Consider the following 58415-nt stretch of genomic DNA (forward strand, 5'->3'; position numbering starts at 1 on the left):
CGTGCTCCGTGCTGGATCGATCTATCTCCCGAGCAAGGAAGTTTGTGCTTTTGTCTTTTGACTTAGCCGTTGCGGACTCGCGAGGGCTCGGGGGCTGAACGCGTAGAGAAGGCCTCACCGCTCGAGCGACGAGTGGTCGGGGCGACTTCGTTCTCGGGGAGGGAAAGGTCGGGCTCGGTCTGACTGAGTACTCCTCGGGGCATCAAGTGAAAAGAACAGAAACTTCATCAAGCACTCAGAAGAACACTGGAGTTGCGAGCCCAAAGAAAGGCTTCCATTATATTCACAAGAAAGGACAGCTATTCTGAGGGATCACTCCCATATTTACGTCAAGTCAAAGAAAAAGAAAATTACAAAAGCCTAATCTAAGTCGGAGCCCTCGCCGTTGCTCCCCGGGTCCGGAATCGGCGACGCCTCTCGCGTGAAGCAGGCCGCCACCTCGGTGGCGGCGCCCCAAACTGCCTCCCGGGCGGCCTCCTCCTCGGCTTCGACCACCCCTTCCCGAGCTGGTTCTAGCAGGAAGTTTGGGTCCCGGCTTCGGTAGCAGGCCAGGACATGCTCGGCCACCTCTTGGGCCAAGCCTCGCCCTTCCCAGGCGGCTAGCTCCTGGACGGCCTGGGGGAGCACCTCGAAGCGCTGGCTGATTCTCTGGAAGCCAAGGGCGATGTGGCCGATGCCCGTCCCCTTCGCCTCCACATGGACTCGCCCGAGCCCGGCCACCCTCACGGACCTCTGCGCTTGCCGAAGGATGTCTTCCATCATCAGCTTCACGTTGACCCATTCGGTCTTGGTGGTCTCGAGCTCCTCCATCATGCTCTGTAGCCGCTCCTCGAGGCTCTATCCCCCGGCCACGCCGGCTGAGGCGGGGCCGGGCGCCTGGGCTTCAGCCTGCTTCACCCGCTCTGCAAGGGCAGAGAGGGCCTGCTCGCGGGCGGTCAGCTCTGACTCCCACTTGGCGGCCCGCTCCTCCCGAGCAGCTGAGGCCACCACCGCCTCGGCAGCCTCCGTCTCCCGGCGGATCAGCAGTTCCTCCCGGGCTTCCAGATCCGACGCCGTGATGCCAACGTCGGTCTCTCGGATCGCGATGTCCTCCTCTCGGCACTGGAGCTCCTCCTCCCAACGCTGGAGTTCGGTGCGGATCTGGTCAGCCTCGCCTTTCTGGCGGGCCAAGTCAGCCTGGGAGGCCTCCGCCGTCCTCTCGAGGGCCAGGACCACCTCCTCCCGCGCCTGCACCTGCCTCTCCCTGGCGAACGGCTCGGCAGCCTGCTGCCGCGATGCCTCGGCTAGGCTGGCGGCTTCTTCCTGCTCCCGCACGGCCTCCGTGCGAATGCCCTCCAGGGCCTCCCGATCCTCCTCTAGAGCGCGCCGCTCGTTCTCGTTGACGGCGCGCGCCGCAGCGACGTGAGCCTCAAAAAGGCTCCTGCCCTCGGCAAGCCGCTCCCTCTCGACGGCAAGGGCGGCGCGGCTCGCCTCAAGCTGTGTCCTCTCCCCCGCCACGACCGCCTCCAGCCGCCCAATCACCTCCCAGGCGCTCCCTAGCACGACTAGGAGGGGTTCGGCAGGCCGGCTAGGTGACGGTCGGGCGCTGGGTCCCCTACGAGCCCCCTCCGAGGGGCTCGGGGTCCCCGAAAACTGCCATGCAGGCACAACCCATGACGAGGTCGTCCGCCCCATGCTCGACGCGCTCGGGGCGGGCTCAGCCGGCGCCGGTTGCTTGGGCGCGGCCGCTCCCATCGGCTCGGGGCAGGGCAGCTCCTGTGGCTCTGTCTCGACCGGCGCCCTCAGCGGCTCCGGCTCCACCGGCTCGCTCGGCTTAGGCGTGCTCGGCTCGGGGGATGGAGCCTGCCTCGGCGCCTCCGGCCGTCCTTGGTCTCCGGCCGCGCCCGTAGGCGGCCTGCAAAAGAAAAACGAGGTTAGTCTCCGAACTCACTCCGGGCAAGGCATGCTCAGGAAAAAGCGGGGGGGGGGGAACTTACGCAGATTTGGGTCTTTGGTATTGCCACCTCGATTCCGGGATCCTGTACCCCGGGCCCGACGGCGTTGGCCCGGAGTCCTCCCTCCTCCTCTTCCGCTGGGGGCTCTGCGGGGCCACCGCGCGATCTCCGGGCTCCAGACCAGGCCCAAGCAGATCAAGGTCTGGTTCCAGAACCGCAGATGCCGCCCCCGCTGACAGACCCGCGCTGGACGACTGGCCGTCCCGACCTCCCTCCTTCTCGCCAGGCGACGGCGACGGCGGGGACGCCGGCGTAGGAATGAAAGTCCGGGGGCGCTTCCCTCTGTCCCCCTGCGTTGTCGCCGCACCACTGCCGGCGGCGCCTCCTCCTCTGGCCTGGCGGCTGCTGCCTGCAGCAGCCCCACCGCTGGCCTGCAACCTGCCGCCTGCGACGCCCGGGCCACCAGTCTGCGCCAGATCGTCTGCGGCCTCCTCGCCGGCCTTCTCGTCCACCCCGGGAGTCTGGATAGTCCCGGGGTTCCGGCGCCCTGGCCGGTCGACCAGCCCCTGGGCATCGAACTCCAGCAGCTTCGCTTGCACCGCCACCCGGTTAGGGTCGGCGCAGAGCGCTAGCTCCTTCCAGGGGAGCTCCGCCCAGCTCAGGTCGTCCACCCCGATCACCACCCGGAGCAGGCCCCTCAGTGCCGCTCTGTCCAGATCCCCGTTCGGCTCCCCGTTGGGCCCTACCAGAAGCCCAGACTGGAAGGGCTAGTATCTATGAGCGCGCCACGTGGCGTCAGTAATGGCTTCGGCCTCGTTGATGACGAAGGGCCCATCCGCAGTCTCTGGGCCATCGCCTGCCAATGGGCCCGGGGGCTACTGTCGGTGAATCAGGAACCAGGGGTCCCCGAACCCCGAGGCCAGGCCAGCAATCCGCCACATGGCGCCATCCCGCGGAGTCTCCTCCGCAAGATAAAAAATATTAAGTACCGGGAGAGGGCGCTTGGGGCCACAGTCAGTGGTCCCCGAGTACCCAAGTTCCCTGATGATCTACGAAGTCTAAGTGCCGGAAAGAAAGTGCTCGGGGAGGTATACGGTGACCCCCGAGCACCCGAGTCCCCCGACGACCAAGAAAGCTAAGTACCAGGAGAAGTGTGCCCGGGGCCGCGAGCGGTGGCCCACTGGGCACCCAAGTACCCCGAGGACCCACTGAAAGGAAGTTCCAGGAGAGAGTGCTCGGGATTGCGTACAGCGGCCCCCGAGCACTCGGTCCCCCCGAAGGTTCGTACAAGTGTGCCCGGGAGAGAGTGCTCAGGAAGGTGAATAGTACCCCCGAGCACTTGGTTCCCCGAGGATCAAGAAAGGGCATTCTTGGGAGAGAGTACTCGGGGAGGTGAACAGTGACCCCCGAGCACTGGATTCTCCGACGACTCAGAAAGCCCCCTGACAGTGGCCCCCGCAGGGGCCCACTGATGAGGTGTCAGTCAGTCAAAGGCCCAAAGCCGGATTTAAAGAGCGCGCATGGCCTGTCACCTCCAACTGCTCCCGCCACGTTTGGTGTCAGTTCCTGCCACATTCTGGCAGAAGGGCGTGGGGTCATTAAATGCACAGGTCCCATCCCGTGCCATCCGACCCGTCTCGGGATAACGTCGTAAGGGCCGAGGCGTTCCGTCTGCCGCACTGCTGTGGCAGGAGAACAAGACAGGACGGGCACGCCGGGCCGTTCTGTGGCTGCCCAGCAGGCCCTCTCCACGGCGCCCGTTGCCAGTGCATTTATGGTGATGGATGACCGGGCGTGGGGCGTATTTTCCACCCCCGGTCACTTCGCACAGAGGCTATGATGACGCCATTTCCATTTATAGTGCCTTGGAACTCGTGCCCTCCCGTTCAGGGCACGCTACAGCCGGCGGGTATTTAAAGCAGCCGGCAGTAGCGGACAGAGACAGGCGAAGAATACCAGAACAGGCTGAGTCTCAGCACAATCTCTGAGCAAGCTCGACAAGTTAGACAATCTCTCAGAGGTTGGAAAATCCCAGAGGAAGTAAGTAGCGAAGAGAAGAGAAGATCGAGAGCACCCAAAGCCAACAGATACACGTAGACCGAAGAACAAGGAGCCTCAGGCTCTAGGATAGACAAACATTCTTGTAACCAGCAACATCCTTGAGGGACATTCTCAGGGCATTTATAGTATCCATACAGGAGTAGGGTGTTACGCCTCCGTGCGGTCCGAACCTGTCTAAACACCATTGCATTTACTCTGTTCCGCACTAGATCATTCCACCCCGTCGGTCATCGCATTTATACCCATTTATTTCTTCGACGAACATATTCAGGATCATCCCCCCCGGCCGAATCTCTAAAAAGGGGTCCCTTAGGATCCCTACGACAGGAGTTAACCCTCCGACAGAATCGGCCACGATGAAGTAGTCGTCGGCATCGTCGTTGGTGGCGGCGGCTCCTTCTCCTCCTCTTCCTCCTCACGCTAGCGTCTTTTTAGCTTCGGCTCATCAATGAAGAAGTCCCAGACTTTGTTGGTAGACTCGTACCCTGCCGATCTGGAGTCGATGGACTGCGCATCATTTGAATTCTCTGGAGTTAGAGCTTCAACATCAGACGAAGGCGCGAGGATGGGTGGAGTGGCTAGAGATGGTGGCGGCGAGGGGGACCATGGAGTGGTCGGAGATGGCTGTGGAGAAGAGAGGGTGAGAGAGAGAGAGAGAGAGAGGCTAGGAGCCAGTGTGATCTTAGGTTAGCCCAGAGAGAAATTTGTAAGGCTTTAAGGAGAAGCTGAACCAGTGGAGCGTGGAAGTTGTACTGATAGGGGGCTATTAATGCTAGTTTGTAACTCTAATCGTCAGTGATAGCCACTATCACTCTCGGTTATTGATGGCACAACTTTTCATGTGTTAGTTGAGCTTATGAATCAGTAGTGATACTTCTTTATCACTGCTAGTTCTTAACGGCTCGACTTTTTATGTACTGGTTGGGCTTATGAACCGATCGTGATGGTTTATCACTACTAGTTATAACTAATTCGGTAGTAATAATAGGGCATGGATGACCCTTTCTATAGTAGTGACTTGTTTTCACTCCTTCCTTGCTCCATCTAACATAGTACAACTAGATCTTGCACGAACGCCTAGATGAGACATCCAACCATTCCACAATTATCCCCATATATCATCACTCCCCTCTTGCGCATCTCTCGAAGTTGGTGTCGTGTAGAGGAAGTTGAGATGGCGGTTGTTGTCCCCTTCGTGGCGACATTACTCTGCCATTGCATCCCCATGCCCTACCACCAGAAATTCACTATGTTGCTCCTCCATCCTACTTTCGGACCGTCGACTGGTCTTCCCCAACTCATGCTGCTGCCACTCAATGTCCCATCATTAATGGCGCATTGGTGCTCAACCACTACTGCTACTAGCTCTTTCTCTTGCCCTCCCTGTACTGGGCCGAGTTGCATAGCCTGAACCGCCGTCATCCAAATGGAGCCACTGCTACTCAGATCGATTGGATTTGGGTTTGGTTGTGGCATCAGGTCGGGCTTGGTAAGTGCATGGGGGTTGATTCACCTCGCCAAAAAAGATTGCATCATTTGAATGATCTATAGTTTGACAATCAATATTTTTTTCAAATATATTTAAATTGGAAACATAGAAACAATCACTACCATGAAACAGTGAAAGCAGATATAGTGTTACATACAGTTTCTCAGGACCCATCACTAATAAAATAGCCACAGCCGATTGCAAAGATAGATGTGTCTATAGCATCCTCACCGTCTGGGTGTGGAAAGAGTCACATACGACTTTTACAAATCCATATGTGCCTCATTGATAAACACAAATAGGTTTTAAGAAAATCCGTCTGTAACATTATCACATACAGTTTCTTTTAAAATCCATATGTGTCAGTGGATGAACACCGCGAGCAGGGATCCTGAGGGATCCTCTTCGAGATTCGGCCGGGGGGCTGGTCCTGGAACTACCTTGTACGTGGGGTTAATGCGAGTGTATGGGACTTAGGCGGGATGGATTGTCAGCTAGTGGAAATTAATGCACCCAGGGGTTTAGACAGGTTCAGGCAGCACGGAGGCGTAATACCCTACTCCTGTGTGTTTTGTATGTTATCAATGTTCTTCGAATGTCTATCGATCGATCTCTATGTCTATCTTTCTTCGCTCGTCGGATCTTTTGGTTTCCATCTTTCGGATCCCCATTACAAGGTGCTCCCCCCCCCCTTTATCTACCAGGGGGAGAGGCCATTCAGGGAATGCCCAGAACGAGGGCACAAGTTCCTGTAAACAATAAATGGAAAGTGATCATCATTGGTCTACAGTTGATGTTACAGGGGGTTGAAAAAATATCCCTCGGATGGTTCCATTGGTCTTCGCGTTCCAGCTTTAGCAAGCGCAGGGGCGCCGACCAGTCAGCTTCTAAGTATTCTCTCATGCCCATTTGGTCAGAGCAGGTCTGACACGGTCTGATGTGACAGGGCGATAAGCCTCGTGCCCATCAAAGATATCTTCAAACCATCTTTCTTCATGGGCCCCGCGAGGGGGCATGCGATGGGACCCACCGCATTAATTGTGCCCACGCCTTCCTGCCAGGCGGCGGTAGGGACTGGCGTATTCAGTACGGCTGGCGTGGGGGAAAGTGGCTGGATGTGACCGCCCACTCTACTCATTAAATGCGGCATCGGCCTCCCACCGACCGACACCTCATCGTGGAGTCCCTGCGGGGTCCACCGGTATGGGGCTTGACGGGTGCTCGGGGCTCTCTGGGTGCTCGGGGACCAACTGTTCTTGGCCCCGAGCGCTCACTCCCGGATCTTGCTTCCCTCGGGTCCTCGGGGCTCTCTGGGTACTCAGGGAGCAACTGTTCTTGGCCTCGAGCACCCACTTCCGGACCTGGCTTCCCTCGGGTCCTCGGGGCTCTTTGGGTACTCGGGGACCAACTATTCTTGTCCCCGAGCACCCACTCCCAGACCATGCTTCCCTCGGATCGCGGGACTTTCGAGGTACTCGGGGAACAACTATTCTCGTCCCCGAGCACCCACTCCCGGACCTTGCTTCCCTCAGGCCCTCAGGGAGGTGGTCCTCGAGGGAAGGCGTCACGTGGCACTGCACTGTCCTGGCCTCGGGACTCGGGAACCCCCAGATCCCATATCACCGGCAGTATGTGTCTCTCTAGTAGACACAGATAGTTCAAAATAACAAACCGTATGGACTTAAAGGCCATCTTCATGATGGTGAACAAATGGATGATTCATTCTAATAACCATATGTGTTTCTCAATTATTGGTCATAGGATACGGCCCTTGGGTGTGGGTTTTTTAGACAGAGGCGCACGTGAGTCTTTAGACAACCGACTGAGCTTTCTCTGCTGGGCGATCTCTTTGGAGCTACCTCTGCAACGCGAGCTTCCTCTATTCGAATACCTAGGGATTAGTATTTTCCTTCTTTAGTTCCAAATTGGTAGTTACATTCACAGAACCATTGCGTCCAAATGTTTGAGCTTCTATTCAACTTTGCAGTGTGGGCTTCCTCTGCGGGGTGATTAGTTTGGAGCTTCCTCTGCAGCGCAAGCTTCCTCTGATGGAAATCATATATGCTAGTATTTACCTTCTTTAACTCCTAATTGGTATATTCACAGAATCATTTCTTCAAAATATATTGAGCTTTTATTCAAGATTTTGTATATATTCATATGTTGTCTTTTTCTAGTTCAGGACCAATATATTGCCTCTAAAATTTGCACCCAAAACAATTCTCTAGATTGAAAATTCAATAAATGTTAAAATTTGGAAATCACAGATGGTCGATCGAATTTGGATGTACCTAGAGAATCGAACTTGTGATGAGTTCCTTAATGTCATATCTGGATTGATTCATGCATGCTGTTGAGGTAGATATGTTGAACAAGAATGAGAAAATTTATATTTTGTCCTTGCATTGATTGTAGAAATAAGAGAACGTTTTCAAAGGCACATACTATACATGCACACTTAATTATGTGTGGATTCACACCAAACTATACATGTTGGACCAAGCATGGAGAAGAATGCGTGAATGACCCTAATAGTGATATGCATGAAGCAGGAGATTCTGAGTATGATGTGTATGAAGTTATTCCTAACAGTGATGTCGAAGAGATTGTTGATGACTTCATGAACTGAGGTAATGATATTTTTGAAAATTTAGAACAGATGATCCACAATGCAGAGGGGAATGATGAATACAATGATAGAGAATTTACAAGATTTCAAAATTTTGTACGACAGTTGAAGGAATGTTTATATCTAGGCTATGAGGAGCAATACATGTTGCTGCATGTGGTACTCCTACTTTTGAAATTAAAGGCAATCAATGGGTGGTTTGATAAGAGTTTCACTGCATTGTTACCTCTATTAGCAGCATTGCTTCCCAACGGAAATCTGCTACCCACATCCGCGTATGAAGCAAAAAAGATAATTTATCCATTGCAATTGGAAGTGGAAAAAATTCATGATTGCAAGCAAAACTGTATTATTTATCATGGATAGCATACAGACTTGCGTGAGTGCACTGTATATGGAACCCCTCGATACAAGCATCATAATGTTGGCGGGGATGCCCGTAGGGACAAAGGACCTACTACAAAGTTGTTGTGGTATCTTACTATAATTCCTCGGTTGAAGTGTTTGCTTGCCAACAAAAAGGAGGCCAAATTGTTTTGTTGGCATAAAGAGGGTCGTAAGAATGATTCAAACCTGTGGCACCCAGCTGATTGTGTGTAGTGGCGAAACATCGATATGAAATTCGGAGAGTTTGCGGCATAACTGAGGAACATTAGGTTTGCTTTGAGCATGGATAGAATGATTTATTTTGGTAACATGATCAACAAACATATAACTTGGTTAGTATTTCTATGCATATAAAATCTTCCTCATTGACTCTGTCAGAACAGAAAGTACAATATGATGTCAATTTTAATCCAAGGACCAAGGCAACCTAGCAACAACATTGATGTGTAACTTAGACCATTGGTGGATGACCTTAAAATACTTTGGTCAGAAGGTGTCGATGTATGAGATGAGTATAAGAGAGAGTACTTCAGTCTACATGCCATGTTGTTTTGCACAATAAATAATTTGTCGGCCCTTGATAATTTATTGGGCAAACTATAAAAGGAAGCAAAGCCTGCCCCCAATGCTTAGATGCTACCGAGAGTATGTGGCTCAACAACTCAAGAAAAATAGTGTATATGCGTCATTGATGGTTTCTTCTCAAGTCATATCCATATAGGAATATGAAGAAAAAATTTGATGGCATGAGAGAGAATGTGTTAGCTCCTAGGCATTTTAGCGGGTAAGAAGTCCATGATCAGGTGAAGAACATCAATGTTGTTCTTGGAAAGAGAAAGCATTCTAGTAGTGATGAAAAGTTCATGTGAAAAAAATCTATATTTTGGGAGCTACCTTACTGGCCACACTTAGAAGTTCGGCATTGTCTCAATGCCATGCACATCGAAAAGAATGTTTGTGGGAGTCTCATTGGTACCTTGTGCAATATTCCTAAGAAAATGAAGGATGGTATGAAGGCATGAACTGACCTGGTCAATTTGAACATACAACTAGTGCTTCATCCCTAACAAGATGGTAAAGGTAGAGTGCACGGTCCCCTCCCTCCTGCTGTGGGATATTGGTACCTTCCAAAGGAGGAGAAACAAGTATTTTTTTGAGTTCCTGTACGATGTGAAAGTTCATTCCAGATACTCCACCAACATCAAAAAACTTGTTTCAATGAAAGATTTGAAACTTATTAAAATGAAGTCCCATGATTGCCACGTGATGTTGACACAGATGCTTCCTATTGCAAGTAGGAATATTTTGCCAGTCAAAGAGACTATTATGAGCCTGTGTTTTTTCTTTAATGCTATTGCTCATAAGGTTATCGATCCAACAATACTAGATGCCCTATAAAGAAATGTGGTGAAGACTTTATGTTATCTTGAGATGTATTTTCTGCATTCATTCTTTGATATTATGGTCCATGTCATTGTGCACCTTATAAAGGAGATAGATTATCTCAGTACAGTATTTCTACATCAGATGTATCAATGTGAGAGATATATGAGCATTTTGAAATCATATGTAATGAATCAATCTCAACCAGAGGGCTGCATAATTGAAGGCTATACATTTGAGGAGGTTGTCGAGTGGTGTGTCGACTTTATTGATTCATCGGATGCTATCGATGTGCCAATATCTCGGCACGAGGGCTAGTTGGTAGGTAAATAAACCATCAGAAAAAAGGCAATAACTCATGACCAGAAGTCTTATGCTCTGGCTTACTTTCTCATTTTTCAACAAATGGATGAAGTGTCAAAATATATCGAGGAGCGCAAGACATTGCTCATTCAAGAAAATCTGGAAAGGACTGATGTATGGATAATTAGAAAGCATAACAAAAGGTTCAACACTTGGCTCTGAGATCGAATCCAAGCAAGTTCATGCACAAGTAAGGTACTTAAGAAATTGGCAAAATGGTCGATCTTTACAATTGTCACATGGTAAGGATACAATATTAATGGGTACACATTTTACACGGCCATGCAAGATGATAAATGTATAAATCAGAACATTGGTGTGCACGTAGATGCTTATGACAACAATATGCACAATAGCACTTACTATGGGCAGATACAAAAAATATGGGAGCTCGACTATATAGGTATCAAGATACCCCTATTTCGATGCTGTTGTATTCAGGGCCCAAAGGGTATGAAGGTGGACAAGTACGGGATCACTATCATTGACTTGCGACGTGTCGGATATAAGGAAGAACCATTCGTTTTTGCTAAACATGTTAACCCAGTGTTTTATGTGTGCGAAACACCACGAAAGAACCGACATGTAGTTCTCGACATGAAAATGTGGATCGTCATAGTTGAAAATGTTGTTGACGTGGAAGAGTACAATCAATTTGATGAAGCTCCCCCTTTTGTTGATATTACAAGATTGCACAATATATTGATGAAGTGATGTAAATGTGTTAATGCCAAACCGTCTCCGTTGAAATTAATTTCTATCATGTATGTTTTGTTTTGAAATTCCTATGTTGAAATGTATGTGTTCAAATTTATATTATGTCTGTGTTCACATTTATATTTTCTCTGAAAACATATGGTAATTTTGAAGACACAGATGACAGTCAGAAGACACATATGAACATGTAGCAAAAATTGTCTGTGTTTATACGACACATACAGACATTAAGAAAAAACCATCTATGAGTATTGGCTCTTTGTGGCAGTCTATGTCCAAGGGCACATATGGACAATAAGAAAAAAAAATTGTCTGTGACTATTTGTCCATGGGACATGGCACAAACGGACATTAAGAAAACTCATATGTGATGTGGTAAGACACATACGAACATTAAGAAAAACCATCATTGCTATGTGTTTTAACCTAGTAGTGTATTTGATTGTTCATTCACTCAAACAGATATCGCTCGTGCTTCGTTTTCTCTTCTTCGTCCCCCCACTGTGGTGGCGCTTTGGTCCTCCTCCATCACTACAGCGGTGCTCCGGTCCTCCACCTCCACTGAAGTAGCGCTCCGACCCTCCTCTCAAGTGCGGCGGTGCTCGGGCCCTCCTCCTCCCCCTCATCCTCATCCACTGAGGTGGTGCTCGGGCCCTCCTCCTCCTCCTCTCCACTGAGGTAGTGCTCAGGCCCTCTTCCTCTTCATTATTCTCTCCACTACGGTGGTGCTCTGGTCGTCCTCCTTACTGCATTGATAATCCGTCGCCCCTCCTCCTCCCCTACATGACGCTTCGGTCCTCCTTCGACACTAATCAGGTATGACAATGCTTCCATGTGGTTCCTTTGTTCCATGTATGATCCCTAAGGTTTCTATGTCTGTTCTAGCTATTTGTTTCAGAGTTCTCCATTGTCTCTTGTTGCCTTAGTCATTGAGGTAGTTTGTGTCATGCTGGTACAAATTTGGATAAAGGTAGTTTACATACTGATAGATAACACTCAAATAGTATATATGATGATTAACGTGTGGCCCTAATACAAAGCATATTTTTCCAACGCATAAGTACACTAATGGACAACTATCTGAATTTTTTGTAAATATGTCAACAACTGAAGTTTGTGTTCGATGATGTTCTTGCTTATTGTCACATAGCTTTTTTGCTTTAATAAATCAAGAACTGTACATAGCTATCTGAATTTTTCATAAATATGTCAACAACTGAAGTCTATGTTTGATGATGTTCCTGCTTGCTATCACATAGCTTTTTTGCTTCAATAAATCTAGAACTGTACATAGCTATTTGAATTTTTGCTTCAATAAATTCAGTTTTTTCTTTCTATATCGATTCCTATGTACTATCCACTCTACTATGGTTTATAAATAATTTCTTGTTTAATTAAAAGAGAAATGCTTGTGATATTTGCGACGGTTCCCTTTTTTACTACCTATTTTGATAGCATTTCTAAATCGTATTGTGTATAATTAGCATTTTAGTGTTTACTATTTTTTATGCTTCTCATGGATTTGGTTATTTGCATGTTTGCTAAATCTTCAGTTTTTTTAGTCCACATTACATAGTAATTTTAACCAGAATTAATGTAAAGGTCTTTTGCTAATGCAGTTCAACTAGATGGCATCAAGTGCTCAATCTTCATCGTCATCCTCTGACGAACATCCCCACTCAGATGAAGGACATCACAGAGATACAACCACCTCAGGGGGTCAAGCTCAACATGATAGGATGAACACTAAGTGATCTATAGACAAAATTGCCATCACCCAGATCATCACAGGGCTACCTACGGCCCCACTTATGGTGAAGAACCATTTTCGATGTGTTTGGGGGCTCATCGTTAGGGATATGGTGCCATTGGTCCTTAAGAAGTGGAAGCTTCTCGGTCATTCTGAGGTAGAGACACTGTTTGCGTGCCTTGAGAATTATTTAGAGATACTGCAGAATATGAGGGAGTTTGTGATAAGAAAAGTTTTGGGATTGATCAACAAGACTTGAAGGATATTCAAGAGCCAACTTGTTAGGGAGTACATTGATCACAATCGGGAGCCGTTTGAGGAGTATAAGTTCATAACACGGGAGAATTGGGCTGCCTTTGTAGAATTGAAGAGTTCAGAGGAGTTCAAAGTAGAAAGCAACAAACCCAAGGATATTTGAGCTTGTAACAAGCACAACCACAAGTTGGGCACATGTGGCTACGAGGGCAAAACCCTTCAATGACAGAAGGTGGATGAGAAAGCTAAGAAGGAAGGTCGCTCGGTGCCAAGAATTAGTTGTGAGGTAGGGAAACCTTGGTGCCTAGTGGCAAGATTAGTTTCAAGAGCAGTGAGACCTAAGAGGTATCTGAAAAAATAAGAGAGAAGTAACTAGAAGCTAGCCAAGGGTCCTTCACTGGTGTTAGAGAGAAGGATGTCCTCTCATCTACCCTCGGAAACCCTGAGCATCCAGGTCGGGTTCAAAGACTTTCCAGTTATGAGGGTTGGAAGCATGCATGGCCTGAACACAATGACTTGTATAGGAAGAGGAAGAGAAACAAATCTGTGGACATTGAGCAGCTTTCTTAGAGGATTCAGGCAGAAGTCATTGAGGATGTCTTGGCCTATGTGAGCACCTTGCTTCAGGCGTAGGGACTTTAGATTGTACCAATTAGGCCAGCTTGACTGGTACAATCAAAAGTCCCTATGCCTAAAGCAAGGTGCTCCATCCATTAAAGTGGAGCAGAGCTGCGATGATCCTATAGGTGACCTCAACGGGCCCACACCATACGCCCTCATATTTAGGCCCAATAGTATCACCACTAAGGTTGCAAGGGGTCAGGTGCAGCCACTACAGAAGACACTGTATTGTGTTGAGGTGCGGCAGGGACATGCGATGGTTCAGGTGGACATGGTCCATCCCAACTTCATATCACATAAGTTGGTGATCCCCCATAATGATGAGATCACAACTCTATGAGAAGCTCTCCCACAAAGGATCTAATGGAAAAAGAGTGACATACAGTTGAACCCTCCAACGCTCAGCATTCTTTCCCTACCGCCAAGTGCTCCCACACAGTCACCTCCAGCCCCTATAGTATTTTCAGCACTAGCAACATTTTGTGCACCTTAGGACCATGAAGACAAGAGCATCGAGAGGGAGAACGAGGAATAGGAAGTGCACCAATAGGATGTCCAGCCTCGAGATGTGCAACAAGAGGATGTCCAACAATAGGTCATCCATAAGCAACATGATGTCTCATAGAAATAGGTGGCATGGGAACATCATTGTGTGCCATCGACGAAACGTTGTTCGAACCCGAAATTAAAGTATGACTAACCGATGCTTACCACTTATGCACTCTCAGATGCAGGTCATGCATGTTAAGGTCTCCATAATTATTACATGGAACAATGTAAGAATAAAAGGGCATACATGTCAAATTTGGTCGGAACCATTTCTACCACGAGGATGGTTGACTTCAATGATTTGCTTGACTTCTTTACCCTTGATCCCTTGATGCACTGGGCATGTCACTCTTGAGGGCCTTCTCATTGTAAGGACCTTCAAACACATCTTTCAATCATTTATACTACTATATATATGACAACTAATTTGTTTGTTAATACACACACATGGTAGTGCTATTTTACATATTTGGTGTAGCGTATAATCACATTTTACTACTGAAATTTTGTTCGGTAGGTGTAGAACAATATGATACACATAAGATATAGAATATATATATATATATATGTGTGTGTGTGTGTGTGTGTGTGTGTGTGTGTGTGTGTGTGTGTGTGTGTGTGTGTGTGTGTGTGTGTGTGTGTACAATATGATACACATAAGATATAGAATATATATATATATATATATGTGTGTGTGTGTGTGTGTGTGTGTGTGTGTGTGTGTGTGTGTGTGTGTGTGTGTGTGTGTGTGTGTGTGTGTGTGTGTGTGTAACAACCTGTTTCATATCTTGATCCCGGTATTCTCGCCCTACAACGCATTAAGTCAGATGAAAAAATGGTCGTTAAACACCTTGTAAATCAATTCTCGCATTTCAAGGCAAAGGAATACCACATGTATCCCTCTAACCTGGGTAATCATTATGTTTTAGTGGTTATAATTCATAAAGTTAACAAGCTGTGGTACATGGATTCCATAAAGACACAACCACATGACTATGCATTTGTATGCTTTCCAGTACTACCAACAACTACCGGGAAACTCATGTGGCTTCTACGTTTCCCACCACATCCAAGTCATCGCTGAAATGAGCAGCCATGAAGATCCAAAGGTTAGCACATCAGCACTTTTAGTTCAATTTTGATTTACACATGCTCATTACTTACATTTTTTTCCCTACCGACAAACTTTCAAACTGCCAACATTTCATCTGCCAATTGAAAAACTTGCTGAAATATAAGGACGGCTTGGCATTTTCTTACTTTCTCAAGTAATATCCAAGAAATGGGAGTTTCATTCAGATTATGAGATGTGTATGAACAATATTGTATCTGATGTATGTGTATGCTACATTGTGCAACTTTGGTAATGAGTTCTATACATGTGGTCTTGTGTTGTTGTACATCGTGTAACTTTGATAATGAGTTCTGTTTAATTTTGTGCTCTATGATTGTCATATGTGTTTATGTGATATTAATTGTCTATATATGTTTCATAATATTCTACGATTGCAGTATGTCCGGATAGCCACCTGGGAGTAAATTGGTGCTAGGGGGGGTGTTAGGGACACACATACAATTTTAAATAATACGTCTGAAATATACACACAGAGACAGTTTTTAAAATAGCACGTCTATGAAATTTGACCTAAAAGGTAGTATATGTCATATGACATAGACAGTTTTTTAAGAACTCTGTTTGAACCATCAGACAGTCACAGACAGCTTCTAAAATACATGTCTGAAAGCATCTGAGAGGCACAGACGGTTCTGTATAAAAATCATCTATGACACTACATACACATAGACAGTTACTAAAAAAAAATATCTGTGAGATTTACAAAACTGACATTTGTGCAGTCACATTACAGATATAGTTGTTAATCAAATATATCTGTGTGTAGCTATATTATATACAGAGTGATACCTGTCTGTGACAAGCGCGAAAACACATACACTTTTACACAGACGACAACCAAACTCGTATGTGATAGGGTTTAATAACTATCTGTGGTAACCCATTTCGAACTGTGAATATGAGTACTTCTATTCGAATTTTTATAAAAAATATATATTTTGTTAGAAAAATTCACTCTAAGATTTTACCTATAATTTAGTAGCCAATTGCACTAATTCAAAATAGATCAGTTGAAAGAGAGGAGGTCCACGTAGCAGAGGGGCAATTGTTTTTTTTGGCTATCCTACCATGTGACATACGCCCAAATGCCACTACCGAAATTTCTCACCCATTTGCCACCCTAACACTGTTCAAACCCGGTTTCTCGTCGCACATAATAACCTTCCAGTTATGAACAGTAGCCATGAGCTTAAAAATGACACAAAAATGTGTCCATTTTTTACATACTCTATAATTCATAAGAAACCTATTTTAACTATATTCACATAAAAATCTTATGTAGAATTCAAACTAAAAATTTTCAAAAGATGATGCTTTTGCAACTTCTAGCAATTTTAAATCCTCACAAAAATTCCAAAAAATCTAAAAAATTCACTAATATTCCTATAATATGATGTAATAATTTATAAAATTACCTCCCACCTTAGATTATAATTTGAAAAAGTGAGCTACTTTGTAACGCCTATTTATTAGTAACTCACTTGATGTATTACAAATTAACTCAACTTTTCATCTTTTTTTTTAGCTTATGGTTACTATTTACAATGGGAAAGTTGCTGTACACGATAGGAAACCAGATTCAAACCGTGTTTGAGTGACAAATAGACGAGAAACTTTGATAGAGTGTTATTTGGGCGTACGTCATCTGCTAGGATAGAAAAAATCAATCGCCCATAAGGTACGAACGGCATAATCCTGGAACGTGTCCAGAACAAGGCAGAGGCTCATGTGCATGATGTTCAACACATTCACTGCTCCCCTCCCGGCCGTCACATCTAATCCATTATGGCTGCTTCAACTGCTACCTACCCAACTTGTCTGTCCGGGAATTCTATAAATCCAGGGCAAGGTAGCCCGGTTTCTTCCTCGACGTCTGCAGCTAGCTTGCTCCGCCCAGAGCTCGCAAGCCATGAGTTATCTGCTCAAGACCAGGCGTGAATCGACGCAGCAAAAAGCAGCGTCTTCAGAAGAACAACAGCGAAAGGTTACAGAATACTATGCCGTTTACGCTTTACATCTAGGGTTTTATAGAACACAGTGGTTACAGCTCACTGCCCTTTTTTGCAAGTAGGATTTTTTTTATAAAAGAAGTTTTATTAATTCTCATCATCATAATAAGGATATAGAAACACATAAGAGTTTGTTTTCGATCTGATGCACACAACTCGAAAGAAAAAAGGAAAAAACCGAAAACACAAAGAAAACCTCCTATGAAAGAGTAAACTAGAAACTAGCGATATTATGGTGATGCATTAATGATTCATCCATATCTGACCAAGATCGCTTTGATTGCCTACTCCAATCGCATACTATATGCTACTGCTATCATCTCATGAGTGTTCGACAGCTAAAGCATAAATAAACTGGGAGTCAATGTGTATACTTATATATAACCTACAAAAGAGGTAGAACTTTTTAAGTAGGAATTTGTTTAAGGGCGCAAGATCAATAGAGGAATATACCTTCAGATTTATGAGTTCGTCTGCAAAATTATCGTAAATCGCATTTTCCGATTTGCATGCGTTTTGAAAAAATTCAGTCGTCGTCACCAACCAAATTACGAAAATGGGGTATTGATCAAACCGAGTATCTACAATCTACAACCGATGTTACCTGAATCCCGTCTCAATTATGTTGATGACTTGATGTGAACCTGCAGATATATGAGGTTCGGGAGCTGCTGGGCGAACTGCCGACGGAGATGCCGGGCTTCCTGACGGACGGCACCATCCGCCGGTTCCTCCGAGCAAGGAAATGGAGCACGGAGCAAGCGACCAAGGTTCTGAAAGAAGCAGTCAAGTGGAGGCGTCAGTTCAAGCCAGACAAAATCTGTTGGGTAATTCAATCTAAGCCATAATATACGGGTGTTTGGATAAGAGATATATATCTCTTGCAATTGGTAACTTGAGTTCTAGTTCAAATTTTAGCAGAGTTCCAAAATGCAGTACAAACAGGCCCTAGCTAGTTTGATCAAATCTTATGTACTCCTTGCATTCGATATTATACTCTACATTAGTTATAACAAAAACCATGGTCTGCATGGAATCAACATTAGGATGACCTCGCTGGCTGGGAGAACGAGGCTCGGAGAGCATATATACCGGACTATGTCGACAAGAATGGACGAACTGTGGTCGTCATAAAGACGTCAATAAAGGTCAGTTTCAATAGTTAGGATCCAACATATCTCTAGCTATACTTGTCCAACATAATATAGGATAGAAAGAAACCGTTGTTTTCTAGGCCCGATTGCAAAATACGGAGTAATACAGTAGCTTAGGGGCTGAAATCTACACAGTTAATTTTTACACACCAAATAAAATACTTGTGCCCTCCAAAACTAAAAACCATATATCAAACTATTTTAACTTTGACGAAATCACATTTATGCATATGAGTATGATAAATTGGTAAAAGTATATTTGTGTAAAATAACATTCCTGTGTCATGACTCATGACTTCATCTGGTTTTGTAGACATATTACAATGAAAATTGTTGGTTAGCTTTACGTTTTAGAGACCACATCGATATACAAAACAACACTGTAGAATCAATGTTGTTTTCCCTTTAAAAACTTAAGGAAATCATATATTCTGTATCTAATAAAGAAACCACAAATATTTTATCTATATACGTGTTACATTCTGGTACCCCTTATTATGCATTGTGCCATTGTAGCCCTTAGGTCACGATTCGTTGTGAGATATAGTACGAGCGTGCACGATATCAAGAATGTCATAGACGAATTTAGTAGAAGTGTAGCTGACTGCAATTATTTAAGCATGACTCTAAATTAAGACTATGAGATTGTTGCTCTCATAGAACCGTCACAAACTTTTAGGATCCTTAGAGCATGTAAAATAGGTGTTTAGATGAGGTGTTTATGGAAAAAAAACTAGTTTTTTTTCTCAACTGTAGTAGCATTTGTACTTAGATGGAAGGTATAGTAAAATGCTTACTTAAGCACCACTATTTATATTAGTGTTAACAAGATAGTTAACCATATTTAAGCATATGAAATATTTGTTTGCATTGGAAATTATAATTTTTATATAGATGATTAACACTCTCTTTCTTTAAACATCTAGCTATAAATATCTAGCATTGTTCATGCCCTTAGTTTCTTATAGGGATCGAGCTTAAGCTCAGACAACCTGGTACGTAGCCCCCCAACATTTTGGTCAAAAATAAATTAGCACTAGGTATGCATCCCATGCTGCTATACATAGTATTCCATTTTAGAATCATTTCTATGATCTATTAATCTCATTTGAATATGTATTTTGATCTAAGTATGAGAAATGTCAATGTACTGCTCATTGATAGCTATAAGTTATACCATATGTTAGTATTATGGTTTATCACTTGAATACTTTTGATTTTTCTTTGTTCTTTGCCCCCTTGAAACTTTGGTCAAGCTCCCTCAACAGTTTCTTGCCCTATACAAATAGTCTAGTGGCAAAAAATTATTTAGCCTCTAATACTCTCAAGCGCAAAATATTGGCGATGGCATGTGCCCAGCTGGAGCAGGTGGCCTGGGATCGGAAATCTTAATTTACCCAGTTTGGAGGGTAGTATAGATTAAGACTCGACGCCTCTTCACCATAGCCTTTTTTCGTTTTTTTTCCTCTTGTTTGAAATTGTTTTACCTTGTATTCTGTAGCCTCTTGATTCCGGTTTAGCTATATGCATTCGAGTTATACAGATAATGTGGGCAAAATCTTATTCGGTCCTCTTGATGTAACGATGAGAACCAATAAATCTTCCATTTTTAAAAAATACTCTCAAGCGCTCTTTTTTTTTTTTACTTCGTCTAGATTATTATCTTGTCGGCATGTTTGCAATGGCCTCCACCTTTCGTATATATAGCCCACTACATGTCCTACCATCATGCAAGTTGGAGTCCTACTGCTAGATTTGGACTTCACTGTTCACATCCTAGTAGGATAAGAGTCTTAATAGCACACTTTTTTTAGTCCTAGTACGAATATGATTTCAAGTCACCCTTTGACTAGCACACAGAATGCCAATCCATGCATGTGATCCTCTAGTTTACTTTGAGTTACTATAATGCTCTGGCAGTAGTTCTGACTTCTGTTTGGTCATCCTATGTAAAATAGTTCATTAGGTATACAACTTCGATTCTTTTTTATGTAACCCGTTCTGTAAACTTCGTATCTGCATCTTATTTACTAAAGTTCACTTGTGTAACAGAGCATAACTAAAGCAAAGGAACAAATTAAGCACCTAGTGTATAACCTGGAAAATATAGCCATGGACTCAGAAGACGCACAAGAAGATAATGTTGTTTGGATGTGTGACTTCCGAGGTTGGACACTATCATCTACGCCACTACGGGAGGCCCGTGAATCTTTGTACATAATTCAGAACTATTATCCAGGGTTGGTTGCAGCCGCAATTCTTAGCAACCCACCGAGGATTTTTGAATCCTTCTGGAAGGTATTCGTGAACATTAACCATATACTCCTTTTCTGAAATCTAAACATTTTAGAATATATATTGGTCAAGCATATCTGACGTTGTTCACTGGTTTGCACAAGACTGATTAGCTTGGTCATATAAATATTGTAACAATAGTTCCGTTATGAGTATATTACAATGAAAAATGATGTCAAAGGTGCTTATTGGAGACAACGTCGTGTTCATCATCATATGTTTGGGATTGGGTTTTAGAACTGAACATGATGATGTATCCTTGCAGCGTTACCTTCACTTTCTATGAACTTATACGTGATTAAATCAACATAGTAACCTTTTCTGTTTTGATTCAACAATTTTTTAGTGAAGATGTTAGTACGATGTAGCATGCTTTGCCTTTTGCAGATATTGAAGCACTTCATCGAGCCAACGTTGAATGAGAAAGTGAAATTTGTGTACACCAACAATTCAGAGAGCCAGAGGATATTGGCAGATATGTTTGACCTAGACAAGGTGGAGTCTGCGTTTGGAGGAAGAAACACAGATGACCTTGATATTATCAAGTATGCTGAGAGAATGAGAAGGCGAGATCAGATAAGGGGAGCTCGGATGCCTGCAAATTGCAACACCTCTTCTTGACCACGAATGAATTCGAGTTCCTTGAAAAGAGTACATGATCTCCACTGTCAACAGCTAAGCTGGACGAATGAGACTGAAACTTTGTTTGTATACATGCACCAAGACATGGATCAAATAAATTAAGTTAGATAATTATGAATGCATAGGAGGTTAATCGTTAAAGATCTCCCTGATATTGTTCATGATTTGTTTTGTCGAGTTCTCATATAACAGAAATGTTGGGATATGCCCTTAGCACAAATTTCTATGCGAAAAGAGAACATGCAGTTTGTAACACTGAGACATAAGGAATCTGGTCATAAATGAAGTCTAAGTCTGAACAGGCAGTGGCGTGATGTATGTAAGGGGGTGATGGAGAAGAAGGTGTTGAAGAAAATGAATTACAATGAGTGGGAAGAAGTGGAACAAGTTTCGAAATGTTGATGAAACCTCCATAGTTTGTAAAACTATAACCATAACCGACTAAAATATATGTCTATTTATATCTTCATATGTCTATTTGCTCTCTCATTTCAGCAGCTCTCAAGTCTAAAAATCAACTTTCATAAGAGTGAATTGTTCTGTTTCAATACGGCACAAGACAAAAACAACCAATACACACAGATATTTGGATGTGCAAAGGATGAGCCACCCTTGCGCTATCTAGGTGTCCCTTGTTCACTACCGCACACTCAGGAATTTGGACTGAAAAGGAGTAGAAGAATCATATTGAGAAAAAGGTTGAGCAGTTAGAAGGCTAAGTACCTAACTACGGGTAGCAAGCTAGTTCTTTTAAACTCAGTCCTTAGCTGTAGACCCATATACATGATGTCTTTCCATATCCCACATGGGGAACTCAAAAGGTTTGGCTACTTTCACTCTAAATTCTACTAGCAAAGTGATAGAAAAAAAAAAGAACTACTTGGCAAGATGGAAAGTACTTTACAAACCCAAGGACCAAGGTGGACTAAAAATCTAGGATCTCAATATCCAAAACATCGCTCTCTTTTCCAAATAGTTATATAAACTACTAAACTGAGGATAGGCTTAGCAAAATTTGCAATGTAACAGATATATGGGTCTAAATCACTTTCACATATCGACAACAAACTAGGTGACTCTCACTTTTGGGATAAACTGATGAAAGTAAAATACATCGTGTTCTACTATGGTACCTTCAATGTAAAGAACGGTTTCAAAATCAGATTCTGAGAGGACATTTGACTGGACAATTCGCTCCTAAGAGACCAATACCCCCCTAACTTTACACTATAGCGTGAATCAACAAGAGACAGTGTCTTCGACCCTACAGACCAATACCCCAAACATAACCTTCAGACAGGATCTAGATGGCCAAAAATGGGTAGCATGGCCTGATTTATTGACACGCCTTACCAATATCATCTTGGAACACGAACGAGACGAGTTCCAATGAAGCCTAAACCGATCTATAAAGTTTTTTTATCAACTCCCTATATAAGGCTCTTTTGTGAGGTGACGAGCCAATAACAAATAGCTCAATATAGAAGCTTAAAATACCATAAAAATAAAAATATTTCTTTGTTACCGTCATAAAGGAATTTTTTTAACGTAAGATTACCTGATTAAAACACAATGATTAGGGAATCATAATTATTGTTTTTGTCATAAAAAAGGAGACAATTAAGTACCTCTTCTACGATTGTTGCTTCACCCGTTCTGCATGGTTCATAGTCCAGGTGGTCTTAAATCTCTACACACCAAGTGTACCGAATATGTTTATTAATTGGCTTCAGGGTATTAGTAAAAAAATTGAAAGCCAATATGCAGGCATAGCAGTCACCTTCTATTGGTCCATATGGTTGTGCCTAAATGCTATTGTCTTTAATAAGAAGAAATTTATTTATGTATTGCAAATTATTTTTTCATGTACACACTGATTCTGCTCATGGTCTATGTTACATTGGTAGGAGCATCACGAGCTAGTTACTACCACAACAACATGATTGGAGCGAGTATCCAGAGAGCTCTTTAGCCAGTTTGGACGATAGTCTAGGATACGTATGAAAATCAATCACAATAATTGTGCTTAAAAAGTTTTTTTTTTTTGGCTTCTTAGATTCCCAAATAGTTTTTGGCATTTTGTTTTATCTTGTTTTGGCTGTGTGCATCTTAGTAATATAGAGGCTAGGAGGAAACTCTTATGCGGTTGTATCGCCTCGATATAATGTTGAGAGTTAATAAAGCTTTCATTTTTAAAAAACTTTATAAAAGAGTAAAATAAATTGAATTTGGAAAGGAGGAAGCACTGTAATGCCCATATCACCAACACTATCATATTTATTTGCCTGCATGTGTCTCTTCAGAAAATTAAGCCCTAGTAGTCCATGTCAGCTGAGGATCAAGCATTTACCCGCCAACTACACCAATTCATCCATCTCGGGATCGCTTGGAGGAGAGGACGTCCATGTAAGCCTGTGCGGTGTTCTATAATCACGACTATAGAAAGACTCATCTCTATCACCTTTTTACTATATGTTTGAAGATAACCGGTAGTGATAAGTTATCGCTACTGGTTGAAAAGCTTAATCGACAATCTAATCTTGAGCCGTTAAGAACCCATAGTAATAGTTGTCAACTATCATTGCAGGTTCTAGCTACGAACCAGGAGTGAAGTATCATTACCGGTTTGTAGCTAGAAGTAGAAGTAAAGTATCACTATTGGTTTGTATGCTAACCGATAGAACAATACTTGAGCCAATACGAATCGGATCGTATTTCAAACCGATAGTGATAATCCTTTTATAAATCCTAAGCCCATCTCCCTCACTCCACTACTCATCTCACTTCGCTCTCCATCTCTAGAAACTGATCTTGAGGGGTAGTGGTGGTCGAAGTGGTGCGATGGTCACCATTGTCACATGGACTGGCAAAGGGATCTGAGTTCTTCGCATAGCTCTTGAATCTGCTTATTCGCTTTCTCTACTTGACATTTGTATTGAGTGTTTTTACCTTCATGGGCTTCGGCTTTGTGGTCCCCTTGAACGTCAGGCGCAACCACACGATCCTCTCAAACATCTGGCGTGGTTGCTTGATCCTCTTGAGTGCCAGTGCAATCGCTTCGGATGTTCTAGTTCCACCTTCTCCGACTCTACCGACTCTAGGGACTTCAACTCAGGGTGCCTAAGCCAAAGCTCCAGCCCCTTCTGCCTCCATGGCCTCTCCTTGCTGCAAAGGAGTGACCAAACTGCCTTCGGCATCGTCGGCTTCCTATGCTTTTCCCTTCCTAATCTTCGGTGGCATGATGATCACCACATGGCCGTAGGTTCGATCCCCACGGACAACATAAAAACATAAAATGTTGGGATCTTGATCGCAACACAATAAACAATGGACTCATAATAGTGAGTGTAATGATTATTTTTTTATATTACATCAGTTAGGTGGGAGTATTTATAGTTATACATCAACCACCCCAATGATCATTACATTTGTGTTCCTTATCTACAAGAATATTCCACTTGACACTAGAAATAATTCCAGAATATTATTGAACATTATAGTCAAGTACATTTACAAAGCCCTAACCTAAGTGAGCCCGACAAGTGTCACAAGGGACCCACGACGGGTCTCCCTTTGGGGGTGCTGGCGAATTACTTCCAGTCCTCTTCTCACCAGATTCTTGTTAACCCACAGGATCTTCTTGGGGTAGTCATCCGTTCTCTTGTCGAATGTCTTTTTGTTGCATCCTTTCGTCCTTCGGGCTTCATTGTATCTCTTCGTCCTTTGTCCTCCAAGCTTCAGTTTATCCATTCGTCCTTTAGGCATCGTGGTATCTCTTCATCTTCCGGCTTCGGTCTCTACTCTTCACCTGGTTTCGGCCTTCGCCTCACATATGGGCTTCACTTTTCGGGTTTCGCTATCGCTTTCACCCTTCAATGTTCCTTTCCTCATATGCTCCTTTCGGGATCATCGCTTGCATCTCCGGACCTTCGGTCCTCTGCCATACGCCATTCGACCTTATCGCTACAGAGTATACTGAAAATATATCTGTCGCGATATTAACCTTGCTCCTTTGCCTTTGGAGTTAACTGTTGTGGCTGAAGACAACGATTGGGAGCCAATATGGTAGCACCACTCCCCTAACATCTAGCTTCTCCAACGATCGGCTGTAGCAGCCATTGTGTCATCTAGCATCATGTGTCCAGCTTCAAGAATTCCTGATATTTGTGTCTAGCTACTAGAATTCTAGTAAAAATACTTGATATTTAGACAAGATTTCGGTTAAACTTTCGAAACATTCACTGCGTTGATCCGCGACTGCTACGCAAAGATGGCCAGCGTCTTCACCGAGCGCTTGTTTCATCTCAAGGTGACCTTCCTGATCGGACCAGACGTGTCGAACCATTTCTACCGGGGGTTGGACTCGGTGATCAGCCAGGACGAGGTCTCTCAGTTCACCATCCCCACCTTTGGCCCTGGCGTTGCCTTTGACGTCGATTACGCCACACGACACGAGCAGTTTCGATTCTTCGGCGACGCCATGAAGCCGGTGAAGTTGGGGACCTATGTTGACCTCATGATCCGTGAAGTCGAGGTACACAAGGGTCTATTTGGAACGGATGAAACTTCGTAAAGGAATTGAACTGTTCAATTCTTATGTTTACGAACGTGCTTGTATTCTGCAGAGTCACTTCGCGAGATGGGAACAGTCCGGCACGGTCGATCTGAAGCACGAGCTAGAGCACCTCGTGACGCTCATCGCCAGCAGGTGCCTGTTCGGTGCTGCGGTTCGGGAGAAGATGTTCAGCGAGGTCACGGCGCTGCTCCGCGAGCTCAACGACGGCATGCGCCTCGTCACGATCCTTTTCCCTCACCTGCCGATCCCCTACAAAATATTCACCGAGATCGTCAGGTCCTGCAAGAGCCGCAACGACAGCCATGGCCGACGACAACCATGACATGCTGCAGTGCCTAATCGACTCTCGGTACAAGGACGGACGAGGCACGACGGAGACGGAGGTCGCCGGGATGCTCGTCTCCGCGCTCTCGTGGGGCAGCACACAAGCTCCAGCACGAGCACCTAGACCGGTTCACGCCTCCTCACCAGGGGCGAAGCCCAGTGAGCCACCCTTCTGCAATGGTACCAGGGTCAAAAAAAACTAGTATTTAGGCTCATTTTTAGCTTATATGCGTCAAGGTTCAAACATCTTGTGCATCAGGGCTGTTCGAGCCAGAGTGCTCAACTCAGCGCCTTAGCCAACTGGCCCATCCGGCCATCCGCCCAGCCTAGGCCTGCTGTCACGTGTTGCCCACTCAGCTCCTCCGACGCTCCGCCTCTGTACTATCAGGAGTCGAACGGCCAAGGGCGATCAGGAGCTCGAAGAGGAGACTGCACCGCCGCTCGGGATCCTCGTCGACAGCTGCCTCCTCCGCCCTATCTAAGGTACGATGAGTCCCTCCCGGTCCTCCCTCGTGCCCGATTGGACTCCCGGTCTTCTCTAATAGATGAATCCAATGATGCCTCCGGTTTAAGATCTCCATCTGTCTTGGTACTGTATGAAGTAAATGCACTGATAGTTTCATCCAAAACTTAAATTGTTAGAGAAAGGTGCAGATTATTGTCGTGCTGTTACTTTTTCAATAATTCCAGTTATTTAAATTACTAAGTTCATGTTTCTAAAGTTTTAATTTAACTGACTGATGATGCAACTATTAACCCTAATATTATGTGAAGCTATTTTAGGACTATTGCATTTCCTTTTTCCCTTAGAAGTACTGAGTAGAGACACATATTTAGTTGGGATCATTTTTTATAAGAATCAGTTAGTGAGTTATGGCATAACAACTTAACAAGTACTCCTATCCAGAACTAACGGTAACCAACTTAGTAGAAAAATAATGATTTCCCGCTTCCGTTGTGTAACTGCCAGTTACTATAATGCATAGCAATCGTTTTCTCCCTAGCCTTTGGCAACTCTGTTACTGCAGAGAATAAGATAGTGTCATTATAGATATTGTGAAGTCTTATTGAAGACTTGGATACAAGGTGAAGGTGCATACATACTGCTAATTCAAAGAATTGGAAGATACGGATACTTTGAACTATCTATTTTTTAATAACCGATAATTTTAATAATTTTGATGCAAGTTGATTTCTTTCAAGCAAATAAGGTAGTGTTCACTTAATTGGTTACTAATTCTCCTCTTTTCAATTACATTGTAGGGTTAGGGTTTACAATTGGGGTTTTGCGAATTGCAAAGATAAGATTGAAGGAGAGGAATTGGGACTTTTGACTCCTTTGAGAACAGAACTCAGATACAGTTATATAAAAATATCAAGTAAGCTTATCTGCTTAATGTTTATGGATGCTTGATCAATTTATTTTTTTATGTTGAATAATGTAATTTAGTTTTTGAATAATGTGTGATGACGAGTAAACTTATGGAAAGAGGTTGAAAAGGAAAGCGTCAGATGATGCTACTAATGTTGGGAATTCTTGTCAACAAGATACCGATGCTATAAATTAAGATCTACAAGATATCAATTGGGAAAAGGATATCCAATTTGATCCAGGCAAAAGGAAAGAAAAAAACTACTTACCATCCTAATCTCAAAGAAGTGGTAAGAAGGTAATTATTGCAACCTCACACTCTTAATTTGTGGAGAAAGAAACAGGGACGGAAAATATAAAGAACAAGCATATGGTCTTCAAGTGTACTTTGAGTCTTTTGTATTTGTCTTCTATTTGCATCTCATGTTGACTATTTTATTGATCGCAAATACCTTTTCAATTACATTGCAATAGAAAGATCAAGATATTATTAATGCTATTAACTGTGTGAAAGTAACTAGAAGCTATTTGGATGAACTTAGAAGAGACGGATGGGAGAAAGTCTTATATGAAGTGTATGTATTTTTTGACAAACATGATATTTTCAAGCTGGAAATGGATGAAACATATATTAACCCAAAGAAGCCAAGGCAAAAATCTGAAATTACCAACAAGCATCATTTTGAAGTTAATTGCTTTAATGACGTTCTTGATTTGCTACTTCTAGAGCTTGATAGTTGTTTCAATGAGACGACCTCTCAACTACTTGCTTGCTCGGCTGCTTTCAATCCAAGACATTTATTTCATAATTTCAATGTGGAGAGTTTGATAAGCCTAACTAAATTATATCTCAATGATTTTGATTTTGAAGAATTGAGGAACTTAACCATCTTCTTTCTCTTTACATTGCTGATGTGCGGGAAGATGATAGATTCTCTAACATACAAACTATTGTTGAGCTTTAACAAAAATGGTAGAGATAAGAAAACATATTTGCTATCCTTTGGTTTATTGGCTTTTGAAGCTAGTACTTGTATTGCCTGTTGCCACTACTACAGTTGAGAGATGTTTTTTGGCTATGAAAACTGTGAAAACGTATTTGCGCAATCATGTTGGTGATGAATACATAAGTAATAACCTCATTTTCTATGTGGAGAAACAAGAAATAAAAAAATACAGATGATATTGTGATTTGTCGCTTTAAAGCGTTGAAAGAATGAAAATACTAGAAGGTAATGTATTATTTTTATTTGATCTTTTTAATTTAGTCTCTCATTAAAAAATGTTAAGTCATTTTTTTTACATATTTTTTAGGCTATCGAGGCTAAATAGTATATTTTGCTAATACCGATTGTATTTTGTTCACAATTTCAGTGTTATTTACCTTTATTATGCTATTTTAACAAATATTATGAGATCTTTTATTTTGGTAAGTATTTCTATTATTACTTCTTTATTATTTATATATTATATTAAATTTTTATTGTGATAGTTATGCTTAGCTTCGCCCCTGCTCCTCACGCACGCCAGGCACACGCGCGTCGCCGTCGAAGAGCAGGAGCGTATCGTCACGCGGCACGGGGATCGGATGGGCTACGACGTCCTGCAGGAGATGGATACCCAGCGCCGGTGTATCAAGGAGACTCTCCGGCTCCACCCGGTGGCGCTGATGCTGCTCCGCCACGCATGCCAGAGCTTCACCGTGCGCACGAGGGATGGCCTCGAGTATGAGGCCCCGAAGGGCCACGCCGTCGCGAGCCCGCTGGTGATCCACAACAGGCTGCCGCACGTCTACGAGGAACCCGAGGAGTACGATCCCGACCGGTTCGGCCCCGGTGGGGGACGGAGGACAGGTCCGGGGGCGCGTTCGCGTACACGGCACTCGGAGACGGGCGGCATGCGCGCGTCGGCGAGGCGTTCGCGTACATGCAGATCAAGGTGATTTGGAGCCATTTGCTGCGGAACTTCGTGCTGGAGCTGGTGTCGCCGTTCCCGGAGACAGACTGGAGCGTGGTAATGCCAGGGCCCAACTGGAAGGTGATGGTCAGCCACAAGAGACGGCAGTTGCCAACAACAACCTGAAATAAGGACCTGTTAGAAAAGCAGGAATTTCACATGAAACGGTTCAGTTATCGTACAAGTCTGAAAGAATTTCTGTTTTCTAAGATGCTATATTTGCAGATGCTAGTATTTGTTGTCGCGTAGTAAGGATTGGATGCATTAGCATATTACGTACGACATTAGACATTGTATGACCGTCTGTAGTTTTGTTGTATCACTATATGCTTTGGTTATCGATGAGCTCTGGTGTTTGCTCTACTTTGTGCATCCTCATGTATTGCCACACACCATTCTGGAATCTGGACATGTTTAGTTTGCTTTCAGCTTGCACTGTCTTTGGAAAATGCTTAATTCACAACATTCTAAATACTTCAGCTTGAGTACATGCTTTGACTTCGACAATATATCATGTGCAGATGCTCGGTTTAAATTTGTAGTTCTCAAATCGCTGTTCATTCAAACACAGTCGCGTTCAAAGAAATAAAAGCTTACTACAGATCTAGACAAATTTGGGGAATTCAGTAAAGAATCTTTTTTCTTATAACCTGTCTTAAATGAATCTTAATATTCTTCCCATCCAGATTTTAATAAAGAGAATATCAGTACAAGTGCAAAAGGAAATATTTGCACCGAAGTAGTCAAACCTCTCGATTCCAAATACCTTTAGCTGTTGCATTCTGTATTCCTAGTAAGCAGATTTGCTATAGACAACCGGTAAAATAGCTAGTCAAGTCAACATGCTTGCACTTGCTTGTAGCACCAGCACAAGCCTTGTTAAAAAATATATATATCTACAATGCTGCCAGTAATTTCGTCACTACAGTTTTCCCGGAAATTCATCAATATACCACCGGCCATTTTGAGCACACCCACCCATTGATCAATTTCTTCTGTATGTCTTCTAAACCAAAATGAAGCTCTTTGCAGGAACTTCAGACTGCTACAACTACAAAACATCAAGGCAACGGAGACAGTAACGGTTAAGGATTTTCTCAACGAGACTGTTGGATTCAGGCACCAGCGCAGATGTAATGCCACTCCAAAGATGGAAAGTGGTTGAGTCGTTCACAATCCTGGAAAATAGCGCATCATGTTGTGCTCTTTCAACCATGTTATCTGGCTCTGAGAAGTATCTGCAGTACAGCATCACGATGAGTATGCATCAAATTTATATCTAGTACACCCGACTTCCAGCCAAACATCTGAGAGACAACAATTACTTAAAAGTGATACATGTAAGTAATAAATTTGAGGAGCGCGGGAGGGCCTTTAGTTGAAAGGTTAAACTTGGCAAAAGAGCTATGCAATCGGGGATCATGAAAAAAAATGAGGATACATTTTGTAGTGAATGAAAAAATATTAGATAACTGAAGTTTAACAAAGCCATTTAGTATAAAGATCGGATGAGGTAAAAGTATCACTCCCTCCGGTCACAAATGCATGACATTTTGGACAAGACATGATCTCCGATGTATAGCTTTGACCACTATTTTCTATTATGATATATTTATAAAATGCAATAAATTTGTGATATTATTAAAGCATTTTTCAAGATAAATCTACACATATGATTTTAAGGTTTCCAAACTAAATATTTTGAAAGCTATTGTTAGTCAGTTTAAAAAGTTTGACTGAACCTTGTCTAAAATGTCATGTTTTTTATGACTGGAGGGAGTATAATACTAAATTTGAATATTCTGGATATGCCATTGAAAACACATGTTTCATTTAGTGCCACTGCCATGAGTCAAATTTCGAAATGCCCATCCTGCCCCTCTTCTACTTCTTCCCCACTCTCCTCCTTTTGGGCGGTGCTAGAATTTGGAGGTCTCCATCACCGGAACACTACCCTCCACAGCACGAGGAAGTCGGCAGAGTGGCTCGAGGGTATGGCCAGCGAGCCACCATCGTCCTAGTCGGTCGTCTTCATCGGCAACGATGGAGCCGGCGCCGAGCGCTGCTGGAATGCCTTGATGGCCTCAGCGACGATGTTCTTGACCTCCCACACGCTGGACTACGACGAAACGGGCACGGGTCTTAGTGGTGCCTGCTGCCATATGTAGCCGGCAAAGTTGAGACAACATCACAGCCAGAGAGCGTGAGCACTGCAGCATGATGGCGTGGTGCGCGTGCTTTGACATCTCGGGCATGGCGAAGAATCTAAGCAAGACGGGGGGAGGAGAAGGGGGCTAAGGATGGAGGTGCCGAGCAAGAAGGGAACGGGGCAACCGTGAACAAGCAGCGCGCCACCTCCTCCGTGGCCGTGGTTTAGGGCCGTCGCAGTCCAGATCTATGTGCATGTGCTGAAAGTGAGGGGAAGACGGTTGATGAGGACCAGCCCTTGTGCATGTGCTCGCCACCAGTCAGGATTAGCTCGATACACTGCTGAAGTTGCCTTTCTCTTTCCATTGATCTCACATGGATTGGTTTCTTCTTTTGTTCATCACAGCTTGACTACAGAAAAGTGGTCAACAATGGCATGGACGGGCATAAAATTTAAGAACAGTGGCATTGAAGGAATATGGTCATTTTCTGTGGCATTGAAGGAATATGGTCATTTTCTGTGGCATATCAGGGAAAAGTTTTCAGTGGCATATAAAAAATTATCCCATGGAATAGTAAAATTGACCAAAAAGAGTAATTGCAAGCACAAATGGATGAGCAAACATCATACCTCATAATATCGGTAGAACTTATAGGGTAAAAAGTAACAGAGGGTTCCAACTGTATGTCAAGATGCCCCAAATTTTCATCTGCTTTGCTAGATAGATTTCTTATTACTCTCGTCATAAGTTCAGCACCATTCCACTGCAAGAGGGTATCATCATATGTTGAATAAAATTCCTTAAGGCACTCCACCAAGAAAGGTCTGCAACCAGTGCAAGCTAAGTGAGAAACTCTAACCGTGACCTAGCAGTAGTTATAATCAAATATTCAACCGCTTACATTTGGCACCTAATTACAAATAATTCTTAGTATTTTGATGTAAAAAAAGAAAAAGATGGAGCTAACAGCCACAATACTGACCCTTTTCCTGTGAATCAATAGAATATTGATAGATGTGGACTTAATCTGTGTTGTTACCTATTACATGGTGGTATAAACTTTTGGTTAAATGATATTGTTTTATCCAGAATAAAAATCACAGCTATTACCTCTGTTTTTCAAATGCTAACACAGCACCACTAAAACTGGAGTTTCTATAGACTTCTTTTGTGGCACCGATAGAATTCCGGAACAATGTTAAAGGCTTAAGTACAATAACATCAGAATCAATGTATATTCCACCATATCTGCATATGAAGCATAGAGAAATAAATTAATCATATTCTCCACAAAGAAAAAGGAACTAATAATGTACTCATGATTATATTTTTGTTCTGAATTCTTACATATCAGTATCACACTCATCAACATTCATGAAAACATATTTACCACACTACTGGTTCAGTAATTAAAAATATGATTGAAGCTAATTTGTTGAAAGAAAGTCTCAAATAATATCTGTGGATTAATGATTCTCTATTGATGGGAAGGTTGATACAGATATGTATGGTTTTAGTCTCGTATTCTTTACCATTGTTCAGCTGGGAAAATAAGGAATTCTTTATTGATGATATCTCAAGTTCTCAACTAAACCGAACGGGTCTAGAAGAACTGAGAATTAGTGTTCTCAGCTAAAGTATACTTCACAAACTATAAGGTGATCTACTGGTAGTAAGTAGAGGGCACAATCACATCCTTTAACACTGTGTTTGGTCAGAGAGACCACCTAAATCTACGATGGGTTGTTCCATCAATCCATCATGGGATCATCTCTTTCATTTTTGTGGAGTCACACCATTCCACATTTTCTGTACTAGCCTTGTGGTTGTGAGGCTTTCCTCAAACAAGCACTCTGTTAGTTAGATTCTCTGCTGCTTGTGAAACATGAATAGAACATTTAATTAAGTATCGTTCTGATTTATTGTGATGTTTCAAAATAACAGCTGGAGATGCTTGATTATCTGTGGTTATTCCTAAACAATGAAAAGTCCTTCAGCTGCAAATTTCCCCTTTTTGTGTTGTTTACTCATGCCAAGTTACACTGCCTGAGCTGATTTCCGTTTACGTCTTAACTGATATGGAGTGTTAGATTGACAAAATTGCCCCTCATCTGTTTCCTAAGGTAATTCTTTTGCCAAGAGTTCATTACTGCTAAGGATTCTTCTGATCAAATATAAAGATGCAGCTTATCTCTCAAGATTCTTTTTTTCTGATAGACTGTAAAGCAAACAATGCATGTCACTCAACAACTTTCTGCACTTATATACGGTAGTTCTTGTATCGTCTTACTTGTAAAGAGCAGCGAGGCGTACTAGCTCACTGTAATGCAAGGGGTAATACTCTGTCTGCTGCCATTCATACCATACTGATGCAAATACATGGGTTGGAGTGCTGTCCAAAAGTTCATCAAGATTCGGCACTGCAACAGTAACTTTATATCTGCAAGAGAAATAAACTTCAAGGCTCATCTATTAGTGGTTGTCATACAAATTACATACAAGCTACAGTATCTAACATGTAAAGTTTTAAAAATTCATATGTAATTCTAAGTGAATGATTGAATTATCCTAATTATATGATAAGTGAGGTTCAATCGAAAACACATGGTTTGGCTCCTGCAATTAGTAGATAGTCACAAGACCAATTCATAAATGTTCCTACAAATAATACACTGCCAGCTACTACTTTCAACCAAGCTAGCAGCAAACAGTGTTCTTTCTAGAAATCGCCAGACGTTAGGCCAGCGATGGGGTGGCAGGTGGCACTTAGGTGCTAGGCACAAGGGGAGGAGTGTGGCAACTAGAGACAAGGCGCCACCTAGGAAGTCTAGACAGACGCCTTCTAGAACAGTAAAAGTAAATAAAGGGGAATCAAAAGAAAAGGTCTTTCCAATACTAAAGTTACTACTCATTACATTAGCCCATGCACGGCAATCCATGTTCTTACAGGACTGTAAACACATAAGCAATTTACATTGTGGATCTTGTTGAACAAACTTTACAAACTACATCCATTCGATTGCATTTTAAAGTGCACAAATAAAAAAAAAAAGGATCAAGTGACAGGAAAGTTTAAAAGTTGAATGGCAAGCAACAAAGGCTAATCAAGCATATAGATTCTCATTTGCGAGATTTGAGAAATGTGATAACTTAAACTAGACCGGAAAAGATGTGTGGCAACCAACCAGGACTTGCTAAGGACCACTTCATATGTCTATGAGAATTAAGAAAACAATCAATAAGTGATAATAGCATCATATCTTTTTCTCATTGTCCAATGCATGGATTCAATGCCATATAATACCTAAACTGAACATGATCCTTAAACAATGTGTTCTATAATACAATACCAATCAAAATTTGTCACAAAAATAATCAAGATATTTCATGTTTCCAAGTTGGAATTATGCATTTCTCTGACTTATTATTTAGAGTTAGCTACTAAAATTAGCTACTTTCACTAATTGCATACTAGATAGATGGAGGCTAGAATTGTGTACCAACAGAGCATACCCTTCCTTCACAAACTCCTTGAAGAACTTCAGTTCCAGCTTCTCCGATAGCATGACTACACAGGCTTCTGGGTGCTGCTTGAGCAGGCTCTCCAGTCCACGCTGGTGCCGCACACCGTATGCCCACTCCGGGCTGTTCCAAACCATGAACACCCTCATGGAGCACTTCCCATGCTCGAAAAAACTCTCAATGAACTCCGAGAACCCCAAATGTGGATCGATCCCCGGGAAGTATCCCCACCTCCTTCCCACCCCATGCTTCTCCTTCACAGTTACTGCCATGCCCTGCTTATTTTCAGAAGATTGGAGCCTACGACGCTCAAAATTCTTGGGGGCAGGCTTCTGAATCTCGGCAAGGAGCATCCGCTGCACCATTCGGTCGCCACGGGTGAGTGAGGTGAGGCCGGGGCTGTCCGGGTCCTGGAGCAGCGGGTGGTTGCGCGGATTGAGGGATTCCAGGTTGGAGCGGAGCATCCGATCGCGCCGAAGGTAGTCGGCCTTCCCCTCCAGCCAGCGCGCCCACCCGGCGCGGAGCCGCATCTCGGCGCCGTCGCCAGAGGTGGGCTTCAGGAGCAGCGCGTCCTCGATGCTGCTAATGGACGAGATCTCCACCCGCAGGTCCAGATCCACCAGCTCGTCGTCGGATCCGAAGGCGGCCGCGGCGATCCGGCGCGGGGAGTCGAGGTGGGGTAGCCCCGCGGGCAGGGCGTTGCCGGCAGAGGGGAGGCGGAAGGGCAGGCGGGCGGCGCCGGCTGCGTGGTCCCAGACGAGGGACGTGGCGGCCGCGGAGGTGGAGCCGGAGACGTCATCGGCCGCGTCGGCGCCGGCGGCGTCCTCGTCCAGCACGTCGAGCTCGTCGATGCGGTCGTCGTCGGGGTTGGCGACGGAGCCTCCGCCGCCCTCGGTGGTGGTGAGAGTGAGAAGCGGGTCAAGCGCGGCGGCCGCGCCGTCGTCAGCGAGGAGGGCGGAGGAGTTGGAGTCCACCGCGGGTGTGGAGTGAGAGCGGTTGGTGGGGAAGGGGGAGGAGGACGAGAGGCGCGAGTGGAGGACGGCGAGGGAGAGGAGCAGAAGCAGCGCCGCGGAGGCGGCGCAGAGCTGCGGGCCCAGGCCGGAGCGCCGCCGCGCCGGGTGGGAGTGCGTGCGCGGCAACATGTCGGTTCGAGGCGGGCGCGGGGCGCTGCGAGTTGCGACGCCGCTTTCCCTCCCCCTCCACCCGCACCAGTCGGGGCCGAGGACGTGTGCTTCTTTCTTCGTGTTCAAACCAAGCCGACGCCTGGTCGCAGTTCGCGCGGCATTACCAACCATCCTCACTAACCCGGGAGTAGTAGCGATAATTAAGCCTTTGTCAACCGAAAGGAAATTCTATAAAAAAAATTTATTGAAAGATTCTTATGAGATTTTAATTTATATTATTTTTCTCTGATTTAATAGTTGTTACATGCATCTGAGAGGAAGAAGGACACGTGGTATATACGAGAGAGAGTCTTTCTATAAGACTAGATCTCGTAGAATTTTCTTCTTTGTTAACTTTGACAATTATCACTCTTCAAATGTTATTGTCTTCACCATCCTAATATTTTTGTCACAAGAAAGATAGAGGTTCTTACTCTTGGTGCTGCTCTGACGTGGCAAGCTGCAAGCTACAAAAGATAGAGGTTCTTACTCGTGTGCTGCTCTGACGTGGCAAGTTGCAAGCTACGCGAAATATCCTCCCTTCCCCTGGCTGTGAGCGCACGAGAGGAAGACGATGGCTCCAGCGTGCCTTGCCGGCGGCAAATGGCGACGTGGATCAACCAGCGAAGGAAATGAGCCTCAGCACGTCTCAGGGTCTAATCTGAGGTGACCGTGGTACCTAGCATTTGTTAGGCTGGAAGCTGGGGATAGAACGAGGGCTTTAGGGCCAAGAATTAGGTTAGAGTTCAGAAGTCCAGGAAACAGAGACCAGAACATGGTTAGGTTAAGTTAGGTTACAACCTTATAAGCTCGGATCACTATAAACATTGTCTTCTTCTCTTCATCCGATGGCTATAGACATTGTCTTCTCATGCCTTCTGCATATGACTTGTTACATGGGTATACCTCTCGAGATCCTTCAGAAAAAAGAGTGGCTCCCTGGTCATGGTCAAGCAGCAAGTTGAGAAGAAACGATGAAACTGAAGGATTATTTATGCTCCGCATAAGTATTTCAGCAACTCACTGGCCGTAGGATGTTTCCTCCCATGTCATGACAGCCGATGCATGCCTTCTAGAACAGCGACGCACCTTCTGAAACTGGTTGGGCAAATGCTGCCCAAGGGGGGAAAGGTGAAACCGCCGTTCAGTGTGAGTAACCATCTAAGTTATATTCTAATTAATCATTAGAAATAATTTATAATATAATCGCAGCTATAACCATTAACCAGAATTCAATTCCAATAGTCCTGACACGTGTTTTATGTCAAGATCGAAACACATACTTTTTCAACGTATAACATAAAAAAAATTAAGAAAGAGCGAGTAATTAAATTATATTATCTTAAACATTCAACCATTCATACAATTTACAACAAAAGATTAGAGAAACTACATAACTGATGATAACACATGTTAACACTAAAAGGTAGATAAAGTCGTATACCCTTATGCTTCACCTAAAAGTACACCACACGAGTAGTTTGTACTACTCATTCCCACTACCTACATTGATGGACGTGAAGTAGCCAAACACAAGCTCTTACTTGCTGACGGTTCCTAAAAGAGAAGCGGGAGTACGAAGATACTCGTAAAACTTAATCCATAATGGGTACATATAATAACCCGACTATAAAGATTATGTATTTAAGTCATTAGTAGAGAGTAGCCAGCAAGATTAAGTAAATTTATAAAGCGTAAATAACCTAACACCTATATGTGAGCATCTATATTTGACTCAGAGAACATCTATCCTACAATATCAAACTGCACATAAATGTAAAAGAAAACATCTCATATAATCAATAATCATCAACAACTGAACCTAACATACTATGTCATATCTCCAAATTCGAAAACTCTACGACTGATGAGGATAGATAGAAGTATGCTCATGACCGAGAGCGCTGTAATTTGAATTGTTTTTATACCCTGCAGGGGGTACAACTTTACCCACACGACCCGGATCCATCATCTTAGCCCTCGAGACAACCTTTCTCATACCCGAAACTACCAACTTGCACATACCCCCTATGGCACCAGGTTTACCGCGAGTGTGTTCCGGACACATCCGGCTCCCCGCCACCTTACTTCTCCTTTATTTTTCTTACGTATCATAGGGACGCATGGCAAGCATCATCACGGTGTATGATACTCGGCTCATTTGTCCATTATCTGAATATATGATTGTACGAAAAGTGCTAAGCTAACGGCACTAATGAACAGTGCTTAAACGATACAAGCGGTCTATGGCATCCGGGTTCCACTCCCGACCTACACCTAGCACCGCCCTCGTCTCGTCTCATATCTCATATCTCATAGATCCTACATTATTATAATTGTATTTGTGAATAATAAATAAGTCCTAAGCTCACGAACAATGATTGAGTCATTGCTTGTCTTCTACCAATGACCATGCATTGCTAAGCATTTCGAATAATTTGTAAGTTAGACATTAACCATGTGATCAAGACTATAAGGATATGGATAATCAATAACTTAAGATAAAGGTAATATAAATTAATATAGGTTCTACCCATATAAATTCGGAGAAAATCTACGATTTGCCATCGAATAACTACTGATTCTACAATCCACCATCGAATAAATTATGTTTACTTCTATACCATCGAATAAATGTTTCAGTTACTTATATGCCATCGGCTTCCGATACTACCCTCCGCTGCACTGTTTATGAACAGTATGAACAGTACCCGTGAATAAAAAAAGTCACAAAAAATATGTCGATTTTTGTGCACGCTCTATAATTCATAATCAACCCGTTTTAACTATATTCACCTAAAAATACTGTATAGAATTCAAACTAAAATTCTTCAAAATGTACTACTTTTATAACTTCTTGCAATTTTTAAGCCTCATAAAAATTTACAAAAAATCTGAGAAAATTTACTAATATTCCTCTAATGTGATGTAATAATTTCTAAAATTATCTCCCATGGTGAAAAAATTAGTTCTTTGTAATGCACAGTATTACAAAAGTAGCTCATTTTGAGAAATTTTAGTTTGAATTTTACACAATATTTTTAGGTGAATACAGTTAAAATGGGTTGATTATTAATTATAGAGCGTGCACAAAAATTGACATATTTTTTTGTGATTTTTTTTATTCTCGGGTACTGTTCATGAACAGTATAGCGGAGGGCAGTATCGGAAGCGGATGGCATATAAGGAACTGAAACATTTATTCGATGGTATAGAAGTAAACCGAATTTATTCGATGGCGGATTGTAGAATCAGTAGTTATTCAATGGCGAATCGTAGATTTTTCTCATAAACCCGATATTGACTTGTTAACCATACAATGTATATAAACAACAACTTATCAATTTAGAATCTATTCAATTCAAACAAGGTGTAATATGCTTAGATGTTTGCCTTGCTGCTCTGGTGTTTGACTAATACTCCCAGCGCAATACTCACAGAACTCAGGTAGATTGGTGTCGCCTTCACTCACTTGGACTGTCATCGCAACGCTCTCTAAACGAATCAAGAATGCATTGCATAAACAAATGAATGATGGAAAATTGTATAAATGATGCATGCTTGGATAATACTAGAGCATCATGTTTTGAAAATATTTTCAAAAGACCACTAAATGATTAGGGTTCCGAAGTTTAAAACTTCAGACAATGATTAGGTACACATAGTCTTGAATGGCTGGCGGTTAGACCGACGTGCAAGTGGCGGTCAGACCACGATTGTGCAAAGACTTTAGGACCCTAGCGGTCAGACCGAAGGCATGGTGACGGTCAGACCGAACAAAATTCAACAAAATACGTCTTATATTCTTAAACAGAGGGAGTACCGTGAAAGACTTTTACGGTACAACAATCATTGTCCGCTAACGAACAATAACAATGGTCGCCACATCTCGACGCCATAGAAACGGTAGGCCACTATGTTGAATTTCCAGGAAACCATTTGTAACAGCAACAATGATGCATTGCAATTTGCAAATCTGCGATGCAGCAAAAACCAACAAGGTTTCATTTGCGCATCTCACTGCAAGCAAGGTGATTTTACAAATTTGAGCAAGCTGGATTTCAATGATAAATGGAGGGGCTGAATCAAGTCAATTCTAGAAACAGTTTTTTTTTTTTTTTTGGCAGTTCTCTTGAATGGGTCCCAAGGAAGACCTTTAGATGCAGAAGAGGTGTGAGGCAAGACGACCCTCTTTCCCCTCTCCTCTTTGTACTTGATCTTCCTCACACTGTTGGTTTTCTGATAGTACAATACGCAGATGATATTATCCTCATAATGAAAGCTTCTGAGAGAGAATTGTACTGCTTGAAAGGACTGTTACAAAAATTTTCACAATCAACTGGCTGGAAAGTGAACTTTGCAAAGTCCTGTTTGGTCCCTGTTAATGTGTCAACTGAAAAGGCTACACAGCTTGCTGGAATCTTCAGTTGTAAAATTGAGACCATGCATTTTACTTATCTGGATGCCACTAGGGACTGCTAGACCAAAGGTGGAAGATTATGGTTTGTTACTGAATAAGTGAGAGAAGGTTGTCTGTGACCTCCTTGCTTTTGGGGATGGCTGGTCGTCTGACCCTTGTTAACTCTGCCCTTTCTTCTTTACCAACTTACATCATGTGTAGTTTGAAAGTCCCAAAAAAAATATCCTTGAAAGCATGAACAGAGCTAGGAAGTATTGCTTGCGGAGAGGATCAAATGGAAACTCCAAAGGAAAAGCTCTGATTGAGTGATCACAGGCTCGTTAAGGACAAAGGTGGTTTGGGAATTATCAACTTACAGATTCAGAATGAAGCTCTTTTGGTGAAACACCTTCATAAATTTTATAACAAGATGGATATTTCATGGGTGCATTTGATTTGGAACACTCATTATGTTGATGGCAAAATCCTGCACCTTGTTGAGTCTAAGGAATCTTTCTGGTGGCGTGATATTATGAGCTTCTGTGATCATTTCAGGGGAATTGCTTCAGGTCCCGAGAGAAGGTTCTATCCTATTATGGCGCATGTATGGAATGGCAATTACCTAAAGTGAGACCTTCCAAGGCTCTATACTTGTGCTAAAAATAAGAACGTTTCCATTGCTCAGTTCTTGGCAACTCCTGCTGGCCAGTCTCACTTTCACCCCCCCCCCCCCTACAAACCAAGCTATGGAGGAATTTCACACTTTACAAGAGAAAATCATTTCAATTCAGCACGGGGGAAATCAAAATGATAACTGGATATACGCCTGGGGAACACAGCAGTATTCCTTCTAGTAAATTTTATAGGCTAATTTTTAAAGACTTGGAAGCCCCCGTGCCTTTTACATGGACATGGAAAGCTAAAGTATCCAAGAAGATCAAGGTTTTCATCTGGCTCTCTTCAAGTATCGTCTCAATTCCAAAAACTTGCTAAAAAGGAAAAGACTAAGAATTAAGGGCAATGATTACACTTGTGTACTCTGCAATCTCCAAACAGAAGAGACCACTTATCCCCTCTTCTTTCAGTGCCCTTTTAGCATAAGATGCTGAATTGGGATAGGAATTATATGGAATCTTTCGACAAATTTCTTTGACATGATTCAAGAAGCTAGGAAAAATTTCCAGCATACTTTCCTCATTGTAGCCTTCTCTATCACTGCTGGGAAAATCTGGAAACAACGAAATGCAAAGATTTTCAATTGAGCTAGTTCTTTTTCCCTCCTTGGAAAAGAAGTGTCACAGATTCATACACATATAATGAATAGGTCCCTCAGAGATTTGCTTTTGTCTTGGTCTTCTTCGCTTTATTATAGCCTCTCTGCTTCCTTTTCTTTCTTTGTACAGTTCATATCTTTATTTTCCTTATATTTTTAATATAATTACCGCAGTGGGGCCTCCCCACTGTTTTCCTTTTAACAAAAGAATTGGAGAGACCTGGTGGAGCAGCAGAAGGGAGGCCAGGAGGCGCAGCAGCAAGGAGGAGCGCCGCAGCGAAGAACGGCGCGGCCTGTTGTGGCGGTCGCAGCAGTGGAAGGGGCCGCACGGCCTGAGCGCGCCTGCTTTAGAGTGCCGCAGCACGCCATCGTCCCCTGAGGAACAGAGAAAGAGGAGGCGGAGTGTGGGATAGCAGCAGCGGCCGTGCGGCGGAAGGAAACCCGTGCATCGCGCGTCGTGACTCTGGTGTCCTTCCCAGTCACAGTGGACAACACGACAATGCAAATCTAGGTGAGGGAGGTGACGATGCAATCATAGTCGGAGTCTAGACCACATGGTGACCTGCAGGACCAGCCTTAGCAAGGCGGGGCTAGTTGGTCTCAACGATGTTTACACCCACCTGTTTAGATCATTTTTAACTATATTCTCTTCATTTATATTCTTTTCATTCAATTCCCTTTTCAATTCGAATCCTTGTTTCCATTTTATTTATTTTCTCTTATTTTCAACAGCTTCCTTTCAAAGAAATTCGTGAAAGGAAATGAGAGAGAATCCCGTAAAAAAAAATGATTTTAAAAATCCATTCATAACAGGAATCATAAAGAAAAATTGTTGAAACACTGAAGGAAAAAAATCCCTTCGTAAAGGAATTTTGATCCTGACGAGAATCTCTTAAAGATAGTTTTACCTTTGAGATACGCCACGAGCAGAACAGTCCATGAGGACTGGGTTCTCCCAGAGATGGGAATGGATTGGGTTGAGACTTCCATACGTCCATTCGATATCCGTGTTGAACTAAGATGCAAATTCATAAATCTAAGATACCTATTAACCCTCTTTATGTTTAATTAATTGTACTAATTTTTTTAAAGGTGAGAACCTGTTAAATTCACCCGTTTGCACCGTATGCTGAATGACATTCGGCTCAAGATGGCCCGGCTCCGAAAAGTCTCAGGCTAATTATCGGCCCAGGTTAAAATAGAATTAATCTCCAATAGCCAAGATCCAATTAGACCCTCCAGATGAAAACATTTGATATATAGTGTTTAAGGCATGATTAAACAGACACTTGTACTCCTCACTTCCTCAGCCAATGTGTATCATTGCAAGCATTTGAATAACGGGTAACAGAACTAAATTTCGGCCACTGCCAGTCTGGTAAAGTACCTGAACAAAGTGCAAACTCACATGTGAAATCAAAATACTCATCACAACCGAAGGCCTCAAGCACTATGCTTAGACATCTCGAGCAAAATAGCGTGCGCAACTGGTAGCTTGAGAGATAACAATAATCGAATTGGCTTACACAAATAGGTGTACATCAAGATAAGTGTCGAAATCTAACTACGTGGTATATACACATAAAGAGTATATCATATACTGATAATGTATATTATGTGTATACTTAACAACTCCGGATATTACAAAACCGAACCTGCGATACCTGATACTCTCGGAGATCTAGTTGGTATATACTAGAAATGTCTCGATTGGTTACCCAACTCGAAAACAACTAGTATTCCAACCGAATTTATCTGATATTTCTTGATGAACAAGATGAATAATTCCTTATCAACTACGGCGAGATAAGAGGTGGTACAAGACCCATATATATAAGACTGGGACCTAGACTCCCGAGGGAGACTCTCTTTTCCAGAGGAGGACAACTCATCTGCAACTCGACACAAGCACTAGGGTCACAGGAGATACTCGGCGACTTCCTCATTAGTCTAGTTTAGATCTCATCTACTCCTTGTAAAAAATCTAAACATCTTGCTTGTTGTCACATCCCATTTCATAATCATGTATTATGCATAATTATGCATCATGAGCGTCATGTTTAATTGTTAGGTATTATTGAGTGTTGTTAATTCATACGGACAATCCTGTTCGATTCCTGAATCATGAAGACATCCCGTTCTTTTTACAGACATATTGTTAGGGTAAAAACCTCGGCAGTTGGCGCATCAGGTAGGGATCTTCTGCTTTTCAGGATCAACTATGTCTTAAGTGCACATTTGTACCAGATTCTCCGACACCGGCTTCTACGACCGCTTTGAGTCGCCGGTGATCGCTTTCGAATCTCCTCCGGCCGGATCGGAGATCACGTTTGGAACTATGGTTTTTCGTTGGGACAATCAGGGTGGACTGATCCACACCGGTATTCTCGAGTCCAGACCATTGGACGCATACCGCGAGGTGGGACACCTTGAATTGGATCTCAAGGAGCCCAATGTTCTGCAGTTCATGGACACCAATAATGACATGAATGGTGACAACTGCTCCGTCGATAGCCATAGTAGCCGAACAGATCGATTCATATTTATGGCTGGAGGAACTGAGGTCTCACCTACCGATCCGATGGTGGTAGATCCAAACACCATGATGAATAACGGCATGAAAATCCTCGAGGATCCAGCAGCAACGGCCAGCAATACTAGAGATATATTGTCGGGGACATCTACAACATGAGCTCTAAGGCTCCTAATACCATCGATCATCAACGACCCATAGGAGGACCAACGCCTCCTGGTCTTCAACGGCGGCTTCCAGGTACGCCTCCATCAGCACCGGTCCCAAGATCAAGGGACGAACTCCCTTAGGGCAGCCATCACGAGGCTTCACCGGCTCGACCACAACTGAGCCTCGACAGTGGTATTTTTAGCACTCTAGATGCTAATGTCCAGGGAGCTCATCTGATCCTTAGATCCCTTCCGAAGTTGGATTCGACGAATCCTTTAACCCATTTAGTTAATCAGGTCAGGACCCTACTCGATGCGGCTCAAATACAAGTTACTCGAGCAAACAATCCTAGTGCCTCTAGGCCCTCAGCCAGCAAGGTGCTAGTTCGAGGAGCCACAAATGCGGACGCTCTTGAGTAGAAGGGTCACAGGTAGGCAGCTCGGGAGGTTGACCCTGAGTACAACCCTGTAGGTCAAACTGCAACTACCCCGCCCACGAAAGAATCTTCCTACTTAAGGAGTTCCCACCTCCGGTCGAGGATTCTCAAGGGAGTAGGGCAGAATGTAACACTCAGGCGCTTCGTCAGATAAGAGTTTGTTTAGACAAACAGTAACTTCTTGCGGAGATAGAGCTAAGATGGAAATGAGAAAAATCATTCGAAAGAACTCGACTACAATAACAAATGCAGTAAAGTGCTAATTAATTCTTACATTTGGTGTCATCCCTAGAGCCATCTTTGACTCCACTGTCCTCCCAGGTCTAATGTTCCTGCACCTTCAAGGGGCTCAACCTCCGACTGATAAAATCCTTAGCCACATTCCATCCAGTTAGACTGGATTACTTGAGCATGTCGATTCGATTGGCATAGTAGGAGGTGTGGCTGGTCTCGCGGTGTTTCTTCATCCAAGATGGGACTTGATGGGGGAAGAAGACCTCTATAGACTAAGGGGAACGCGACCAGATTAGGATTGGAGACATAAAACCAAAGTTTTTTCCAATCTCTCGGCCAGGAGGAAATCAGGGGAACTGGGATGTAGGAATTCTTCATTCCGTTTCTCAGTTGAAAACCACATCCCCCGACACTTTTATTCTCCTTAAACCTTTTCATTTGGTAAAAGTACTAGAACAAATTCAAACTTAGCTCAATGCCGAGGAAGGCTTCGCAGAGATGAACAAAAATACTAAGCATGGTGATGGAGTTCGAGTTTAGGTGGTGAAGATCGATTTGATACCAATCGAGTACATTCAAGAAGAACTTGGAAGGAGGGATGTTGAACCCACAACGGAAAAATGATTAAAAAAACCATGAATTCATGATCATGTTTGCAGGTTAGGAACTCCTCACCGGATGCAGGCCTTCATTCAACTAGATCGCGAAGGGGCACTACTCCTTCAGCCTTGATTCTTGCATCAAGGAGGCTGACCATGTCTCAGTTAGGAGCTCTGTCTCATCAAGCTGCTTGGGCGAGGCATCAGCGGACTTCGCGTCGGACTCCTCCTCTGGCGAGGAGGGAGCGGAGGTCTTTGAAGGAGAACCGAAATACATGATTTCCCAGCGACGATGAATATATGGGCAGAGAAAGATGGAGGCTTGTGCGAAAAGGCTGGCGATGAGAGCAAGGAATGACCGCTACAGTTCCGGCTAGTATGGGTAAATAGCCTAAAACTTATTATCTTTTGGTAACCACTCCTGTCTCTGTGACGCCTCGATCCGCGTGAAAGGCGGATTGGTGATATCATGCAAATCTCAGCACACCCGTCCAACTTCTGCAAGGCATTAAATGCGCCTATACCTATCGGTTCAAATTTTGAAAGGTTTTTTTAAACTCTACTCAGAATCGGGTGTCAACTAATCGAGCTTTTAGTCATTTCTTGAGCTTCGAGTGCGGTCAATAGTAGGGCACTCGACCCAATTGTATTTCCACACTATACTCAAAATAGGATCCATTCTTACTCGATTCTTTCGACTGCAAGTCTGAACCACCTTACTCGACCATATTTAGACTTAGGGGTACTCGAGTGGGAAATTGCAGAAACCCTTCCTCCCGAGCAGGGTTTGGGGGCTACTGTCGAATATCTAACTATGAGGTATATACGCATAAAGAGTATACCATATAAAAAAATTATATCATGTGCATGCTTAACAACTCCAGATATTATGAAATTAGATCTGCGATACCTAATACTTTCGGAGATCTAATAGGCGTATATTATGAAGCTCTCGATTGGTTACCCAACTCGAGAACAACTATTATCCCAATCGAATTTATCTGATCTTTCTTGGTGAATAAGATGAAGAATTCCTTATCGACTACGACAAGATAGGAGGTGATACATGACGAGGACCCAGGCTCTCGAGGGAGACTCTTTTCCCAGAGGACAACTCATCTACAACTCGACGCAAGTACTGAGATCACAAGAGATACTGGGCTACTTTCTCATTAGTCTAGTATAGATCTCATCTACTCCTTATAATAGATCTAGACACATTGCTTGTACTCAAGTAAATATAGATATGTCATCGACCACACAGGACATAGTGTATTGTTCTAATTGGGGTCCGAACCTGTATACATTGCGTATGTCTCATCTCCTGTTCAATTCTTAAATCAAGAATATAATTCTGTTATTCTTATGGACATATTGTCAGATAAAAACCCTCGACAATAAGACATAACAAAAAAATTGGTTTTAAATACATTCATACACACCAACGACATCAAGATCAAGAAATATATCAGAAATGCGTACAAATCTTCATCTAGAATCTAACTTCTGCAGAATAAATAAAGCTCAGGTTACAGTGTGACTGGCATCAACTGATGTCCATGCATAGCTATAGGAAGCACTGGTTTATTTTACTACTGTGCCTATTGCTTCTATTTGCCGAGGGCAGCTTCCACCTCGCCACTTGCTGATCTCGAGTTCACAGTGATTTTGAGCCTTGATGTGACACTAAGATCAATTTTCCATTACAATTGATAGGCCATAACCATAACAGGTAGAGACACTGGGCATAACTAATGCTTATATTGGACTCATCAACTTATTACAGGTAACAGTAATGAACCCATGACGGATGCAGATTGGTATATGCGCAGCTAACGCAAATGCAATATTCCCTTTTTCCTGTTTCAGAGTTGTCCTTCCAGCTCTTCCAGAGTAGCAAATGCAAGCATCCCCTTTTCACTGCCTCAATAGTTGGAATGTCTACCTAACCCGCACTACATTTGAAGCAGTGTTCTAGGGAACTAGAAGTTTAGATATAAGGTTTGGAACATCAACCCACACAATGAACCCCCACACAATATCAAACGCAAGTATCCATATACAAACATAGGTAGTATTTACTATGGGCTAAGGCATTGGGCAGACTTTGCTTGAAGTTGCTATAGACTGTTTAAACCCATAGCTAACGACCTATGAAACACCTATACTTGCAAATGGTCTCATACCAGATAATGTATCCGATACGGATACACATTGAATACATGGCCAATATTTATCCGCCGAGTATCCATCTAAAAATAAAGATTGAAAATTTGGATATTTATGGGATACTTTTTGGATACAGCCTAGCTCAGTTCGGCCCAATAAGAGCGCATAACCCTCATCTCTCTACCATAATCGATTCGGAGCTACAACTCTTGCAAACCCGCACGCCTCCCTCTCGCTGCCACACCCACAGCGGCGATGCCATACACCACCTAGTGGCAGCGAGTCGCCAGCGAGCCTCGTCAATCGGTGAGTTCCTTTCCTCCCATTTTTCCTCCCGTAGGGCAACACGGCCACACCTGCTCTTCTTTCTTCCATCTTTCCCTCTGGTTCTTCTGAGTGGTGATGATGCATCGTGCAGTCGTGCTCACCCTAACACCAGTAGCGGTGGCACCACCAGCGACAAGAAGATGGCAATGACAACTTCAAGTAGTGGTGTTGATGTAACCTCCACCAACAATAGGGTTTCACTGTGGGATTATGTCACAACTATAAAGAGACCTAAATCAGGTGTTGGCAATACTAAATGGAAATGTAATTATTGTCCATATATTAAATTTAATAACTACACTAGAGTGGAAGTTCACTTGCTGAAGAAGTAGGGACATGGAGTTGGGTTGTGTCCGAAGGTGACAATAGATATCTTAAATTTGAGACTTTTAGTATGTTAATATAACTTAAATAGGACGTGGGAGTAACTTATTACTGTTTTTTTAAATAGTCCTAAATTCGCGTATTGGGGTTTTGAAAAAAACGGTGTATCCTCGTATCGTATCGTATCGGTCCGATACGGATACACGCATCTGCTGTATCGATGTTGCAGAGCTAGCAACTAGCAGCCCATAATTTTTTACGAGAATATAAATAGAAACTCACAATCATAAACATGAATTTGGTATTGAAATTATGTCGATGGGAAAACACTTTTTTTTTCTTCAGAGTTCCTTCCTGCTCCTTCTCTTATCTTGATATGTAGTACTCTATGCCTTCAACACTATTTCCTAATCTAGTAGTACAGAATGGAGGTGTTCGAAACCCTATCACATTTTGCAGACTCATCGAGGTATATTAGTCAAGGCAAACCGTATACCGGAAGAAATTGCTCACTGCCGAGGTAGATTATGGCTCCTGATGCGCCTCGAGGCAGAGGGAGAGGTCGATGCGCGCGCGCTGGCACTGCGACCGCTTCAGCGCGGTGCCAGCGCTGCCGCAGAGGGTGCGCACGGTCTCGATCTCTCCGGGGCAGCAGGCGGTCAACACACACTCCGCCAGCGCCCGGTTGAGGTGCCGGCACAGCACCTCCGGCTGCATCGGCCCGCGGGCGGCGCTGCGGTGGCACTCAGCGAGCGCCCGCTGCGTCGAGACGCAGGGCCCCGGGACGGACAGCGCCGTCGAGGTTTCCGAGCCGGCCTCCCGCTCTCGCCGCCCGCCGCCGCCGCCGCCGCTCATGGAGTTTGGTGGTGGGAGATCGGCGCTTGTCCGTCCCGGCGTGATCTCGTCTCCCCTCGAGGCTTAGCTAACGATCACCGTTAGGCTGATTCTGACCGGCCTACAAAGTTTGGCCCGATTGGATGATAGATCGGCCCATGAGTCCCTGGTATACGAGTTTCTTCCAAATGCCGATTGGGGCTGGGCCAACAGAGCTTCCAATATCCAAGCGATTTTGTGCTAGTGGCATCTTAACAAGATCTATGACGTAACTGTTTTATGATGTGCCTGGTGATACGTGTGCTAATTTTTAATGAGTCACGCGTATCAGCAACAAAATCATGTCGTACAGTTAGGTCAAAGGGACTGTTCCCCTTGTTACTGTTTCACGCTTTTTTCAGAGATCAGGACACGAAATGGAAACGACGACTTTTCTCGGTGTATCTCGTCAACCAATCAGTAGCTTGGCTATAGAGATGCAATGACTTTTTTTATTTTAATCTTTTTAAAATTAATATTTTAATAATAACCTGTCGACACTTAAATTTTCAGAAACTAGCCGATTTTATCACGCCAATGTATCTGACGTGACTCCTCAATTTAGTCACGTCATATTCATTGGCGTGACTAAATTGACCACGTTAACAGAAACTCCAGCGCCTTTACACATGAGTTCGACGTGGCAGCCTGAGTCACGCCAAATTTATTTGCTTGACTATGGTGAACAGTATTTTCGCGGGTGAACAGTGTTTTCTGCGGTTTTAATTATTCTCTTTTCGCTTTCTCTATTTAAACAGTGGAGTTGTCGTACTCTAAAATTCATAAAACTTTTTCTGTATATCCTATAATTCATGATGAATCCATTTTAAAAGGATTCACTCAATACCCGATCTAGGTTTTAAAATAAAAAGTCCAAAAATATTTACTTTTAGAAATTCTAGTATTTTTAAGGCCTCAAATAAGTTCCCAAAAATTTGAGAAAATTCACTAATATTCCTATCATGTGGCGTAATAATTTCTAAAATTATTTCCAACCCTAGATTACTTGGTGAAAAAGTGAGTTCCTTTGCAATGCTCCATTTATATGCATTTTTATCATTTGATACTATTTAGTCTTGTAAACGCCCTCTAAATAATTAGCAATTATGTTCGATTTTCCTCAAAATTTTGCTAGCGCTTAATGCAATATGTACAATATTTGCAAACATGCACATCCAATAGAGTCGTAGAATTTGAATTATTCAATTTCGAATGTTGGTATATGTTACAATTTGTTCTATAACAATAATACTTAGGTGACTTGTGGAGCCAAAAGAATTGCCATTTGTGGTCTAAACCATACCAAATTTATTGTATGAATAGTGCAGAATATGTTTTAGCCGAATCACACACATGATTTTTAGGAAGACTAATAAACTTTAAATAAGTAGACTAAAGAGAAAGAATAAATGAAAAAGAGTAAAGATTGGTATATAAATTACAATAAGTTATTTTATGTAGTTATACCTGCCATCCGAAATGTAGAGGTGTCGTATTGTCTTCTTAATACCTTTGACATAAGTTGTTGTAGCAGGTTTAATAGAGACCCCTTGTCCTATTGTGTCTGTATAATGTTAGATTATATGTTATTTTATTAAAGTTATATGATGTTATTACAATAGATAAAATGTATATTAGGAATGGTAGATGTAATATATAAATGAATATATAGTTACCTGACATGTTTCTAGTGTAATCAATTCTGGTCCTTAATGTATCAAAGGATACTAGAGTATATGCATACTTGGGGAACGTTGGAGAAGCACCAGGGAATTCAATTACCTCAGTGTGACCTGTGAATTTTATCATGTATATGTGGTTAACTGCTCGATAATTATTCTTAGCTGGGAACACTTGGAAAAACTTTATGAAATATACAACTCCTTCTCTAAGGTGTGGCTTGAATTGATCTACATGGCGTTGTGGCACTTGAGCTTCCATTGCATTTCCCTATATATTTGCATAGAAAATTATTGTAAATGATGTATACTCTTTTATTTTTTCTAAAATACCTAATATTTGTGGATACCTCTTGATCCAATAGTACAAAATCAAGTCTATGGACCTTTTCTGGTTTGTCATCCAGAATATATTCGGATAATCTTGTCACGACAGATGTGTTGTCATTTCATGCTAAAAGCTCTGTCGTGTAATCACCATCGGATGGCTCATTCCAATCCACAGTTAAACTACTCATGAATAATGGTTACCACTGTTTCATTCAATGTAACCTAAATTGTGTATAGATTCTTGATGAACATATCTCATGGCTTAAATCTAAGAACATTAATGTTATCAATTGCCTACTTTCAACAAAATTAAAAATTATTTCCTAATTTAAATGTACGTTTCAAAATGCTTAATTCATCCTGTAGTCTCAAAGGCTATGGATAGCTATAGCACTTAGCTATGTTTGAACATGCACAATTTAAAGTTTATTAGTCTTCCTAAAAATCATGTGTGTGTTTCGGCTAAAACATATTCTGAACTATCCATACAATAAATTTGGTATGGTTTAGACCGCAAATGACAATTCTTTTTGGCTCCACAAGTCACCTAAGTATTATTATTATAGAACAAATTGTAACATATACCAACATTCGAAATTGAATAATTCAAATTCTACGACTCTATTGGATGTGCATGTTTGCAAATAGGACCTGTATATGTTGCATTAAGCGCTGGCAAAATTTTGAGAAAAATCGAACATAATTGCTAATTATTTAGAGGGCGTTTACGAGGCTAAATAGTATGAAATGATAAAAATGCATATAAATGGAGCATTGCAAAGGAACTCACTTTTTCACCAAAGTAACCTAGAGTAGGAAATAATTTTAGAAATTATTAAGCCACATGATAGGAATATTAGTGAATTTTCTCAGATTTTTGGGAATTTATTTGAGGCCTTAAAAAATACTAGAATTTCTAAAAGTAACCATATTTGGAGTTTTTTATTTTAAAATCTAGATGGGGTATTGAGGTGAATCCTTTTAAAAAGGATTCATTGTAAATTATAGGACATACAGAAAAAATTTCATGAATTTTAGAGTACGGCAACCCCACTGCTCAAATAGAGAAAGCGGAAAGAGAACAATTAAAACCGCAGAAAACACTGTTTATTCGCGAAAATACTGTTTGCCATAGTCACTCTAACCAATTTGACGTGACTCAGGCTGCCACGTCGAACCCACATGTAAAAGCGCCGGAGTTTTCGCCAACATGGCCACTTTGGTCACGCCAATGAATATGGCGTGACTAAGTTGGAGAGTCACGTCAGACACTTTGGCGTGACAAAAAAGGGCTAGTTTCTGAAAATTTAATTTTTGATGGGCTATTATTAAAATATTAATTTTAAAAAGGTTAAAATAAAAAAAAAGTCAGATGCAAGTGAGTCAACCAATCGGTAGCTTGGGTCATAACTCTAGTTCATTTGGCTTTTAATCTTAAGAGAAAAAAAGAAATACCAAACAGGTGAAAATATAATTTTAGTTAAAAAAGTGGATGTTGGGTTGATCGAAAAAATGAAACTTGCATTGTTGTCATGACAGTAGTAGCATCATCCTAAAACCGCCCGTTAATCGTCACGATATAATTCATCTAAGAAGAGCACCACGGAGTGCCATCCAACGGCTATGAAGTCCCTGAAAATCTCTCCTACTTAAAAAAGAAGTAAGGCGTGTTCCGTCCGCCGAATATTCCTCTGCCTCCTGCGAATCCTCTGCCCCCCCCCCCCCCCCGCCTGCCCGCCGCAGCCACGTTCTCCTTCTCCGCCTCGCCTCTTCCTCGCTCTCGCGCTATCACCGCTGATTCGCCGCCCCTGCCTGCCGCGCCACCGGATCAAGCGTCCCCCGAACCCAACCCTTGCCGCCCACAGCGGGTTAGGCCCCCACCGAGGAGGTGACGAGCGGAGCCAAACCTCCACCGGCGACGAGGAATGGGAGCCGTCGACCTTCCGCGATGACGCCCCAAACCCTAGATCCCGCACCGAGCATGCCGGCAGCGCAAATCCGCTAGTAGTCCAGCGGTGATGCGCACAATCCAGCGGACGACGACGCGCCTCCCATAGCTGGCCCTTCCTCGTGCACCGGCGGGCACGACCCTACCGTCCAATCCGGTGGACGACGACGCGCCTCTTGTCACTGGCCCATCCACGTGAGTCCTTCCCTGGCGAGGGCGACCCAACACCAGATCCCTTCATCTTTCCCTATTGCAGATCGCTTCTCTGATTTCTCCCCCAAGATTTCAAGCACTCGCACATTCTTCTTTTTTCCCTATTTCTTCGCTGATTTCTCCTCAAATTCTTCCTGACACAGTCCCTGACTTGTTCCATCCTTCCTCTCAATATGTTTGTTGTGCCTCACCGCCGGCGACCGGACGCAGCAAGCCAGGCCTCCTCCCACTGAATCCTTCTCTCCTCGAGTGGTGATTTCATCTTTTGCTGGTAAGTAAAACCCTAGCTTGCTATGATAGATTGTTCTAAAAGTTCGTTTTTGTTCTGCGGGAACCTTTTTCTCCGGTTCTCCCTGAGATTGCGCGTGGTACCTTACTAATGCAATCCTGCGATCCATTCATCCATGGTTCGGTTAGGTTCTTCTTCTTCGGAGTGCAAAATCAATCTCAGCTGACACCACAGGAATTGGTACCCAAAGTTTTTCATCAGGGGGTTTAACTGAACCTGATGCCCCATGTTAAGACCGCCCCTACCAGCTGCTGCTCACCTCGCGGGGTGATTCCGTCGTGATCGAGCAGAGCGTCTCGTCTTGGGTTCAATAGAGGTACGCCGGCGTCTTCTTCTTGGTTCTGTTCGCTGTCAGTGTATAAACACAATGCAAATGGCATCCTGCTGAGTGGAGAAATGGCGATACTACTGTGTAACATCAGTAGGAAAAAAAGGGAGAAATTTGACGTAGTTTCTGTCTCCCTTCACGACTGCATTTTATTCAAAGGAGGATTTTCCCCCTTGCACACTCTCTGGCACGTACTTGTAGAATGCAAGTTTTTACTTGATTTGTGTATGCCGAGTAATTTTCCACAGGTGATGTCATGATTGATGCCTGACACCCGTTTCTTTATTTCAAATAGCATATGCTGAGAAGAGGTTGGTAGCAGAAAATGCAAGCTCGCAAAACATAGTATGAGCCTCATTTTTTATTATCATATTGGTGCAACTTGCTGTGGGGTTCAGTTAAATAACATAATCAAATGCAGCATAGGAAGGAACTGGAGGCTAGAATAAGGAAGCAGCTCCAGGGACCTGAACTACCGCCATCTTCATATGACATGACATGGGTTTCTATGGTTCCTTGGATTCATTCCATCTTCGTTTCGATCGTATTCATTTCATCTGTATTCAGGTAAATCGCTTTGCCCTCTCATTGGATTGCTGCCTCTCAAACACTCAGTGAGCACCCATCAGATGACGACTCAGAGAGGAGTGCCCGTCCGGGGGTGCTCCGTTGGACACTGACACATTGAGCAACCATGCGACTGCTTTGTCCATCGTTGGCCGGCCGCCTCCTTAAGAAGAAATCAAGATCAGGTTTGCCCCAAACCCTTCACCCAACCACCCCCGATATGTAATCCTGTGTGTTTTGGTGGTCAGTTATTATCCATTTCCTCTTGTTCTGTTGCAGGATTGCATTGATCCCCCCCTGTGCTGCAGTCTGTTCAACCCACCACCAAAATTGTTGTCGTGCTCTCTGTCCCTCTCTAACGTTCTGAACTGCATGTTGGATATTCATGTTTTCTATTTGTTTACCGATTTATACTTATTTCCCATCCATCCAAACATCATTAATTCATGAGGTCATTCTGGTCTTACCTAGCTTCCTTGATATCAATTGCAGCCTTGGTAGTTGTTGTGAAATGTAACAAATGTACCATAATCAGTGGAGATTCGTGGTCTTTTAACTAACACTTTTCTTAAACAATCGTTCTAGCTAATATAACACATTTTTGCTTATGTTCCTCCGTGCTCGGATCCCAGCCAGGTGGGTTCACTCGTGTTTAGATAGTCCTTCAGTTAACTGATGAAAGATGTGAATTTGTTGTAATTTTTTTCATGTCCTTATGTGCTTAGCTTCATTAGGATTGACTTATCCTGCAAAAATTAACTTAGAGATGGAGCAAGGCTGTTGCAGGGAAATGAAATGTATCAACCAAATGCAAAATTAGCTTGGCAGCATCAGTTGGGCTTAGTGACTATGTTGGTCTCTATTCGTATAGTTTGAGTGCAAATTTACCACATCTCGCTTTAGCTAGCTTTGAATTAATTGAACAGAGGTCTTCTATGCTATCCCAAAAACTAGACACAAGCGTACTGAGTGGTCTATACCAGGTCTAGAATCTCATGTAGTGTACATTTTTGCTTTTATCAGGAACATTTTTTATTCTTAAAATTGGATGCTTACAAGATTTCCTGTTGAGGCTCATAATCCAGACATTGCATTGTTTTTTGGCATCTTCAAGGTAATTCCTGACTGCGAAGTTCATAGCTTTTGCATATGCTTCATGTCATCCTGGAAGTATCGAGGATTATTGTTGTTGTTGATCGAGCCTTCCATGGCTTGATTAGTGCTCTTTTTTGTTATAATCCCCCGAAAAAAATATGGCCACGATCCTAGGTGATTGGTGATTTCACGGTTCATTACACGGCTTGATTAGTGCTCTTTCCTTACATGGCTTCATTAGTGCACGTGAAATTCTTCACTCTTTCCTTCTATTATGTGGACATAAATTTACATAATATCAATTTGTTGATTTTTTTTTTAACTTTGTGATTGGTGATTTCAAGGTTATCCTTCCATCTAATTTGTGTGCTCCTCCACTACGGCGAGTTGCCCTACCACGGCGACCGGATCTATGGCGACTCGGATCCAAACATTCAAATTGGATTTGTAAGGCCGCATGCAAGTGCATTTGGGCTAGCTACTTGATGGAACTTTGCCATGCAGTGCACCAAAGTAAGTTAAATTTTTAGCTAGAGCACAAGTTCTATGTGCTTGCAAGTATGGTCACATGAGAGTTAAGAGGGACTAATAGAACAGATGTTTTGACCTAATGTCAATTATCTATGATCTTTCTATGCGTCTCATATATTTCATTCAGGCAAAATAGGTTATCTTGTTCCTGTTCCGTATTAGATTTCATTTTGCCAAAATATTATGAAAGGCAACAGCTTGTTGATGGTGCTTGAACTACCTCTTTGGATCTTTCTTGAGTTGTAGTCCCTTGCATTTTGATTTTCAAATTGATTTATCAAGAAGTTATGGTACCAGTTCATTGTGAATTCCTGATTTCCATATTGTTATACTGAGATAACCACACTAGATTATTGATTCATTGCATGATAAAATGTAGCTTTTTTAGTAAGTCCTTTGCACTTCTCTGATGTTCTTATATTGGTACAGCATGCACTATTTCCTCCTCCTTCAGAAAGTGACACCCTGTATCATTATCTATGTTTAGGTGATGCTAATTACTAGGATTGAACTCAGACGGTGTGCACCATGGTTTCTACGAACATGTTAATCAGTAAATAAATATGATTGTCGAATTGGATGAGCAGAACATTTGGAAGAAATTTAATGGATCTTTCATTTGGGAAAAAGTAACACATTTGTTGCATTTGGGATTTTATTGGATCAATAAGCTACAATGTTTTGTTACTGTATAATTCCTTTCTTTTAGGTTGCTACTTCCTCTTATGATAAATTCTTTAAGATCACTCGGGCCACATTCACTGTTGAATTTGTTGTTTTAGATCTTAGAGCACAACTTCTGTGCAGCTTATTCAATCTTATGAGAAATAATTGCATTATAATCTGAACAGATGCGATTATGAGCAAGAACGACGATGACATTGCTCCAGTAGATGAACGAGAAGATGGTTGGCTGTGCTTCTACGAGATTCTTGCTAATCATTTTGTTAGAGTTTCTGAAAGTGGGAGGCGTATACTTGAGTTGATAGTGCAACTCTAGAGCCAGTCGTTTGCGGCTAACATATTTGCACTTCTTTTCCACATATGGGTATGCTAAGTTACTCAGTTCAATAAATAATAGAAGGATGTATGTGTACATGCCCAATTCCTTTACGAAGAAACCATGTTTTTTTTTCTCCCGTTGCAACGCATGACATTTGACTAAATCACCCCTCCATGCTTGGTTGTTGTCCCGTTGCAACGCACGGGCATTAACTAGTTCCTTGTAAAAAAGAAACCATCTAGCCGACAGCGTCGACACTACCTTGGTCGCCCAGCGCCCCAGCATATTGACACGTGGGCACCACCGCACCATCCACCAAGCGGGAAGGAATCTTATAAGATTTCTCACCAAAAGATCTCTACGAGACTCTGATCTATATCATCCTTTTCTGATCGGCTGACACGTGAAACTGAGAGAGAAAAAAAAGATACATGATATGTACAAGAAAAAAATCTTTTTATAAAAGAGAGTCTGTAAGAATTTCCTTCTCACCAGCGGGGATTGGCGTCAGCGACTCATCGGGAGACCAGCTCGGGTGAAAACCAAACAAAATCCAGTTTGCAGTGGCACTGCAGTCCGCAGATCAACCCTTGCACGATATCAGCAGTGCCACCCCCAACGCCGTCGGCCGTCCAGCGTCAATCCCGTCCATGATCGGCAGGCGGGGCTGCGAGCCTAG

At 43.0% G+C, this 58415-nt stretch overlaps 3 protein-coding genes and 1 pseudogene across 4 annotated transcripts; 2 read left to right on the top strand and 2 right to left on the bottom strand.

Moving 5' to 3' along the window:
• The first annotated feature begins 17146 nt into the window (after positions 1–17146).
• On the top strand, positions 17147–21578 carry LOC133891506 (SEC14 cytosolic factor-like). Its single transcript, XM_062332236.1, has 5 exons — positions 17147–17257; positions 17933–18109; positions 18329–18430; positions 20489–20734; positions 21119–21578. Exons 1-5 carry the CDS (start codon positions 17183–17185, stop codon positions 21350–21352), a joined length of 834 nt encoding a protein of 277 aa, XP_062188220.1. The 5' UTR covers positions 17147–17182; the 3' UTR covers positions 21353–21578.
• A 4044-nt stretch (positions 21579–25622) lies between these two features.
• LOC133890343 (obtusifoliol 14-alpha demethylase-like) lies at positions 25623–29727 on the top strand (annotated as a pseudogene).
• Positions 29728–30228: 501 nt separating this feature from the next.
• On the bottom strand, positions 30229–36537 carry LOC133890798 (uncharacterized protein At4g19900-like). Of its 2 annotated transcripts, none has more exons than XM_062331355.1 (5): positions 35265–36535; positions 34042–34191; positions 32862–32999; positions 32381–32575; positions 30229–30839 (listed from the first exon to the last, which is right to left on the bottom strand). In XM_062331355.1, the coding sequence occupies exons 1-5, from the start codon at positions 36413–36415 to the stop codon at positions 30653–30655; spliced, it is 1821 nt and encodes a 606-aa protein (XP_062187339.1). In that variant the 5' UTR covers positions 36416–36535; the 3' UTR covers positions 30229–30652. The 2 variants fall into 2 exon arrangements, 1 of the variants encoding a protein (XP_062187339.1); XR_009904111.1 differs by having other exon boundaries at positions 30698–30839; positions 32381–32514; positions 35265–36537.
• Positions 36538–49147: 12610 nt separating this feature from the next.
• On the bottom strand, positions 49148–49906 carry LOC133890041 (uncharacterized). The gene has a single exon (XM_062330483.1). It carries the CDS (start codon positions 49733–49735, stop codon positions 49406–49408), a length of 330 nt encoding a protein of 109 aa, XP_062186467.1. The 5' UTR covers positions 49736–49906; the 3' UTR covers positions 49148–49405.
• Between the last annotated feature and the right edge of the window lie 8509 nt (positions 49907–58415).

Source organism: Phragmites australis, chromosome 14 (assembly GCF_958298935.1).
Source record: "Phragmites australis chromosome 14, lpPhrAust1.1, whole genome shotgun sequence".
In the NCBI taxonomy this organism is placed as follows: domain Eukaryota; kingdom Viridiplantae; phylum Streptophyta; class Magnoliopsida; order Poales; family Poaceae; genus Phragmites; species Phragmites australis.

Bases quoted from the DNA above. Each gene is read 5' to 3' on its own strand.
- LOC133891506 (XM_062332236.1), top strand. From the start codon at position 17,183: ATGAGTTATCTGCTCAAGACCAGGCGTGAATCGACGCAGCAAAAAGCA. The intron at 17,258-17,932 runs GTTACAGAATAC...GTGAACCTGCAG, and splicing joins CAGAAGAACAACAGCGAAAG to ATATATGAGGTTCGGGAGCT. The intron at 18,431-20,488 runs GTCAGTTTCAAT...CTTGTGTAACAG, and splicing joins TCATAAAGACGTCAATAAAG to AGCATAACTAAAGCAAAGGA.
- LOC133890798 (XM_062331355.1), bottom strand. From the start codon at position 36,415: ATGTTGCCGCGCACGCACTCCCACCCGGCGCGGCGGCGCTCCGGCCTG. The intron at 33,000-34,041 runs GTAAGACGATAC...CTTCATATGCAG, and splicing joins CGCCTCGCTGCTCTTTACAA to ATATGGTGGAATATACATTG. The intron at 30,840-32,380 runs GTATGATGTTTG...GCTGTACTGCAG, and splicing joins AGTTCTACCGATATTATGAG to ATACTTCTCAGAGCCAGATA.
- LOC133890041 (XM_062330483.1), bottom strand. From the start codon at position 49,735: ATGAGCGGCGGCGGCGGCGGCGGGCGGCGAGAGCGGGAGGCCGGCTCG.